Source organism: Paramisgurnus dabryanus, chromosome 9 (assembly GCF_030506205.2).
Source record: "Paramisgurnus dabryanus chromosome 9, PD_genome_1.1, whole genome shotgun sequence".
Taxonomy (NCBI): domain Eukaryota; kingdom Metazoa; phylum Chordata; class Actinopteri; order Cypriniformes; family Cobitidae; genus Paramisgurnus; species Paramisgurnus dabryanus.
In genome coordinates, this window is record NC_133345.1 from 18063015 (window position 1) to 18135103 (window position 72089).

A 72089-nucleotide genomic window follows, 5' to 3' on the forward strand; every position below is an offset into this window, starting at 1 on the left:
TCCCAGCTCTTACTTTCACTTATTGAGATTTCCTTTGTGTTCCCTTTAACACGTTCTTCTCGACCTGTCTGGTTTTCCACACGTGTTATATTTTTGCCATCTTTACTGTTGTTGCTCCGCACTGCAGTGGTTCTGCTCTGCATTTGCTTTGCTTCGGGTTCGGGCTCTGTATTGCGCGCTTTATGCGCTTTGCGCATTTGCTGCGTCGTGTGGTTTTTGCTGTGCTTTGGGTGCTCATTGCGCTGAAGGTGCTTGACCCCGCAATTGCTGCTTGCAGCTATATTTATTATTAGGGGTCAAGCACCGAAGGTGCTGAGACACCTATTGTAATTGTTAGTATTATTATTATTATTATTCTGCTTCTTCTTCTTCTTCTTAGCCATAGGCGTCTATGGCAGCCCTATGAACCGTACATAGGAAAATGATGAAATTTGGCACAGTTGTAGTGGTGGTCTTAAAAAGTCATGTGACCAAAAATGGGGTCTCTAGTACTAACTCTATAGCGCCACCAGCAGTTCAAAAATTCAATGTTCAAAGGGTTATAACTTCTGATCCGCTTGATCTATGAAAATTCTACTTAGTACACGTGATTGCTCTCCTCATGCTTGTTGATTTTAATACCTTACAGTAAAACTCCACCCATTACAGTAGCGGCCATTTTGAAATGTACAGTATTCCATTTTTTCGCTACTCCTCCTTCAAATGTTGTTCAATTCTTATGAGATTTGGCACAGATGATCTTTGGAGTAAGCCGCATAGAAATGACTGAACAGAATTTTGATATTTATCTTTGTTCAAAAGTAATAAATGCGCAAACTTAACGAGGTTGACGCAAAAATGGTTCTGAAGCTGTAGCTCAGTCATTCTTTGATCAATTGAAATGAAATTTGGTACACTTCATGTGGACCATGAACTTGGGGTCCATGCCAAATTTGGTGACAGCGCCACCTATGGGTCATGAGATAATAAAATAGGCTATTTTTGCCCATAACTTCTGAACTGTTTGTCAGAAAATTATGATCTTGATGTCTATGGATTGCTTACCTCATGCCGCATCTGTCGATGTGTATTATGCCGGGTTTGACCGAACCGCCTGTCCGCCATTTTGAAATTTCACATAATTTGTTATATTTTTTGAACTATTGGACATATCCGCGCAAAAATTAGTAAGGAGCTTCGACATGATGTCCTGAAGGTACCTGGGAAGTCAGAGTACAGCGCCACCTAGGGGTTATAAACTATAACAGTTCTCATGGAACTGCTTATAACTTCTGAATACTTTGTCTGATATTAATTTCTTTGTGAAATTGTATTCACTGGTTTATGCCGATTGCAACGATGCCTCGTTTGTCATTTTCCAACATTCTGTTCATGTGTTATTGTAAAGCATATGGTAGATTATTTTTTCGCTACTCCTTTTACAAATGTTGTTTATTTTATGCCAGGTACTGCTCGTATAATGTTTGGAGCAATCCGCACAGAAATGACCGAACAGATTTTTGATATTCTGTTCTCTTTCTTAGAAATACCACTCCAAAGTTGACCGTGCCTGTGACGTTGTCTATTTGTCATAGTAAATTAATGTGACTGTATATTACATTGTATAGCATTACTATACAGAATGATGTTCTTGTCTTCAATCTCATTTGAGCTTTTTGATTCCCATATACATTGTATTTCTGATAGTTCTGCTCTGCACTGTCAGTTCTGCATCTGTGTTGATTGGCACACGTCAATCCTTGAAGCACCTAAGCTGTTTTTTGCTGCCCTTTGAGCTGTGTTAGCTGAGTTGCGCATCTGGTTAACCACATGCCATGAGATTCTGAGGTCATGGGTTCAAACCCCATGTGCAGTGATATTTTGTCTTAACTTTTTTCTCACTTAAGTTTTGTGATTTTCATACAATACATTGTATTTCAGTTATTTGTGCTCTCTGTTGTTATTTCTGCACGTTTGGTAATTGCTGGATATCAATGTTTACAGCTCTAAATCTCTATTCTATAGCTTAGACACACCAACTCAGTGGTTTAATCGTTTACTCAGTGGCGCATGCGGTTAGTGCGTTGCTTTGGGAACCTGAGGTCATGGGTTCGAATCCCAGCTCTTACTTTCACTTATTGAGATTTCCTTTTGTGTTCCCTTTAACACGTTCTTCTCGACCTGTCTGGTTTTCCACACGTGTTATATTTTTGCCATCTTTACTGTTGTTGCTCCGCACTGCAGTGGTTCTGCTCTGCATTTGCTTTGCTTCGGGTTCGGGCTCTGTATTGCGCGCTTTCTGCGCTTTGCGCATTTGCTGCGTCGTGTGGTTTTTGCTGTGCTTTGGGTGCTCATTGCGCTGAAGGTGCTTGACCCCGTATCGCTGCTTGCAGCTATATTTATTATTATTCTGCTTCTTCTTCTTCTTCTTAGCCATAGGTGTCTATGGCAGCCCTATGAACCGTACAAAGGAAAATGATGAAATTTGGCACCGTTGTAGTGGTGGTCTTATAAAGTCATGTGACCAAAAATGGGGTCTCTAGTACTAACTCTATAGCGCCACCAGCAGTGCAAAAATTCAATGTTCAAAGGGTTATAACTTCTGATCCGCTTGATCTATGAAAATTCTACTTAGTACACGTGATTGCACTTCTCATGCTTGTTGCTTTTAATACCTTACAGTAAAACTCCACCCATTACAGTAGCGGCCATTTTGAAATGTACAGTATTCCATTTTTTCGCTACTCCTCCTTCAAATGTTGTTCAATTCTTATGAGATTTGGCACAGATGATCTTTGGAGTAAGCCGCATAGAAATGACTGAACAGAATTTTGATATTTATCTTTGTTCAAAAGTAATAAATGCGCAAACTTAACGAGGTTGACGCAAAAATGGTTCTGAAGCTGTAGCTCAGTCATTCTTTGATCAATTGAAATGAAATTTGGTACACTTCATGTGGACCATGAACTTGGGGTCCATGCCAAATTTGGTGACAGCGCCACCTATGGGTCATGAGATAATAAAATAGGCTATTTTTGCCCATAACTTCTGAACTGTTTGTCAGAAAATTATGATCTTGATGTCTATTGATTGCTTACCTTATGCCGCATCTGTCGATGTGTATTATGCCGGGTTTGACCACACACATCTGTCCGACATTTTGAAATTTGTCATAAATTGTTATATCTTTTGAACTATTGGACATATCCGTGCAACAATCAGTTGGGAGATTCAGCATGATGTCTTGAAGGTACCTTGGAAGTCAGAGTATAGCGCCACCTAGGGGTTATAAACTATAACAGTTCTTATGGAACTGCTTATAACTTCTGAATACTTTGTCTGATATTAATTTCTTTGTGAAATTGTATTCACTGGTTTATGCCGATTGCAACGATACCTCGTTTGTCATTTTCCAACATTCTGTTCATGTGTTATTGTAAAGCATATGGTAGATGATTTTTTCGCTACTCTTTTTACAAATTTTGTTTATTTTATGCCAGGTACTGCTCGTATAATGTTTGGAGCAATCCGCACAGAAATGACTGAACAGATTTTTGATATTCTGTTTTCTTTTTCTTAGAAATACCACTCCAAAGTTGACCGTGCCTGTGACGTTGTCTATTTGTCATAGTAAATTAATGTGACTGTATATTACATTGTATAGCATTACTATACAGAATGATCTTCTTGTCTTCAATCTCACTTGAGCTTTTTGATTCTCATATACATTGTATTTCTGTTAGTTCTGCTCTGCACTGTCAGTTCTGCATCTGTGTTGATTGGCATATGTCAATCCTTGCAGCACCTAAGCTGTTTTTTGCTGCCCTTTGAGCTGTGTTAACTGAGTTGCGCATCTGGTTAACCACACGCAATGAGATTCTGAGGTCATGGGTTTGAATCCCATGGGCTGTGATATTTTGTCTTAACTTTTTTCTCACTTAAGTTTTGTGATTTTCATACTATACATTGTATTTCAGTTATTTGTGCTCTCTGTTGTCATTTCTGCACGTTTGGTAATTGCTGGATATCAATGTTTACAGCTCTAAATCTCTATTCTATAGCTTGGACACACCAACTCAGTGGTTTAATCGTTTACTCAGTGGCGCATGCGGTAACTGCTGTGCTTTGGGAACCCGAGTTCATGGGTTCGAATCCCATGTGCAGTGGTTTTTGTCTTAACTTTTTTTCTCACTTAAGTTTTGTGATTTTCATACAATACATTGTATTTCAGTTATTTGTGCTCTCTGTTGTCATTTCTGCACGTTTGGTAATTGCTGGATATCAATGTTTACAGCTCTAAATCTCTATTCTATAGCTTGGACACACCAACTCAGTGGTTTAATCGTTTACTCAGTGGCGCATGCGGTTAGTGCGTTGCTTTGGGAACCTGAGGTCATGGGTTCGAATCCCAGCTCTTACTTTCACTTATTGAGATTTCCTTTTGTGTTCCCTTTAACACGTTCTTCTCAACCTGTCTGGTTTTCCACACGTGTTATATTTTTGCCATCTTTACTGTTGTTGCTCCGCACTGCAGTGGTTCTGCTCTGCATTTGCTTTGCTTCGGGTTCGGGCTCTGTATTGCGCGCTTTCTGCGCTTTGCGCATTTGCTGCGTCGTGTGGTTTTTGCTGTGCTTTGGGTGCTCATTGCGCTGAAGGTGCTTGACCCCGCAATTGCTGCTTGCAGCTATATTTATTATTATATTTCTTCTTCCCCAATGGGAGTCTATGGCAGCCCTATGAACCGTACATAGGAAAATGAAAAAAATTTGCCACACTTGTAGTGGTGGTCCTAAATAGTTATGTGACCAAATATTGGCTCTCTAGCATTAACTCTATAGCGCCACCAACACTTCAAAAATTCAATATTCAAATGGTTATAACTCTAGAATAATTTGATCAACAAAAATTCTACTTAGTACATCTGATTGCTCTCCTCACGCTCATTACAATGAACACCTTACATTAAGACTCCACCCATTACAGTAGCGGCCATTTTGAAAAGTACAGTATTTTGTTTTTTCGCTACTACTTTTGCAGCGTTCATTGCATTGTTACGCAATTTGGCACAGATAATCTTTGGACCGAGGTTCAGAGAAATGACCGAACAGAATTTTGATTTTTATCTTTGTTCAAAAGTTATAAATGCGTACATTTATCGATGTCGACCCAAAATTCGTTCTGAGTCATTATCTCGGTCATTCTTTGATCAATTGAAATAAAACTTGGTACCCTTCATAAGGACCATGAACTGGGGTACCATGTCAAATTTGAGGACAGCGCCACCTATGGGTCATGAGATATGAAAAATGGCTATTTTTGCCCATAACTTTTGAAATGTTTGATAGAAAATTATGCTCTTGGTGTCTATGGATTCCTTGGCTCATGACAAATCTGTCGATATATATTATGCCAGAAATTACCAAACCACCTGTCCACCATTTTGAATTTTGTCATATATTGTGATAACTATTATTCAATATAATGTATCGGCACAAAAATCGGTAGGGAGCATCGGTAGGATGTCCTGAAGGTACCTGGGAAATCTGAAAACAGCGCCACCTAGGGTTTATAAACTATATAAAACAGCCTATAACTTCTAAGAACTTTGTCCGATATTCATTTTCTTTGTGAATTTTTATTCACTGGTTTCTGTCGATTGCAACGATATCTCATTTGTCAGTTTCCAACATTCTGTTAATATTTTATTACATAGCATATGTGAAGTAGTTTTTTCGCTACTACTTTTGCAAATTAAGTCTATTTTATGCCGGGCTCTGCTCACATAAACTTTAGAGCAATCCGCATAGAAATGACCAAACACATTTTTTATATTCTCTGCCATTCCCGAGAAATACCTCTCCAAAGTTGACTGTCCCTGTGACATTGTCTCTTTGTCATATTAAATTATTATGACCGTATTATAACATGTTGTGCATTCCTATACAACATGTTTTTCTTGACTTAAACTTTAACTGTTCTCACTTAAACTATCTGATTCTCATATAAATTGTAATTTTGTTATTTCTGCTCTGCAATGTCATGTCTGCATCTTCCTTGATTGTGCCATTTGAATGTTTGCAGCTCTGAAAACCTGGGCTAGCTACACTGCCTGTGTAGCGCAGTCTACTAGACGCATGCATCAAAACTCAGAGGTTGAGGGTTCGAATCCCACCTGATGCATGTGTTATGTTTTACTAATAAGATTTTGTTTTGAGTTAATTCTCACCTATTATTCTTAACCAGTCTGTTTTCCATGTTCTGCACTGCTTGTCATAATTTGGTTGCCAATCGCCACCACCATTTCAAAAATGCAGTAGCAGCCATTTTGAAAAGTACAGTATTCAGTTTTTTTGCTACTACTTTTGCAGTGTTTCTTGAATTGTTACACAATTTGGCTCAAATTTTCTTTGGACAGAGCCGCAGAGAAATGACCAAACAGAATTTTTATTTTTATTTTTGTTCAAAAGTTATAAATGCGTACATTTATCGATGTCGACCCAAAATTCGTTCTGAGTCATTATCTCGGTCATTCTTTGATCAATTGAAATGAAACTTGGTACCCTTCATAAGGACCATGAACTGGGGTACCATGCCAAATTTGAGGACAGCGCCACCTATGGGTCATGAGATATGAAAAATGGCTATTTTTGCCCATAACTATTGAAATGTTTGATAGAAAATTATGATCTTGGTGTCTATGGATTCCTTGGCTCATGACAAATCTGTCGATATATATTATGCCAGAAATTACCAAACCGCCTGTACACTATTTTGAATTTTGTTTTAAATTGGGATAACTATTATTCTATATAATGTATCGGCACAAAAATCGGTAGGAAGCATTGGTATGATGTCCTAAAGGTACCTGGGAAATCTGAAGACAGCGCCACCTAGGGTTCATAAACTATATAAAACAGCCCATAACTTCTGAAAACTTTGTCTGATATTCATTTTCTTTGTGAATTTTTATTCACTGGTTTATGTCGATTGCAACGATATCTCATTTGTCAGTTTTCAACATTCTGTTCATGTCTTATTTCATAGCATATGTGAAGTAGTTTTTTCGCTACTACTTTTGCAAATTAAGTCTATTTTATGCCAGGCTCTGCTCACATAAACTTTGGAGCAATCCGCACAGAAATGACCAAACACATTTTTGGTATTCTCTGCCATTCCTGAGAAATACCTGTCCAAAGTTGACTGTCCCTGTGACATTGTCTCATTAAAATTATCATGACTGTATTATAACATGTTGTGCATTCCTATACAAAATGTTTTTCTTGACTTAAACTTTAACTGTTCTCACTTAAACTATCTGATTCTCATATAAATTGTAATTTTGTTATTTCTGCTCTGCAATGTCATGTCTGCATCTTCCTTGATTGTGCCATTTGAATGTTTGCAGCTCTGAAAACCTTGGCTAGCTACACTGCCTGTGTAGCGCAGTCTACTAAACGCATGCATCAAAACTCAGAGGTTGAGGGTTCGAATCCCGTCTGATGCATGTGTTATGTTTTTCTATTAATATTTGTTTTGAGTTTATTCTCACCTATTATTCTCAACCAGTCTGTTTTCCATGTTCTGCACGGCTTGCAGTAATTTGGTGGCCAAGCATCATCACCAGTTCAAATATGCAGTAGCGGCCATTTTGAAAAGTACAGTATTCAGTTTTTTTGCTACTACTTTTGCAGTGTTTGTTGAATTGTTACACAATTTGGCTCAGATTATCTTTGGACCGAGCCACATAGAAATGACCAAACATAATTTTGATATTTATCTTTGTTCAAAAGTAATACATTTGTCAACAGGAATAACTTTTAAACCATTTAATCAACTAAACTTCTATGGAGAATATTTGATGTGGTAATCTATGCCTTCCCAGTAGCTCAACCAAATGCATGATGGGCATGAAATCCAGAGGTTGCGGGTTCAAATCCACCATACGGCGGCAATCAAAATGGTTGACAAATTTGTGTCATGTAGAGTCAAATGTTCGAACAGGTTTGACTACCTACAGGGGTTTTAAAAAATATTCTCTTCTTGAGAAAAATCTCTCCACACTTGAACATACACATTGTCACTTCAGCAATCTAACTTAAGCAGCTGTCTGTATGTATGTCTCCCCTGTAGCTCAACCAGATGAGTGACAGGCATGACACCTGGAGATCATGGGTTCAAATCCTGGCTAGGGCAGCAATTGAAGTCTCTTACTTTAGAGTCAAAAGCTTCAATTCATTATTTGTATTTTACTTTATTATTTTAACAGGTATTATTTCGTTTGTGCTCTTTTGGTTTAAGTCTCATGTGTAACATGTATGATGCTTTAGTGGTTCAATTGTTTTCTAGGTCAGCATTGGACTAATCGGTCCTTCTTTCAACATGCACATAAATATTATACTTCAAAATTTTTATTTTTTCATTATGTTCATTCTCATCTCTGAGTCCTGTGTGCTGATAGTTCCCATACAGTACATATCTGCTACATTGCATTCTTCAATTGCATGTCCTTTCAGCTTCGTTGCGTGTTGCAGGACCATTGTTGCTTGGCCCCGTATCGCTGTCTACAGCTATATTTACTTATTGTACTTTTACTTGAGTAAAGTTTTTGGCTACTCTTTCCACCTCTGTTAAAATCTTCATGAATCTAGGCTAAGTTTGAAAACGTTTAAACCTAAATAATCAGACAGATAGCAGCTAGCTATCATAGCTTGCAGACTAGCAGCCTAGGCTACAATTTTTTTTGGTAGGCATTAGACAAACATGTTTGCTGATATTAATAAAGACCCTGTTATTCTCAGTCCTTTCTATATTTTTACCCGTGAGTTTAAAAAAAAAACATTTTAGGGGGGGGGGTGCCCTTTATTTAGGTCAGAGCAACTGCCCCTAAAAATTCCTGTGCACGTCCCTGCAAGAGAGTATGTATCTTGCACAACTACTTAAAGGAATTGATAGTAGTAACCAGCATGTGCCAGTCAAAATATATGACAACCAGGGGGCAATAGCTTTGTCTAAAAACCCAGTGTGCAGACAGAGAAGTAAACATGTAGATATAAAATATCACTTTGTACGATCTGCACACAAAGAGGGTAAAATATCTATAGAATACTGCCCTACTGCACACATGGTAGCTGATGTCTTTACCAAGCCTGTGTCAAAGGTTAAATTTGAGAACTTCAAGGTGTATTTGTTTGGAGAATAATGTGAACTGGCAGATGTAAAAATTATTATTTTTATTTTTGTAGATTACTGCCAGTATACATAATTTTTATTTTTATTTTGGAGTTATGTATTTGTTCTATTTTTTTGTTTGCCACTATTGAAAGCTATACACATGTCTTTGAGTGGGAGTGTTAAGCATATTTCACAGTATAAGGGGCAAAGCCATGTTAAATAGTCTACGCAGTGACGTCATCAGAACGTGTGCCTGCGTGCACTGTATTGTTTTGAGCATGCGCAGAAAATAAAACTCTCTGTTGTCAGTTGTTCCAGAGCAAAGAGACGATGGTGGTCTATCTGATTTTTCTCCCGTAAATAAGTCAATCACTTTGGTAACTGTGACACGCGAAACCGCAGCAGAGATGTCTAACGCTACAATATATATATATTGTTTTCTCATTTCTGTGTAAAGCACTTTGAATGACCTCTGTGTATGAAATGTGCTATTCAAATAAACTTGCCTTGCCTTGCCTAGTTTAGAACAATACATTTAGAGCCAGATTTACTAAACTGGGCAAATTAGCGTGCAAGCGTAATTCCAAAAAAGCGCTGATAAAAGTGGTAATTTCTGCGGGTTATATACTAAAAAAAAAACGCAAAATAAATGACACAGGCACAACAGCTGATTTCCATAATGACCAACGTAATCTACTAAGAGCAGCGCAAATTAGTTCAGTTCAGCACCACGGACATTGCAGTGGAAAATTTGGGTGTGTAATCCCAGCTAACGAAGCCATAGGACACTGAAAAGAACTCCAGGACAAAAAATGAAGGTTTACAAAAAGTTTCGAAACATCTGGTATTGTGTGACGACTTCTAATGAATCCTATTTTATTTACTTCAGCAATATTTTTGAATTATATGTTCCTCTGGCATTACAAATAAACTGTAACATGTTAAAAAAAATCCTCTGCATTGTATCATGTGTTCTCTGTGATGCTCCTTTTTATCAATAACTGCAGCCATTTCAAGCACAAAGTAATTTAAGACATGCTTTTTTCGTTGTTAAATAATGGTGCAAATACCAGTCAGATGCGCACAACACATATGCAAACATTAGTAAATTGCGTTGAGTAAATCATTTAAATAATCTACTCCCAAAAATGTTGCGTCTAGAAAGGGAAACTCCTAGAAATGCATATGCAATAAGATCAGTTGCAATAATAACTAAACCACACTTTTTCAGCGCTAATGATCCACTGCCAGGGCTGTACATAATCTTTTTTGCACATAGCACTGGTGATACAGAGGTTGAAAGTTTTGTAGTACCGGCCAAACTGTTGTAGCACAAAAATAAAACTTCATCATTACCATTAAAGGGGACAGAGAATGAAAAACCACTTTTACCTTGTCTTTGTTGAATAATGGTAGTCTACCCGCATTCACAAACCAGGGCTCCATGCGACCTAATTTCTCAATGGTGCGACTTAAAATATCAGGTCGCACTGGTGTGACCAGGAGTTCGAGGGAAAAAGCCATGGTCCAGATCTACGTGTGTGTACGTTTAAAAATGCGTGTGCGCTCCAGTCAGAGAGAGAGAGAGAGAGAGAGAGAGAGGTGAGTAGCCTTGGTCTGTCAGATAAACAGAGTCGATGTAGCCACGGATGATATAAGAGAAGAGGAAAAGAACGATTGATAACTTTTTCGTTAAGAATGTTAAAGTTACTGATCCGTCCAAAGATAATAACCAATGCTCTGACATCAACCTCCCATCACATCAGCCCTGGTCCGAACCCGAAGACGGAATTAGGTAATGAGCCAGAGCATAATTCTTTTGAAGAAAATTATTTGAACGTAACCCCGAACAGCAATGTTGCGTGCCCCGAATTTATAGAAAAAAGCCAGAAGTCAGGATCGCTGTTTTCTTCATAATCTTACTTCCAAATCTAATAAACTTTTCGGTGTTTGCTGTATCGCTATTACCGCCCTGCCAGACTGGCTGTCTTGATTTGCATTGTTGATTAATTTATAAATAATTCCCACCAAGGCTTTAGTTTATGCGCAAAAAGCATTAAAATTTACATTCGATGTACTCTCGCTTTAATGTGAGTGTAACTTTACATGAATTTTTGGACATCCCTTTGGAATCACTACAATCATATCATCAATTTATAAGGTATAAATATAAGCGCAGCGCTTATAAGTGTTCAAACACTGCTGACCGCTCAGCTGTCAATCTGCCGACCCTTACAAAGTTTCACATTAAATGTTAATATATTTGTCCAGTCATGGTCCTGTGCTTATTTCTGTCAATGTTCTGCATGAAGATCTTTAAAGGTTTCTACTTACTTCCCGGTTTGCTGTGCGGCCAGTCGCAGTCTTTACGTCAAACGAGCGGGTATGAAATAAATTGATGCTGATGTCGGATAACGGGTCAAGTGTTATTTTAATCGTGCGGATGCGGGTTATCAAACAGGACTGTGAATGACTCGTATAAGGAAAATGGAATGACAACATGAAAATTATAAAATAGCCTACATGTTTATATTCTGTATTAAACCACCATCGGCGCTAAACTTGCGGTGTTACAGTTTTTTTCGATTGCTAAACGACAGTGGGCACAACTGGAGCTACATGTGCAAAACTCTAACTACAGTCTGCAATACCAAAAGTCACCTGAGCTAAACTGTACATATCACCTGCAAAACTCACTTCAAGCAACACAACTCTAAACACATGACTCAAAACAGCTCAGTGCAGCCAAACACTAAACACAACCCTCAATGAGATAACACACACTGTCACTCACAACACACTGAGAGGAAAAACACTAGTGTCAAACACCAATACAGAAAATATAAACTTTTTATCTTTACAGTTTTAACAATTTCAGTGACAAAAGAATATTTTCTTTAAAGAAAAGAGTGACGTTCTTTCACGTGATTTATTGAAATTTTTAGAACTTGGAAAATAAAAATTAGCAATTTCATTCAATATTCTGTAGTAATTTAGGGAATTACAGTAATGAGAAAAAAAATGGAGAAACTAAAAGTAGGCTACAAATTGTAATTTAAACAAATAATTGAGGGACTAATCCTGCCTCTCTCTAGCATCAGGCCACATGTTTTCATCCACATCACATCTAATGTTCTCTCTTGCCATGCACCTGGGGAAGAACCTTCTGGAGTGCCTTATCCATCCCTGGCAGTCCTCTGGACTCGTGTCCTCACATCCGGCACGCATGGCTTCTAAAAGAGACATCTGGTCATGTGGGTGGTGATCAAACACTTTCCACCTCCAGGCAGAGAAAAACTCCTCTATTGGGTTGAGGAAGGGTGAATATGCAGGCAGGTACAAAACCATAAATCTCTGATGTGCTGCAAACCAATCTGTGACAGCTGCAGAGTGGTGAAAAGCAACATTATCACAAACTATAACAAAAACTTGGGGGTTTCTTCCTGGCTCCCCTTGTTCTGCTGGCACTAGCTGAGCATAGAGCTGTTCTAGGAAAGCTATAAGCCTTTCTGTGTTGTATGAGCCAATGAGTGGTGTGTTGAGAAGCAAACCATCATTGGCCATTGCAGCACACATGGTGATGTTTCCCCCCCTTTGACCTGGAACCTCCACAGTGGCCCTTTGACCTATAACATTCCTTCCTCTGCGCCGTGTTTTGGCAAGGTTGAATCCAGCTTCATCGAGAAATACAAATAAATGTGGTGTTTCCAGTGCTTCCAACTCCATTACTCTCTGTAAAACAGTAAGTGCACAGTAAGTTTTACTGTAGTAATGCTAGTGTTTTTTACAGTAAATATGTTTTATAGCTGTGTATGTAACCTCAGACATCTTACCTGGACATATTGGTATCTTTGCTCTTTTACCCGTTCACTGTTTCTCTCGAACGGCACAGTGTATAACTGTTTCATTGTAACTTGGTGTTTCTTTAGGACTCGAGCAATAGTTGTTGTGCTAACAGAATGGACATTTTCAAATATATCATTATCAGCCAGCACTCTCTCTTGAATCTCCCGGAGTTTTACTGCATTGTTGACAACAACCATGTCAACAATAGCATTTTCCTGCGCATCTGAAAATATTTTTCCTCTTCCTCCTGTTGGGGGCAGCCTTTGGGTCCTGTTGTAAAAATATATTTTACAGTCAAACTTACTGTAAATATATATCTGTGTACATATTCTATAATTGCAATACAAAATAAATTCAGGTAATGTTTTTATTTACTGTAAGGATGTAACTGTCACCTGTTTGTGTGATGGAAAATTCGCATTACAGATGCCACTGTGGATCTTTGCAGATTGGGTTGCACCCTCTCTGAATGAGAGACCATGGTTCACGACATGGTCTATAAGTGTAGCCCTTATTTCATCTGAAATAACAGCTCTTTGTCTTCTGTGTCTTCCTCCACGCATTCTCCCTCTCCCTCCCACCCTTCTACCTGCATGAACTCGTCTTCCTTGTTCCATTTCAAAAATTAGTCTTTCTGAGCTCTACCTATATCTGTCTATATATATATATATATATATATATATATATATATATATATATATATATATATATATATATATATATATATATATATAGGTGTGTTTGTGTGTGTTCACTAAAAAGCCTAAAACAAGACACCTGCTTAGCCTTTCAGCTGAAATTGCTATCAGCAGTGTTTGAAAGGCACAAGGCTGAAATCAATTCTGTTTTGAATGTGTGGTTCACAGTTTTGACAGCAGTGTGTTAGCATTTGAACAAAGTGCTGTAAATCCACAGTGTTGTGCAGGTTGTGTTTAAAGTCATGGGATAAGTGTGTAAAGTTTTGAAAACTGTGTTTAAACAATGAAAAATGAACTAGAGTTTGGTCCACATGAACTGCTGCTGTGCAGACTGTAGTTAGAGTTTTGCACATGTGACTAAAGTTGTGCCCACTGGCGTTTAGCAATCGAAAAAAACTGTAAAGGGACAGTTCACCCAAAAATGAAAATTCTGTCATCATTAACTCTCCCTCATTTTGTTACAAACCTGTATAAATTTCTTTGTTCTGATAAACACGAGGCAAGATATTTTGAGGAATGTTAATAACCAAACCAAGCATGAGCCCCATTCACTTCTATAGTAGGAAAAAATAATACTATGGAAGTGAATGGGGCTCATGAATGGTTTGGTTACAAACATTCCTCAAAATATTTTCATTCATGTTCACCAGAACAAAGACATTTATAAAGGTTTATTATAGCATTAGAGTGAGTAAATTATGAAAGAATTTTCATTTTTGGGTGAACTATAAATCCGATGCGGTCAAAAATTAGGGTGCACCTAACTTTTGTGCTGGTGCACCTAAAAAAAAAAATGTTAGGAGCACCAGTGCAACCAGTGCAAAAAGTGCTAGACATGCTTAACATCTCAGTCTCATAGAAATTCCTCTTTTAGAAATGTCAGCCAGAAAACGGCCCAATTTGAAAAACTGATGCTTATGACATCACAGGCATCTAACTGCCCCTACACTTTAATAATTGGCTATATTTTTTGAGTGGCAGCAAAGTCAGCCAGTCAGTAATGAGATTGCAAGTTCAGCCAGTAGGGGGAGCCAAATAGGTGCAAAACCACTTGTTTAAAATCCCCAACCCTAATAGAGCTATCTGAGAGAGGTTTTTAGGAAGCTTCTAATGCATTACAGACACAAACAAAAATTTTTTGTCTACATGTCACATCACAGAACAAGGATAAATACCCCGTTCAATCATTCTATGTCACCTTTAAGTTATCATTAGTGATGGGAGAAACTACTGTAATTCCACTACTTTTAGCGGTAACAAGCATGTAACAAAGTATTTTTTTAATCAAGTAACACAGTTACAATTACTGAAATTTAAATGAGTTGTTACTCGCGTTACTCTATTTTGTGAAAAATTAACACTTGCGGACAAGACATTTCTGATCTAACTTCGCAGGACCATGGTGGACGGCGCTATGAATAATTAAACTTCATTATGGAATATATTGTGTATAGAATGAACATGAAAAATCAATCCGGGACAACATTTCTTTGTTTAAAAATTGTGTGTAAGTCATAAGTCAATCTGATCTCATGTTTGTAAATTATCTTTGCCATGCATTCCCAGTATGACATCAATTTTTGTAGTATGTCACAGGCGAGAAGCGGACCGCCCCTGTCGCGAGTCACGCTCCTCTTTCTGTTCCCACCCCAAGGAGGTCCCAAAACACCCCAATGACCAAACAGACAAGGAGAATAAAATGTAACAAGTTTTATTAAATATTAAAAACACTTAGGGGGAGTTAAATACTTAAAAAAAGGACTTTCAGTCTTTTTGCCTTCGCCTCATGGGCACACACCGGGGAGAGGCATTTAGGTACACTGGGCTCTTAGCTTTGGGCGTACATGAGTGTATACAGGTAGGTACACTGGGCTCTTAGCTTTGGGCGTACAGGTAGATATACGGGGGGGGGGGGGGGTACAAGGGGCTCTTGGCTCTTCGAAGCTTGGGTAGCTGGAGAGAACCCAGTGGTCCACCACTACCAGTCCACTTCCTCCGATGCAGGCCTTCCTCTCCGGCCTAGAGAGTGATCGCTGACAACATTGACACAGCACCACACTACAGTTCTTCAGGTGTACACAAGTCAAAAAGACTCACCCACTGCACTCCACACACTCACGGTGAATTAGGGTCAGATCCCCCGTTGGCCGGGAATTGGTCCTGAACAATCAAAAGGGGGTAATGCGAAGGATGACCAGATTCAGACGTCAAAGACACGACTTTTAAACACACTCCTTCCTCTTCTTAGCTGGCCCCGGCTCACCCACCAATCCATTTCACGGGTGGGGCCGCTTACACGCTGAGCGAACACACAGGAAACACACTGGGACACAATGTTAGCAAGGGTGTCACTGACAAGATGACAATTCAACGTACTCACAGTTTCGTTGGCGCTTAATGTTCTCTTCTCTCTTCCAGAGGTCTGGTGTACACAAGGTCACTAGTACAACACTCCTTCATTCCTTTCAATGCGTTTCACTGTGACTTCTCAATGTACACAATCTCATCAAGGTAAACAGTGCATGTCAATACAAATACTTCGACAGGGGTTTTTGAAATACTTAGCTCCATTTATCTAAAAAGTTGTACATGTTGTCTAGTTTTGAGAGTCATATATTTTATGGCTTTTAGACAGCGACTGTCCGGACTGTGTGTGTTTTACGATGTGTCAATCAACGTGTTGTTTTTTCCTGTGTGTGTGTGTTTTTTGTCAAGCATGTGTTGTCATGTTTATTGCTGTCAAAAAAAGTTTATTGTTTTAGACTGTCCAGGTTCTGGACTGTCAGTTGTCATGAGCGTCTCTCTCTCTCTCTCTCCCTCTCTCTCCCCCCTCCGTTCTCACCAGCCAATTACAAAATCTCAAACATAAGTTGAAACTAGCGAAGAAAAACTATGAACAAATGTATGAAAAGACAAAAGTATGAAGAATGCTTAAGTTTGAAAAAAAAAACGTCTGCCTAAGAAAAATACAACCGAGCACATCTGGTGAATTTACAAAAATCTCAGACATAAGTTGACACTAGCGAAGAAAAACTATGAACAAATGTATGACAAGACAAAAGTATGAAGAATGCCTAAGTTTGAAAAGAAAACGTCTGCCTATGAAAAATACACCCGAGAACATCTGGTGAATTTACAAAAATCTTAGACATAAGTTGACACTAGCGAAGAAAACTATGAACAAAGTATGAAAAGACAAAGGTATGAAGATTGCATTAGTTTGAAAAGAAAACGTTTGCCTAAGAAAAATACACCTGAGAACATCTGATAAGTTTACAAAATCTCACACACAAGTTGACACTAGCGAAGAAAGCTATGTACAATGTATGAAAAAGACTAATGTATGAAGACTGCCTAAATTTGAAAAGAAAAGTTTGCCTAAGAAAAATACACAAAACTAGGAACATCAGTAACAAACCATAGGTAAAATATAATTTCATGTTTGCTTATTATGCAATGATAGATGTTAACCTAAGTTGAACCTAACCTCGCAGGCTGACCAAGGGCCTGCTCCGCTTCATAAAAATCCTGCCATTGATCATTTGGGACCCCTACCACGTGATAACACACACAAACGCGCACACACTCACAGCCACTCACACCCTACGCCGCACGTGCATAAACACACGCATATACATAAACAGACACGAAGACCCACACAGACACGAACGCGACGCGGCACGGTTCATATGACATTAGATATAAGTTTACTCAGACACATCTAAAATGTTTTTTTTTTCAAATGTTTAAATGTCTTAAACTTTAAATAGTTTATTTTTAAAACCACAGATATTTGTGTGCATGTGCTTATTGCCCTAAGCAATAACGTGTTTTAATCAGAGACTTGGTTAAAGAATTCCCTAAATCTAAAATAAAACCCTTATTTTACCAATGCGGACAGAATTACATTTATTAAGTTTATTTTAAAACGTCAGCTATGAACGTGCACCCGACGCATTCTCTACTGTAACCGTCGGTGCGCGATCTTTAATGGTGTGATCAGAATACTATGCATGAAAAGATTCAACTTTTATTTAGTTTAAAATAAATAGACTTTAGTCTAAAGAATGTAGTATTGACGGCCCCCGGTGGTTTTGCCACAGTTCATTGCTATACACATACTGAGTTTTACATTAAATAAATTGTGATGTTACAAGCAAAAGTTTTATTTTTGTCAGAGTGACCATATTACACCTTACCACAGCGGTTTTAAAAGACACTACCCAGATAGCACACGTATGTCTCAGATACGTATCTGCGAGGTAATCACTCAGATTTCCATTCCGTCTGGAAAACGTATTATAAAGGTCGTTTGCCCATATGAATTACGTATCTGAGACGTACGAGCCCAGCCGTTTTGAAGACGCTTTTAAGATCTTTTCAAGACGCTTGATATTTAGAATGATGGTTAGCAGATGTTTCTAAGATATTTCCAAGATGTTTCTTAGATCTTTAAAAGATCTTTATAAGAGCTTTAATCGAGCTCTTTCTAAGATGTTTCTGAGAGCTTTAAAAGACGATTAAAAGATCATTAAAAACAAATTTCTCTAAACTACATCTTCTACACAGTTATACACACATATTATTACAATATATCATGGACAACAATTAAAACAGTATTTTCAATAAAACAGGCAGTTGATTGCGTAAAATTTATTAAAATTAGACAAAGGAAAACATTCATAAGATGCATATTTACACGAGTGTATGCAAAAAAGCAACGTTTTTCTATAACATACAAAGAAACACAATATCTTTAAATTTATCAAATGCTTCCTCGGGCAAAGAACATCTTTTCCCGATTTTCCGCGTCTCCTTCAGTGGTAGACGGACGGATTCTTCATCTGCAGCAGCTGCATTCTAAAAGAAACCATTACAAAAATAAGGAAAAATTAATTTTACAAACTATGTCATATGTTTTCTTTGTTTCCTCAATATAACTCTGATTAGAATGTCAAACAAAGATAAAATCATCTGTATTAATCGTCAATATCGTGTATATTATTAATATGAGCGTCTTTGCGTTAAATTCGTGCTACACCACACCATGCACTTATATCGACGTCGCAATGCAAAAGAAGAAGGGCAAGAAAAAAACCTTTCCTGGTCTGGCGATTTAAGGGAACATTTGTTTAAGGTATGTAGTAATAATACATTTTAATAATGCTGGATGTGGGATCAGTTAACTAGAAATTAGCAATGTATGTACAGTAACTAGCTAGTTCACGTTAGATATTTTATTCACGTGTCTGTGGTTATTTTAGGTTTTTAATAGTTAATTTCACTGATAGTTTGAGCCCGTGTAAATTTCTTAAAAAGCTGTAATTATTATTTTATTTAACATTATTATGTTTGCTGTCAAGACTGATATTTATTTATATATATATTTATTGACGTTGATATGTAAACTTAACCTACTCAGTTGTACTTGACTAATGCAATAATGACAGGTCCACCTGTTTAAGTATATTGTAAAACATTTGAACATAACAACATTTGGACATAACATACCCAGATAGCACACGTACGTCGCGGAGATGTCTGCGCGATGTCTTCTTTTTCGTCTGGAAGACGTATTATATAGGGCGTTTGCTCATCTGGAAGGCGTCGCCGAGACGTCCGACCCAGCTGTTTGCAAGACACCCAGCAGATCTTTACAAGATGTATGTTATTTAGAACGATGGCGAGCCGCCGTTTCCCAGATCTTTACAAGATGTTAGAACGGCAAGCCGCTCTTTCACAGATCTTTAGAAGAGCTTTAAAAGATGCCGAGCCGCTCTTTTCCAGATGTTTAGAAGAGCTTTAAAAGATGCCGAGCCGCTCTTTCCCAGATCTTTAGAAGAGCAGAAAGACGGTAAGCCGCTCTTTCCCAGATGTTTGTAAGATTAAAAGATCCCTCATTAACAAATTGAATTGCCCTAAACTACAGCAAATTATTTCTACACACATCTACACATGCATGCTGTGTCGTCGATATTAAGTAATTAAAACACCATTTTCAATTGATCTTAAAACAGGCAGTTGTTGATTTTATAAAGCACATTTATTCAAATTAAACAATGAAAACTTTCATTCATTTATCTTTAAAGATGCATTTTACATGACAGTATGCGAAAACAACAACATATAAACATAACATATTTAAAATAATCAAAACCTTTCCGCGTCTGCTTTATTAATCTCCATTCTAAAATAAAACATTACAAAAAATTACCAGGAAATAATCGTGAAAGGCTGTTCTTTCTTCATAGCGTTAATTAGGATCTAGAAGATAAAATTACCCGAAAGTGTTGTCATTGTTAAATAAATTACGGATGTGCGTCTTTGCGTCAAGGTCATGATTCTACATAACAACATCCGCTTGACCTCGCAATGCCAAGAAGAAGAAAGGCGTGGAACATTTGCTTAAGGTATGTAGTAATAATGCATTTAAATAATAAACTGTTTGCTGTCGGATCATTTAAATAATACCTCGAGATTGGGTTGATAACAGTTATTCATGCTTTAATATTGATATTTCGCCCACCTGTCTGATGTTAATTTATTTTGATCGTTCATGTAACTGAGTCTTTCTAGAAAGACGATCAGTATTATGGTTGATATTTGTATTGCACTTGTTAAAATTTGTTTTTGCCACCATTTTTCATTTCATGAGCTGAAGTTAAATATTTTCTATGTCCCCAAAAGGCCTATTTCTCTCAAATGTTATTCACAAATCTGTCTAAATCTGTGTTAGGGTTGCGTTTATAATTGTGGTTAGTGTGTGTGTAAGGCTCTGCCTGTGAAAACACATCTAAAGTCTTTTTTGTGATGTACTGTTTTCTACATAAAATCATCCTAAACAATGAAAAGAAAATTTTGTAAAAATATCTTATCTTTAATATTGGCTGAGTAAGATTCTTTGTATAAACCCTCAGTCTGTTAATTTTGTCTCCAGCCTGTTAAGATCTTCAGCAGATGTTTGAGAAAAAAGTCATCATCCTCTTCGTCACACTTCATCCGTATTTGGGGTAACAAGCACCTGCTTCCCACAAGAGACTGGACCGCTGAAGTCAGGTGGTTAGTCTTTATTTGCATTCATCCTAGTACCATCAAGACTGCCTTTTTGCAGCTGTAATAGCAAAGATAAATGAATTAGGGGTGTAGCTTTTAAAATGCTTTTACTATTAAATGCATTATTTTGATTTATTTAAACTTAAGAATCAAATAGGTGTGTAGTTTAGGTAAAATTCTTATAACTGCATTTGTCTGTTTTACAACAGATGTAACCAAGTATAAATTTACTGTTTTTTTTTTATGTTGGATGGATCATCAGACCTGCACCTTCCTTGAACATGTCGGTAAGGTAACACTTCATGCGAGTTAATGATGATGCTTTTTTATAAGAACTTTTTATAAATAAATATTATTATTGTTTTTTTTTAGGTATCTTACTCTGTATTTGTTCACGGTGGTCACCCCAGGGTCTCAGGACTCAAATTGAGTGCTCTATGGATTAAACAGAAAATGCAGTATAAACAAGTGTTATGTTGTCTTGAACATGTTGGTAAGGTAACACTTCATGCGAGTTAATGATGATGCTTTTTCATGAGAACTTTTTATAAATAAATATTTTTATTGTTTTTTTTAGGTAACTTACTCTGTATTTGTTCACGGTGGTCATCCCAGGGTCTCAGGACTCAAAACGATTGCTCTATGGATTGAACATAAAATGTAGTATAAACAAGTGTTAAGTTATGTCTTTAAATGCCACTAATAATGTGTTTCTGTTTTCTTTCTCATTATGCTAACAAACGCTCTTTTACCCCTCATGTTAGGTAGATCAACACTCCAACCATCTGCATTAGGGACTGAATAAAGGATGCCCTCTGTAGCTGGGAATGTTAGATCAGGTAATTTGCATTTGATATATTTTTAAAGACACACACACTAATGCTGCTTGTACACCGCCAGCGACTAGCAACACAATCTCGTTCATTCCAATGAAAGCTTTGCCCCATTCAGCAACATGAGCAACTGTGACCATTGACAACAGGAAGTGGGCATGTCCAGCTATGCCACAACTTTGAGGAAAGTTCAACTTGATGAAGGACTTTTGGTAGCAACTACCAATGAGAGTGAAGCAGTGAAGTTCATGTCATCCGTCTTTTGTCATTTACTGAGAGGATTGTTACTCATTTGTTTATAGTTTTTACTAGGACAACCAGAATTGGGAACGCCTTCTAATAAATGCAGCATAAGGCCTTAACTGTCTGTGGCAAATATTTTTAGCACCCAAAATAAATAGGGGTGCTGCTTTTAAAAGAAAACACCACAGTTTTTCAATATTTTACTATGTTCTTACCTCAACTTAGATCAATTAATACATCCTTATCTTTCATCAATGCATGCACTTAATATTTGTACAGCACGTCGTGAATGTGTTAGCATTTAGCCTAGCCCCATTCATTCCTCGGCGCGCAGTAACATCATCACTCCTGACTACTCCCCCTCTTTTGAGTTTGAGCGAGAGGTGGAGTAATCAGGAGTGATGTTACTGCGCGCCGAGGTCGAAGTGCTGCAAACTTAGTGCTCTTTTGCCATACAATATAGTTCTCATTTTTATCCGCTTAAAAAATCACCACGTTTTATTTTGTGCCACCATACTTACTCATGTAACTACTCATGTAACAGTCTTTAAATAGGGAAAACATGAAAGGGTTGGGTGGCTTCTAAATTCATCCCTGTTTGGATCCTAAGGAATGAATGGGGCTAGGCTAAATGCTAACACATTCACAATGCACTGTACAAAGATTAAGTGCACGCATTGAAAAAAGATAGGGATGTATTAATTCGTCTAAGGTAAAAACATAGTAACATTTTGGAAAGCGGTGGTGTTTTCCATTTAAAGGGATTGTTCACCCAAAAATGAAAATAAATGTAATTAATGACACACCCTCATGTTGTTCCAAACTTGTAAGACCTCCGTTCATCTTCGGAACACAGTTTAAGATATTTTAGATTCAGTCCGAGAGCTTTCTGACCCTCCAAAAATTGTATGTGCTGTATACTGTCTCATTTCCAGAAAGTTAATTAAAACATCATCAAAGTAGTCCATGTGACATCAGTGGGTCAGTTAGAATAAGTTGAAGCATCATAAATACATTTTGGTCCAAAAATAAAGATTTATTCAGCATTGTCTTCTCTTCCGGGCCTGTTGCGAATGCGCGTGCACAGTGGCGCTGCTGACGTACGACGCTGCTGACGTGTTATCCTCAGACATGTTTGCGAAGATTGTTTTGTTTACAGCGTCTCCCTCAGACTGTAAACGAAAAAAAAAAGCTTGGGTGCACCAGATAACAAGCCAGCAGCATCGTACGGAAGCAGTGTCATGCACACGGTTCACAACAGACCCGGAAGAGAAGACAATTCCGAATAAAGTCGTAATTTTTGGACCTAAATGTATTTTTGCTGCTTCAACAAATTCTAACTGACCCACTGATGTCACAAGAACTACTTTGATGATGTTTTTATTACCTTTCTGGACATGAACAGTATACCGTACATACATTTTTAATGGAGGGTCAGCAAGCTCTCGGACTACATCTAAAATATCTAAATGGTTACTAAAATTGAGGTCAGATTTTTGAAAACGTGGTCATCCAAAGTTCTCGGTACAGAAAATCTGTTTTGTATGGATCAGAGTTAGACATGGTCATGTAATATATAACAATGTAATAGCAAGTGTTATGTTGTTTTTGAAAATGCTCTGAAAATGAAAAAAGCTTTGTTTATCCACTATGCTATCAAATGCTCTTTTACCTTGCATGTTAGGCGGATCAACATTCCATCCATCTGCATTAGGATCTACCTTAGAGACACTCACTGGAGCTGTAAATGGGAAGCAGGTAAGTTGCACAACAGGTTTCTTGTAGCATTCTTAGACTAGCAATTTTTATGTGATAACTTTAACATGATAGAAATTGTTAAACTACATCTGTGGTCTATATTGTCTATATTGTCTGAGAGAAATTCTTACTCAAGAATCTGCATATTGCTGTAGATATGCAGAGTACTTATCTCGAAACAGTCGTAAAATATTAATGTTTTTGTTTTGTAGGTCACTTACTTTGCATTCGTCCTTGGTGGTCACCCCAGGGTCTCTAGAGTGAAAATTACTCAATCTATGGATTAAACAGAAAATTTAGTTGTATGAAGTGGTATGTTGTCTTTAAATGCCATTAAAAATGTGTTTCTGTTTTCTGTCTCATATTAAGAAATACTCTTTAACCTGCCCACTGGAGCTGGGAATGGTTAGCTGCATGTTTTACATTTACAAATAAACAAACAGAGTTAGATAAGTCCATACATACCATTCTCATCTCCGTGTGTGCTGTAACTCTGTCTGACGCAGCCCCTGCTAGCTAAGCTTAGAACAAAAGACTGGTAGTGAATTTTATACAAATCACAACACATAAATTGGAAAATGTCCACGTTACTTTGTCACTTATTGGAAGCAGTATGCTAGCTGGAGCCATTCACTTCCAGTCTTTGTGCTAAGCTAAGCTAGCTGGGGCTGCATCAGACAGAGTTACAGCACACACAGGGATGAGAAAGGTATGTATGGACTTATCTAACTCTGGGGGATACGGTGAATAAGCTAAATTCCCAAAATGTGGGCGTGTTCCTTTAAGGATTTAGGGGTATTTTGAAGTTAAATGAAGCCGTTTTACTTTTTAAACTGTCTCTTTTATAAGGACTTACTGAATTTCTTTTTGCAGCAATTTGGGACATTCTTCCAGTTGTCAGCAACTTTGTGAAAAAGGCTGGAAACTTAAATGCAGGTACTGTTTCATTCTTTTGTTTTTTTTTACAGCTATGAAAAATAATGTGTTATTAATTGTACTGTCCATTAATTAATTATTTTATACAGTGTAACTGATTCTGCTTACCTGACTCATGCAGAATTCTGGCCTGGTGTTTGGTCTGTGCTGTCTTTGGCTCTTGCATCTCCATCATCCTGACCCTCTTTAGCAGCCTGTCCATGTATTTATTTGGAGGCCACCATGAGCACCCATCTGCATAATATGACTTTGTTACTCAGATGTCCATGCTCCTACAAATTCTACATTTTTTGTAAAGCTGCAACAAGTTGAAACCCTATAATTATTAACGTTTGATTTTGAAATATGTAATTCAAATACATGAATAAGTAACAAAAGCAGAAATATATTAAGACATTACCTTTTTGTTGCTTGTTTACTGATCTATCAATCCTTTTGCATTTTCATAATTGATCATCATAACTTGGTATACAGTGGATGTGTGGCTGCAGATAACTTTCTGAAGTCAATTTAAAAAGACAAAAGTTAATAAATGCTGAATTGGTCAAATATACATTGTTGTATTTTCACCATTTTGATGTTTAGGCATTTCATAACTTGAGGGTTAATTCCCGTATACTGATGTTTCAAATCAAAGATTAATTTATTAATGACAGCTAATCATTTTATAAAGATTTTTATTACAATATTTATTTATATAATATCAATTTAATACATTTAATTCGTTACACCTACATTACTGAGCGCAAGGGAGTGCAGCCAACAAATACATTCAGGTGTGTTCGACTTAAAACCGAGATGCGCAGACAGCACGTGGTATGACATCAAAGTACCGCGAGAGTTTGGGAAAGCCCCGGAAAAGGTTTGAACTCGCGGTATTTGATGTCACGATCGGTTTGCGTGTAGATCAGCATGAAGTCGAACACATCTGAAAGATGTGTGGGCTGCCTGCACTCAACGTTGCGATAATTCAGTAGAGTCTAACCTCAATCGGTTTTTGCAGCTTCTGGGTGTCGTGTCGAACGATCGCAGAACGATATTTTGTTCTTTTCCAACTCGATTTTTAACTCCCTAAACTAGTAGGATGTTCCAACGGGTGAAGCAACAGTGCTGACGGCAGAGTTTCAGTGTCAATGTAAGTAAACCATTTTAACAGAAAATATGTTGTTATGCAGGCATGTAAGTTAGTCGATCTACAGAATGATCGTCGTATATAAATGTTCTATACGCGATTAAAGCTTATTAACGTTTATCAATGCACTGCTATTCAGGCCGCTGCAAAGTCCCGAAGCCACGTTGTAACGTTAACTCCACATGTTACGCACTGGTGGGGATAAACCAGCCATTTTAATAGAGTTATTAAATGTCTCAAACCTTTCCCGCCCTTTAACGTTACGTTAAAATGGCCCTTATACGGATAACGTTACTGTCAGTCAGACCTTAAACCACTCAAAACCGTTAACGTTGTTCTATTGGAGTGGTTTGATAATTGTATTTATTAATTGTTTCAGTTATATTAGTTATATCTGTTCTTTAATTCGTATTTCTAACAATTAAAACCCAGGAATGACAAGCTATACTTACCAACATTTTGACGATCAAACTGACAGAAAAACTTAACTTAAACTGAACTTAAAGCCGACTATTAAACCAAAAACATACTATTACAAAGTGAAGAGTAACGTAATGTGTACAAAATGTATTATTTACAGGTTATTAATAATGTTATTTGCGACAAAAAAAGTTGAGGGCACTCGAGCAAATAACGGTCTTCTGGTAAATATTGTGGTCACGTGATGGCCTCGCGACATATAAGTCGTTTCCGGTCGTTTCTCAAACGCACAACTGCGTCCTTTTAAAATTATTTTTAATATTTTTTTTAAATAATAAGAAATACAAGGGGGTACATTATACATATATAAAATAAATAAGGCTCCGTCCTTTTCTTTTTTTTTTAAATAAGGCTCCGTCCTAGAAGGCTGCATGTCTTGGCTGCCACGTCATCAAGCATCGTCGAAGGACATCTCAATCTGCTTGTTTTCTATTTTGTTGTTTTAATTTAATTACAAAATGTTTAACTGTCCATGTTGTAAAGACAGTTGATACATGACTTTTATTCACTGTACTACATTATTGAATTTTTTTGGTGATGCATTGCTAATTTTCAACTTCTCTCTTTAAAGTTTTCATGCCATGATCACTGGGGCGGAAACCATGACGTTGCCTTGGACTTCAAACTAAACCATCTCATTCTGGCTTTTTTCTAACATCGAAATCTCAGAAGGACAGGACTAAGATGGACGCAGCCTCCACATGCAACCTTGCATTTGAGGAACACCCATAGAACGGTCAACTTACCCCATACTCTAACCTGAATGCAGGGATCATAAAACTTTATCTTTTACCTTAATTGTTAGATGGGTGTTGATACCAAACTTTTTTGTCTCGTCTACCCAGGAGAAAGTCATGGGTTCTGCTGCTGAGGTTGTCATAAAGCATGCTTTTTCCATTTGTTGCATTGGGCAATATTATCAAGAGATTCTGAAAGAAATAAGATAATTTTCAAAGCATTAACATGAATATGAAAGCATTAATTCATTAATGACCATCTTTTATTATTGTTTATTTACAGTGTCTTTTATTCTGCTTACCTGACTCATGCAGAATTCTGGCTTGATGTTTGGTCCACCTGTTAGCTGGCTCTGGTGCTTGGTAGTCTTCTCAAACCTCTGAATCAAGGCCACCATGAGAGGCCTTCTGAAGACCATCATTACGCTTCAGATCCAGTTGTCTTTACTATGAGGTAAATCTTTTTTAACTGCAGCATTGAGCGTTATGTGCGCTGTTTATGCGCACTGAACGCCTTGCATTTTTGCCCTCTACTGCAACATGCCTTTTTGAAGGAGCGCTAAGAGCGGAAAAGCACCTGACGTCATTTGTGTCTTTCCATTGTCCAATTGAATATGGGGAGAGGCGGGCCTTCCGTTGTAGGGACCGATGTTTACAGTTATTTGAAACAACCGTCCTTCAGTCACTTACTGTCTCCTGTGTTTTTATGCACCTCTCACCTTCGATCAAAGTCAGTGCAAGCGTCCTCTTTTTAAAGTTTTTGCTTATATGACAGTTAATAGCAAAAGAGCGCTCACGCTTCAATATTTGATTGACAGGACAGCTGCCTCGGTGGTTGCCTAGCAATATAAAAAGCTGCGCTGCACTGCTTTTTATAAAGTGACCAAATCAAGGTGCACCTTGTGTTTCCACGTCTTTAGAACGCATTTGGTGTGATTGGCCCCCAACAAGGGTTTTTTCTGCTGCTTTTTATTTTTTCAGCTTTTGCCTTGATATTGTATTTTACATTGGTAAATGCCTATGGACATTGGCTACTAGCGTTCTGCATGTGTAAATGCACATCGATGCGAACAACGATGCAAACGTGTAAATGAAAAGTGGCGGATAGCCTACTGTGCAGAGGCATTGGGGTAGGTCTGACTAAATCAGCCTTAATGACAACTGCATCAGTCTTCAATGATGGTTTAACAGATAAACACTCACTTTGTCTATCCAGACCTCAAGGTTAGAGTTCGAACAGATTCAGATAGTTGGTTTTGTTCATTTTCTAAGTTTTTTGTTGATATTTTAGTCCTAATTGATTATGACAGATTTGTTACAGCATTATCTGTCAAAATGACAGGCAATAAGAAAGTTTAATTCAACCTCTGGTTGTAAAGCAGATTTTGAACCAGTCTTCTTCAATTGTGTCACTAGCTTACCACAATCCCTGTGCACCAGCTATGGAAAGTGCAGACCAAACTTCTACCTCCACCTGTGAGTCTCTTCCCACATTTAGTAAAGTAATGAATGCGGTCTTACAAATGAAAGGTTTTTTTAGGGTACATTATTTTAATTACCAAATGATTTCTCGGATGAATTGGATTAAAAGACAAAACAAGCACATTTATTTCAAACACATCAACGCAACGTCATTGCTATAAACCAATGCAGCTATTTCGGATAAAAGATAATGCACATCAGGTCACACAAATCAAACACGAAGAGTTGTCATACACAGTGTGTACAGTCAGTCATTCAAATTGGATATACACAAAAATCAGATTTAAACTGACAGTGTAAACATAGTCTATGAGATCAATGAGGGGTCAATTAGATCTAGTTCAATCAACACCCTCACCATGCTCTCCCAGCTTTAGGTGCTTAGACCTGTTTTTCTAATCAAACAATACAAGGACAGATGTTCCGGCGTTATTGCCTTCATGGCATGAAAGATTAAAATCTGCATTTAAACCCAAAGGGGATATGATCTTTAAATAAAATTGCCTGTCATTTTATTGATTACAACCATAATACTGAACAACTTTAAAGGTCCCGTTTTTCCTGTGTTTTTGAAGCTTTGATTGTGTTTACAGTGCACAATATAACATGTGTTCATGTTTCACATGCGGTATTTTTCACACAATCTACTTATCTATATAGTGCTTTCACTGTCCTAAAAATGGCTGATGTCTTCTTTGTCCTATGAAGTCCCTCCTTCAGAAATGCGTAATGAGTTCTGATTGTGTAGTTTGTTTAGTATGTTGTGATTTGACAGCAGCTTAGCTTAGCCAGGGCGGAGTTTAGTCAAACACACTTGCTTTGACATCATTCAACCGGGAAGTAAAGGGCTGTAGTCCAAACCGGCCGTTCGCTGTATTGAAAGGGGAATTCTGTTAAAGATAATACATCGCCTGGCTGGCAGTGAACTTTAAGCTTTAACATTTACAGGTATTATTTATGCGATTACAGCAACATTACACACTAACTAAAGTTTGAAATATGGGATCAGGAAAAACGTGACCTTTAATGTTTAAGTATTGAGGAAGGAATGAATTCTTACTGTGGTGGAGATATTGAAAACTCTTACAAAGAGAGTCATTTTGGGTGTTTTATTTAAAGACCATGTCCCCTTTTAGCCTGACTACGTCAGACTTCGTGCTTCCGCTCAAGCAAAGTAGCAGAGAATGGTATTACTAGGCTGGTCCCCTTTGGGTTTAAATGAAGATTTTGATCTTTCATGTTTTTAATATTTTGGTTTTTCTTTGGGTGCAATTTTTATAAATGAAATACTTTGTCTGATGTGATGATGTTCCCATTGTGTTCTGTTGTTACAGATGGGACTGAACTGGAGTCTGTGAACTAATGCTGTTTTCGAGACAACTTGGATGTTGGATATTATTGACATCAAACCTGTAAGAAGTCTGGAACAGACTTCAACTTGGGACAGATCCATCAACACCGACCTCAACGAGATGCATCATTTGACATTGCAGACAAGTTGGTGGCTAGCCTTTCACAGCCTTACATGAACCGCAAACAAACTTTAAACTATTTTTACAGCACATAATATTTATGAACATGAATGTTAAATTATCCAGTAACCGTTTTCTGCCATAATTGGCACAAGAGCACAAACAACTTCTGGCGTCTCATTATGTGGTAAACACGCAAATGTGATATGTGATTGACTGGAATGCATTGAGGTCGGAGGTAGGATATTTAATTACATAACATCAGAAATCCGAGTTGTTTGTAACACTGCACAATATTTCACATAATTGTCACCACCTGATTATCCTCCCATGTTTTTAACACAACCATTGATTGGTCACACGGATGAAGGCAGCAAGCAGAGACATTTGTCCTTTGTATCTCTCAAAAAAAAAAGAAATAAATCTATATTTAATGTTAAAAACACTTACAGTAGACTGTGTTAGATAACTGTGCTCTTGGAAGTCAGCTTAAGTCAACAAATGGTAATGTTTATGAAAAGTTCATTTTTGTCACAGTTGCAAACTAACCACCACACAGAATATGAAAAATAGCCAGAACTGTGGTAATAAGCTAGCCCTAAAATGTTGTGAGAATCTTGATGTATTGGACACAGGTGTGTAGTATCTGTTATATATTGACGGTTGACAGGTTTGTTTGCATGTAATTGCATTATTATTAATTTGGGGTTGATAGTCCAATGTTGATTTGAGAGATTTTTTTTTTTCTTGTTAGATCCTTTCTCTTTTTAATGCAGAACTTAAGGATGAAGCACCCTGATCTACTAAGATGCACAGATTCAACTCTGGCCCAGCATCATCCCCACACCTCATCTGCCATCAGTTTAATTTAATGTCTGTCAATTGCAAATGCTATTTATTTCAGTTATATTACAACTTAATGTTAACTTTAATTGAGACTAGTATTGTGTAAAGCTGGGGTTTCCAAACTTTTAATTTCAAAACCTATTAGACAAGTGTAATCTATTCTAGACCCACTAAAATATTTTTTTTATGGGGTAAAACACATTTGTTCTCTTTCAGTGGAGTCATTTTATTTTCATAATATTCCATAATGTAAAGCAGTGGTTCTTAACGTTATTCCTCGAGGCCCATTGCTCTGCACATTTTGTATGTCTTTTTTATCTGACAGACTCGGTTCAGTTCATTGAGATCTCTTCTAATGAGCTGATGATTTGAATCAGGTGTGTTAAATAAGGGAGACATACAAAATGTGCAGGGCTGTGGGCCTCGAGGAATAATGTTAAGAACCACTGATGTAAAGTAAATATAAGTTTATTTGCAATACCAAATATTTTATGGTATATTCTTTCAAAACCATTGTCATTGCAAACTGTTGTTGCATCATTAAGGTGTGCAACACACCTTAACCTACTGTATGACCGACAAGTGGGTCCTCCTGACCCACAGTTTAAAATCCCCTGGTGTACTGAATGTTGTATTGTAATTAAAGTCGCATCTATGTCTTGTGTAACAGTCTCCATTATTTAAATTGTGATTATATTCACAGTGTCACATGGCACTTTCAGCACTTACTACATCACAGTGTTTTTAATGCTTTAATTTTTAGGGTTATTATAAATTCATTCATTTTTAAAGAATTCCTTCTTTATGTAGAACATGCAAAGTCTAAAATGTAAAGTGTCATGATCAGCTCTGGGTCTTGTGCAGTGATTAAATGAACAGGTGGTAAATGTCATAGCTTTGCAGTATATTGGGTAGGCTCTGAATGTAATGAACATTCAGCACATTTCATAAATTTAATTTGGTAAACAAACTTGTCAGAACAATTCATGCTGTGATGCTGGATAATACCTGGTCAAATTAATACATGTATAATGTGTTTCGACATTGTATAAGGTTTCTTCATCTATACAGACATCTGTTAGTGAACGGTGCAGAGACTGCTGTCCATTATTGGTTACAGTATATTTGTTAAAATGTTGCCAGTAAGATTATTTCCTTGTACAAGATACTTTCTTTGAGTACCTTTATGTGTTTTATTCTGCACTTAAAGCATAAACGCAATTTAAATGCAGGACGCAATTTAAATGTGTGTCCCCTCGTCCTTACTGCCAAATATGCAAGTGAAACTGGACTAAACGCATACAGTATACATACGGGTATGATTTCATGTTTCTATATTACACGTAATACGAGGTAGGGTATATAAAAATAATATTTTATGAATGCTAAATAAATGCCAAACTCTAAAAAAAACTGGCAAATTATATGCAGCTGAGGTTTTTTTTAATCTTTTGTTTGTGTTCAATACAATTAAACAAGAAATAAGTGTAAACAATGAGTTGAGCACTGAGGTCAGCTGATTCGTCTGCGTTTGCTCGGATTCAAGATCTCCAGAAGATGCATGCAGCTCGTAAAAATTTCGAATGTTTCAAGACATTGCCAAGACGTCTTGCAGAGATATTGCAGACGTCTTACTTTTCAATGTTCGCAGCCGATCTACAGAAGATGAAGCGATATTTAGCAGACGTCTCCGCGACGTACGTGTGCTATCTGGGTACACACATTGCATCAATTTAGTTGTATAGCTGCATTGCTGGTTAACACCTCTGGGCAGATTCTCCATGTTCTTCTTTTATGTGTAGCTGCTCACCTTAAACAGATACAGTACATTGAAGTAATGTTTAAAACAAATTAAGCCCTATAATATTGTTTATGTTTACAATAATTGGTAAAAAGTTTGACGGATAAAATGGTTCTTACCATTCTCTATATAAGCCCCTCTGTTAACTTTTGTTCAAGCCTGTCTAGATCTTTTATCAGTCTAGAAAGATGTTGGAGAAAAGACACCATCATCTTCTATAATCTCCATCTGTAATTGGACTAACAACTGGACCAGTGAATGCAGGTGACTCCAAGATTGTCTTGTTTACAGCTGCAATATCAAAAAAATAATTGAATTGAGGCTTTTTATATACATTTAGTATTTTTTATTAAAATTCATAATGAGCATATGTATACATTGATTTAAAACAGTACTCAAGACTGTAGATTTACTGTGAGGTTTTGAATGTTGGACAGATTATCAGACCTGCATCTGCCTCAGACATGTTGATGTTTAGCTAATGACGATTTTAAATACATTTATTTTTTATTTTTTTTAGGCAACTTACTCTCCATTCGACCTTGCAGGTCACACCATGGTCTCAAGAGGGAAAATGAGTGCTCTATGGATTGAACAGAAAAGGTAGTATTAAACAGTGTTATGTTGTATTTAAATGCCATGAACAATGCGTTTATGTTTTCTTCCTAATTATGTCAACAAATGCTCTCTTACCTTGCATGGTACTTTAGGTGAATCAAAACTCCAACCATCTGTATGAGGGTCTGGATGGATAAAGGATGCCCACTGGAGCTGGAAATGATGGATCAGGTCATTTTCATTTGTCACATTTACAAAGAAGCACACTCTAAGGATTGCGTTACCCTGTCTGTGGCAAATACACTAGACAAAAGTATTGGGAGGCCTCATTCTAATAAACATGTTTATTTATTCCAGTATGTCCAATCAAAACAAATATAAATGCTATACCATATAATACCACTACAAAGAATTTTGTTTTTTGTTGCAACAGTTTTGTAAGTGCCTTTTTCTGTTCCGAAATGACTACAGCTTCTTGTACAAGTTATTGATAGGTTTAGGTGATGAGTTTTTGGCTAAAAACCTTTGAGTCATATCAAAGGTGTTAGCTGAGTTAAGGTCTATTCAGACCAGTCAAAGTTCTTCCACACCAGACTGAATCACTCATTTTCTGTTTGAACCTTACTTAGTTTGTAGGGTCATTCTTAAGTTGGTATTGAAAAGGGCCCTGCCAAAACTCTTGCTATAAATTTAGCATCAAACGGTTTTTCTAGAATATCATATGCTGTAGCATTAAGATTTGTACTCATGGAAATAAGTAAAGTATTTAAACCTGTTTATTAGAAGGAGGTGTCGCAATAGTTATGTCTATATATTTTATGTTTAACAAGCCAAAATAACTAGGGCTGCTTCTTTTTAAGAACTTTTGGGTATTTTTAAATCAGCCAGAGGAATAACAGTCCTTAAATGTGTAATGTACTGCCATAATTTTGTGATGATCAAACGTGAGGTCAGATTCTTGTTAACTTACTGTGTTCTTTCTTGATGGTTAGCCGAGTGTCCCAGGACAGAAAATCTGTTTCGTATGGATCAGAGTCAGACATGAACATCTAATATGTAATATCTAGTGATATGTTTTCTTAGATAATGCTGTGAACAAATGCTCTTTTACCTTGAATATTAGGTGGATCCACACTTGAACCATCTGTATGATGATCTGCACCCACTGGATCTGTAAATGGTGGTGCAGGTAAGTTTCACAAGTAAACAAACTCAAATCCTATTCAGACCATTCATGATTCCAGCAATAACGAAGTTTTTTCGTAACAATAAGACTGCATTTTCAATGCAAATCTTAATGCACAGATCATATTTTTTTGACTATATTCATTTTTTGTTCTGCTCTTTTTATATTTACATAAGACACTATTCATATCTGATATCGGTGTTACAATAATTTGCAAAACTACAGTTAATATGAGTGTCATGATTTGCACTTGAGTTTTGTATCGACTTAAGCCAGGGTCACTGCCAATTTAGGCATGTTTTAATTATGACACTTAAACAATTGTATATGTACTTCGATAAAGGTTTTTGCAATCATGGAAACATAAGTGAATCGCAGACAGCATTCTTCTTTTATGAATGTAAAATGGCTGGAGTAGTGATGTCACTAGCTAAATAAATTTTCATTTGACCTCCCCCACAGAAAGACACAGCACATCATTATATCGTTGGCTCCGCCCACTGGTGTTCAGTCTAAAGTAGTAGTTGTTGACAATCATAAAGTTGTAATAACAGTAAGATTGTGATGTCAGACAAACATTGTGCTGTTGCTGGCTGTGGGAAATTAGTGTCTTTGTAAGGGTCGCAAATAATTTGAAAATATTTATGTTTCAAAATATGCCCCCCTACCATGAACTAAACTGGACTGTTGCAGAGACCAAGTGTAGTAGGGTACGGAGCGCTCACACTAGTAACACCAAACTTTGGAGGTAAAACATACTTTGGTATGATACAGTATGCATAGTGTGAGTACCCCATAATTTTACTGTAAACCATGCCGCTCCTTAGAGCTTATTTCTATGTATATTTTAAATACTTTCTTCATTCTCTTGTGATTATTTTTGCAGGTTTCTGAATTGATGTCAGATGCAAAGCAGAAGCTTATTTTCTTCCAGTTTGGCTTCATTGTGGAAAAATGCTTGAAACTAAAATGCAGGTGACAAACTCTTTTTTATTGAAGCTATGACAAATAATTTGTCTGTTTAGTTAATGTTTTATACAGTGTAACTGTACCTAAACATTGTTCCTTGAGGTCCTCTGCTATTCACATTTTGTATGTCTTCCTTATTTAACACACCTTATTCAAATCATCAGCTCATTAGTAGAGATCTTCATGAACTGAACTGAGGCTATGTCCAAATGTTCACATTTGTTGTCTTTGCACTAGACTACTTACATTACGTTTTTTTTGTATTTGGCCTAAGTATTCTAGTGGGCGTGAAGATCCCAAGCGTGCATGTAGAATTATTCATCCGATGGGACACACTTAGCATGTGTAAAAATTTCAATCCAGGTAGTGCCAGCAATTTGCACCAAAACGTATTTGTGTTTTATTTACTACTTTTAATTTATATTTAACATTTTTACGTTTTTCTGTAAATAAAATGAACACTCTGAAATGAACATTTGCTTATATCAAACTTTTAGATGCAGAATTTTTTGCTCCTGTAAAAAAGCTCTTTGTTTTGAGTATGTAGCTTTATTAAAGTGTATTATTTATTCAGTAGTCTCTAAATAAACGACACAATGTTGCAGATGTTTCACAAAATGCATAACAATAATGCAGTGAACACCATAGAAATGTTAACATACAATTAAAAGTCTCATGCTTTACATCCAGAACATGATGCACGATAGGATGCACAAAGTGATATTTGGACGCAGCCTCAGTCTGTCAAATCAAAGAGACATACAGAATGCACAGAGCAGTGGGACTCCATGAACAGAGTTGAGAACCACTGCTGTAACTCATTCTGCTTACCTGACTCTTGCAGAATTCTGGCCTGGTGTTTGGTCCCCCCTTTCTCTGGCTTGTGTCTCCATCATCATTACACTCTTGTCAGTGTAATAGTATCGTTGTCTGCGTACCAGGACTTTGTTACTCAGCTGTCCCTTCTCCTTCAAGCTACATTTTTGTCAAGCTGCAACAAGTTGGAATACATAATTATTAACGTTTAATGATTTTGATGTATGAAATATGTAACAAAAGCAAAAAATGTATAGACATTCGTTTAAGAAATTACCTTTTTGTTGTTTGTTTACTGACCTTTCAACCATATTGCATATATAATTGATCATCATACCTTTGGTCTACTGTTAACAGGCTACTGTAGAAAACAAAGTCAAACAAAAAAGAGAGAAAAAATTATAAATGCTTAATGTGTCTCATCTGAAATACATTGTTGTTGTTTTTGTTTCATTGAATTTGGATGTTTTGATGATTTAAGGAAAATTTACGTAGCATATATATTGATGTTTTAAATCAGAGTTTGTTAATGACACTTAATCATTAACAAACATTTAAAAAGCTTTATTACAATACTAATTGATAATATTAATGTAATAATCTTGTTTTGTAACACCCTAAATCACTGAGCGCACAAACGCTACCCCTGTTACAAGCATGAGTGGTTGACTTCATGCAGACATGCGCAGACATTGAAGTACCGCGAGAGTGATTCAAAAGCCCACGAAACAGTGTAAACACGCGGTACTGTGATGTCATACTGGTTAACGCTAAGCCACGTGAAGCCGGACACAAGGGCTACACTAATCTTTGGGCTGGAGTAGCCTGTGGTTTTTAAGGCTTCGTGTCTCATCGCGTTAAACGATTGCAGAACGATTTATTTCTCTTTTTCACCTCGATCTTTGGCCTCGTGTGATTTACCAAAACCAACATGTGAAGTTACAACGCTGACGAAGGAGTTTCATCAGTAGAGGTAAGTAACCAACATTATGTTATGCATGTAGTGGATCTAAAGATTGATTGTCGTATATGATCATTCTTTTTTTGGTTTGTTTGTTTGTTTGTTTCGTTTATCAATGCAAGGCAAAATCGAGCTGCAAATCCTGAAGGCAAGGCACGTTGAACATGTAACTGTTTTCTCAGCGGTGGTGGGGTAAACATTTGCTAAGTTAGCCTAGACCAGCCCCTGTTTAACTTAAAGTTACTTGAGTTATAAAATGTATCAATCTTCCTGCCCGACTTGCTTGGAGTAAGTTAACGTTATGTAAACGACCGGTATTCACAAGAAGCCTTATAGTTTTATAGCGAAGTGGTTTGATAATTAAGTTAATATATTTTATCAGTTGTATTAGCGATAAAGTTATTTATATCTGTGAATTAATTCGTATTTTTATCAGTTTCTAACAACACATACATGGCAAAAGGCTAGCGTAACGTTAATAACGTACGTCAAGTTACTTACCAACACGAACAAACTGAGTCTGACAGACAAATTAACTTAAAGCCAACAATTAAAAAAAAAATATATTATAAATTAACATAAACGTTATGTTTACGAATTATATTATTTACATTTTAATAATGATGTTAAATGCGAAGAAAATGTTGAAGTGTGCCTGAGGAAAAACGGTCATATGATGAAAATGGCGCTCACGTGACGTACGAATGGCCTCGCGACCTCGCGCTTGCGCGACAGAAGGGTTAACTTCCTGCTCCAACCTGCAACCATTTGAATGCAGGGATAATAACAAATAACCAAAGTTTAATAATATTGCTGTATTTTTTATAATGCTTAATAAATGATGCGTGTAAATTTACACATATTTATTACGTCACTGACATTGTTTTTTATTGCGTTTATTTCTTTTATATTGATTGAAAATGAAAACCTTATTTAATTTACCTAAAATTTGTTTGTGTTTAACACTGATTTATGTTGTTTTTCTGTTTAATATTAGTGTGTCCTGGTAAACGTGTGCTCGGAAACATGCAGATTACAGTATTTACAGAGCCGACCTTGAGGCACCCACTGATGGATAATCTGTTTACCTAAAAACAGGTAATGTATAAACATTGCAAATATAATGAATTCACAAGTATATAATTTCACAAATATTAAATATTATTAACAATTATTATTAATAATGTACATATTAAATTATATTATACATGTTCAGTTGTTCTGTTAAGTTATTTGAAGGATATGCATGGTAGATCAATTAGATTATCTTTCTCACTAGCTATAAGCAGCATGCTATATAAATGTTCCACTTAAAGGTGTAGCGGAGGATTTTCTCGAATTTTAGAAAAGAAACGCCGTCTCCGCTTTTTTTAAAAAATGCAATTGCGGCAACACTCCAGATTGACAACTAGGAGGACCAATAGTCTTGATGATCCACCCGGAAAACCTAAATTCTCCGCAATACCTTTAATGTTTAATGCTCTTTTACCTTGATTCAACAAAGCATTCGCATAATTTGTCTAGTAAAGGTTCTTAACTCGCAATAGTTATTTGCACGGAACAAAGCACTCACGGTCATAACACAGACCAACCAAATAAATAAATAAAAACCTTTTCTGCATGAACACTTAAAATGAATTGCATTAAATAGTTTGCCACCGTTTGCCACTGAACCTGCATTAACGACGACAGTGGGGCTTCCGGCCTTAGTCAAACGGTTTGGCACGTATGGTCGGGTTGCGATTTTGGTGCTTTCGTGTGTCTTGTGAATAGTATGCCATACAGACCCGTTTGCCACTGAACCTGCATTAACGACGACAGTGGGGCCTCCAGCCTTAGTCAAACGGGTTGGCACGTATGGTCGGGTTGCGATTTTGGCGCTATCGTAAGTCTTATGAATAGTATGCCATACAGACCCGTTTGCCACTGAACCTGCATTAACGACGACAGTGGGGCTTCCGGCCTTAGTCAAACGGGTTAACACATATGGTCGGGTTGCGATGTTTTTGGCGTTTTCTCCTGGTCCTGTAAATGGTATACAATATAGACCCGTTTGCCACTGAACCTGCATTAACGATGACAGTGGGGCTTTAGGCCTTAGTCAAACGGGTCGTCAGGTTTCATTTTCTCTTAAAGATCGGAAGGTGACCCTTATTTACCATATATACCCTCGCATTGGGCCCCCAATTTGCTAAATCCTCAACTGTGGATAACATAATTATGCCGCAATATTTAGTCTGTCTGGAACTAAGCTGAGTTAAACCACATCACTGTGTGACACTTCAATACATATGAATGGCCGCTACGCTAATACGATTTTGTTTTTCTCTCCCTGTCTCGTCCTCGACCCGAGGACGAGACAAACAGACCCAGTCCCGGTAGATGTGAAAGTTGGCACACCTCTGATCTACTGGCTGTCCTTCAACGTTATGCCCAGCTGATACCTGACCAACGATCACCGGCAGAACCGCTTAATCTCCGCTAAATCTCCATTTCCGTTCTCCCAAGGGTTTTTCCCTCCTAGGACTTATTTTTCCTCGGATAAAAGCCCGGGGTTTTTTTTTCTCCTAGGGGGTTTTTCACCCCGGGGAGGCAGCCTTTTTGGGCTTTACCTAGCTTCCACTTCTATACGTTGCTTTAGTAATACGTGCAATTATAATATTGAGTCATAGCCGCAGCAAATTTAACTGCTCATGCTATCATGTATTTTGTTGTGCTATCTGTCGTTTTCTGTGCTTTTCACTGCTTCTATTTATGTAAAGCTGCTTTGAAACAATTGACTTTTGTGAAAAGCGCTATATAAATAAAATTGAATTGAATTGAATTGAATTGTTAGGGTGGTGTTCATACAAATCAACTTATTGCTCATCTGCTTGAGAGAAAGTTACTGCTGGGGCTCTCCTGCTAAGGTTGTCTTAATTCTAAAAAGAAATTAAGTCATTTAGGCTTAGGTCATAGCAAGTTTTGAATGAATGACTTCACAATCTGTTTTAATAATGTTTATTTACAATGTATTTTATTCCACTTACCTGAATCGTGCAGAGGCTTGATGTTTAGTCCACTGGTTGTCTTCTCCAACCTCTGGGTGAAGCCACCACGAGTGGTCGTGTTAACCAATTTTTTTTATCTTAGTGCACAGTGAGTGTGTCTACATAGTCTAAACGCTTAATAAACTGATGACGTGTAAGGTCATTTAAATGCATAAACGGTTTTCTTTTATAGGGTAAAGCCCATAAATGGCAAAAACTGATTGGCACAGGTAGTTTTTTGCTCTTAAACCAGATTTTAACGTCTTTTTTGCCGTTTCGTATGTGCGTATGTCTCCACCTGTGATAGATAAACTTCACAAATAAAAGTAAATTAAAACGCTTGAAACATGTTAATGTAATAAGCTGATTTTTATAATATCATAATAAGATAATTGTCCTCTTATTATGTGCATGTAAACATACTCAATGTCTTTGTTTATCCTTTGTCTCAAGTCACACTGAGTGTGAGAAGTCATTTGTCCAGTGCTGTCGGGAAATCTAATGATAACTGCAATTCCTTCAGTCTAACATGATGGTTGAATTACACACAGATAAACTCCCACTTTATAGACCACAAGATTTGAGTTCAGGCAGATTAAGATAGTTGATTGAGTTTAGTTGTTATTGTTTGGCTGTTGGCTCATATTATTATTGATTTTGACAATTTTCTTACAGCCCTTGTCTGTCAAAATAATGCAACCTCTGGTTGTAAAGCAAATTTTAAACTGATCTTCTTCATTCTGTCACTAGCCCACCACAATCCATGTTTACCAGCTGTGAAAGTGCAGGCCAAAAATCTTCCTTCACCTGTGGGCCTCTACCCACATGTAGCTAAGGTAATGAATTATTTGATTACTGTCACTAGGGCAAAATAACTGCCCTAGAGAACATGAAGAATAGCCAAAACTGTGGTATTGCGCTAGCCCTAAAAATTTGAGAATCTTGATGTTTCTAACACATGGCACAACCGCTTAGTAGGCATGGGCCAGTATAAGATTCTGGCGGTATGATTACCTTTAGCAAAAATGCCATGGTTTCACAGTGTTGCGGTATTCCCATTGCTACACTAAAATTTTTTATTTTTACATGGTAGGTAAAAAAAAGCCTTTAAATTATATTATATATAATATTTTCAAAATGTATATTACATGTAAACATCAAATCAATCACATGACTTAATGATTTAATGAATTTTGTATAAATACAGTTCATACCTTGGAGACGGTTTCACAGACCATTTTAGTGGTTTTGTAACCTTGACTGTTTAAAACCTCGGTATACCTTAAAACTGGTAATCAGTCCATGCCAACCGCGTAGTATCTATTATTAAGGTGGTTGACAGGTCTGTTTGCATGTTATTGCATTGGTAATAATTTATTGTTTCTAGTCCAATATTGATTGTGAGAATTATTTCAATTTCCTTAAAAATGTTCTAACATCTTTTTCCTTTCTTTTCTTAATGCAGCACTTCAGGAGAAACCTGCCTGTGATCTGCTAAGATGCAAAGATTCAACTCTGGCCCATTGTCATCCCAACACCTCATCTGCCATCAGTTTCATTTAGTGTCCGTATATTGCAAAAGTTCTTATAAACTTTAAATGAGACTTTGTGTTAAGCAGGGGTTTCCAAACTTTTCATTCCACAACATATTAAGCCCAGGATACACAGCAGGATTTTTGCAATCCAATAAGACCTTATCACACTGTATGACAAGGATTGTTTAAACTTCAGCAGTAGACTGTCGATGAAGACACCTATTGCATCTGAGGCTGTGTTACGTCCCTCCATTACATGTGGTGGCTCTGTTTATTTTTCTAATATTTGGCTGCTTGGCAGTGTGTTCTTCATTTGTTATTGTGTGCAGGTGTGATCTGTAACGAGTGGGCGGAGGGACACCCTTTAAAACCTTTCGTGCGGATGGAGACGGGAGCTGTTTTTTTTTTCATATTTGTTTATCTCATATTTTAAAAGGATTAGACTCTAGTACCACACTCCAGTCCAGATGGTGGCGGTAATGCACTATTAAAGTTAGTTGCCAACTGCCATTAAAACGGAAGAAGAAGAAGAGACGGGAGCTGACTACCACGCCTGTGATTGATCTTCCTGCCTCAATTTCTATTTCGTTGTAGTTAAACTCCTATTTTCTGTTTTGTTTGTCAGTTATATAGTTGTTTAATAAATCCCTTAGATAAACGAGTCCAATCGACTTTGCGGTCCTTTCTGTGTTGTGGTTAGTGTGCCTGTTCATAACAATTGGGAGCTCGTCCGTTTGTTTTTTTTTGGGGTAGAAAGTAATTTGTGGTGAGCGACTTGTGGTGAGTACCATATATTTTTTTCTGGGTAGAGGAGCGTGCACCTCAATAAGTAAGTCATCGGGCAGACATAGAGTCTGCCACTTTATTATTTTAGTTTCATTATTTTTGGTGGTATCCTTAGTCGGTACGTTTCGGGGGTTGTGGTAGACTGCGTAATCGGTCTACTATGTCCTCACGAGCTTAATGTTTAATGTACACCGGGTAGGGGGATCCACTGAAGACTAGTGAGGCTAAGTTTAGTTTTTTTTTGGATAGGTAAGTAGGGGTTGGGGTGTGGCAGTGAATCTCCCAGTCTTTTGGTACTTGCTTATTTTGGTCGTTTAAGTGATTTAATAATGCACCACATAAAGTGGTGTTTAAACAGGCTGAGGTCGAGTTTAGACTTTTTTGTTGGCTGCAGTGATTTTTGGGGTTTTAGCCCATTTTGTTTCTAACTTTTCCTCAGCTTGTCAGTATTGTGGCGTGGTTCTTATGTTAAAGTTTTGTGTTCATTTTGGGGATTTTGATCACTTCGTTTCTAGTTTTCCCTGTAGTTATGTAGCAGCCTGTAGTATTTAGTTTTCTTTATTTTGAGTTACTATATTAATCATGTCTATAGCTCCGGAGTTTGTTGAAAACCCTTCTGTAGAGGCATTTAATAATCTTAAAAAGGAGCAACTTTTGGAATTGGCTACTTTTTATGAGATTGAATTGTCCGCTTCCGAAAAACGTCTCAAACAAACCATTAAAACTGTTCTCTTACCATTTTTGGTAGAGAAGAGGGTTTTGCCTCCTGTTGATATGAGGGATACTATTCGGTTGAAAGAGCTTTCTATTCGAGAGCGAGAGTTAGACAATGAGAGAGAGTCATTGCGCTTAAAAGTCTCTGAGAATGAATTGGAAATGAAACGCTTAGATTTAAAAGCTAGACAGGAAAATATTGATCTCATTCACACAGGGTCTTTTGACGTGAGCAAAAATATTAGGCTTGTACCACCGTTCATTGAAAAAGACGTGGAAAAATATTTTCCGCATTTTGAGAAAGTTGCGTCAACTTTAAATTGGCCAAAAGAAGTATGGACTTTGTTAATTCAGTCAGTGTTAACTGGTAGGGCACAAGAAGTGTACTCTTCACTTTCACTTGAGCAAAGTAAAGACTATGGTGTGGTTAACGCGGCTATTCTTAATTGTTACCAATTAGTTCCAGAAGCTTATCGACAGCGCTTTCGCCGATGTGAGAAAACTGAGCAGCAGACTTATATCGAGTTTGCTCGTGAGAAGGAGGCTTTGTTTGATCGATGGTGTTCGTCAAGTGAAGTAGACAGCCAGGCAAAGTTGCGAGCTTTAATTCTTGTGGAAGAATTTAAAAACTGCTTGCCCGATGTTGTAGCTACTTACCTTAATGAACATAAAGTCGATTCTTTGCATGAAGCTGCTGTTTTGGCAGATGAATTTGTTTTGACCCATCGTATCTTCAAAGAACGATATAAACCTATAGGTTCATCTCCAAATTCCAGTTATGCTGCTGTTCATTCTTCTAGTAGTTCAGAGCAGGCTTGTTTTTATTGTAAGAAGCCTGGGCATTTTGTGGCAGACTGTCCAGTGTTGAAGAAAAAGCAAGCTGCGAAAGGCTTTGGGTTGATTAAAGCATCTCCACATTTTGCTTCGCCCTGTCCTGAATTTTTAAGTGACGTGAAGACCGGCTATGAACCTTTCATTAGTGATAGTTTTGTGTCATTGTGTGAGGATGGTGATAGTTTAATTCCTGTACGCATTTTGCGTGACACCGGCGCTGCACAATCATTTATTTTAAATGGGGTTTTACCTTTGTCTCAAACAACAAAAAATGGCACTAGTGTATTAGTTATTATTATGTTCCACTTCACCAAATCATTTTAAAATCTGGTGTAGTCACCGGCCGCGTTGCGGTTGGTGTTCGTGAATCTCTGCCCATTCCTGGCGTGTCCTTTATTTTGGGCAATGATTTGGCAGGTGGTAATGTGTGGAACCGAGTAAATATGGAAGTTCTTCCTCAAGTTGTTACTATACCTGGCAAGACAGTAGAGCATGAGTGTGTAGAGAAAAATCCAGATGTGTTTCCCGCATGCGCGATTACTCGTGCTATGGTGAAGAAAGGAGGGCGCTCCTTTTCTCCTGCTGAATATGAGTTGTCTGATTCTTTCTTTGTGAATCTTGAGTCTGAGCAATCTCCTGAGTCATCTGCTGTTGATCTATCTGGGCCTGATAAGGAGATTAATAAAACTATGACGGAGTCTGCCTGCTTGTCACGCACAAAATTGATCGCTGCTCAAAAAGCAGATATGTCTTTAGTCTCTCTATCTCGTTCTGCCTTATCTGATGTTAACATTGATAAAGAACCACAATGTTTTTTTCTTTCAGGATGGTGTTTTAATGAGGAAGTGGAGGCCTTACAATGTTCCTGACCATGGTAACTCTGTTTATCAAATTGTGATGCCAGTTGAATATAGGGATACAATTTTGAGTGTAGCCCATGACTGTGTAGCTGGTCATATGGGGGTTGCCAAAACATTAAATCGTGTTAGCCAACACTTTTACTGGCCAGGGTTGAAGCGGGATGTAGTTAGCTTCTGTAAAACTTGTAACGTCTGTCAGCTGGTTGGTAAACCCAACCAGAAAATCTCTCCTGCTCCTCTGTATCCCATCCCTGTGGTGGCCCCGCCATTTGATCATGTCATCGTTGATATTGTTGGTCCACTTGTGCGTTCCACGAGTGGATATCAATATCTTTTAACAATGATGTGTGCATCTACTCGTTTTCCGGAGGCTATTCCTCTACGAAAAATTTCTGCTAAAGTTGTGTTAAAGGAACTGCTAAAATTCTTCTCTGTGTTTGGTCTGCCAAAAATCATCCAAACTGATCGTGGATCGAATTTCATGTCTCGCGTATTCACCCGTGTTTTGAAACAGCTTAGCATACAACATAATGTCTCCAGTGCCTATCATCCTGAAAGCCAGGGGGCACTGGGCATCGTTATCATCAAACTCTGAAGGGGATGTTGCGCGCATATTGCCTTGAGACCGGTAAGGATTGGGTAGATGCAGTTCCCTGGTTGCTGTTTGCCTGTAGAGAGGTGAGACAGGAGTCACTTGGGTTTAGTCCCGCTGATCTTGTTTTTGCACACAATCCACGAGGTCCGTTGGCTGTATTAAAAGATCAGTTTTTAAGTGATCTCCCTGCAAAAGACATTTTGAGTTATGTGTCAAATTTTCGTTCTCGTTTACACAGAGCCCGTGAGTTAGCCCATGAAAATCTTGAGCAAGCACAAGATAAGATGAAAAGCTGGTACGACCGTAAGACTATAGATTGACACTTCAAAGTGGGTGATAAAGTACTTATGTTACGTCCCATCCCTGGATCTGCGCTACAAGCCCGTTTTAGTGGTCCATATGTGGTAGTGCATAAAGTTTCTGACCGCGATTATGTAATCGCCACTCCAGATCGATGACAGCAAAAGCGACTCTGTCACATTAATATGTTGAAGCCTTATTTTGAGCGTACTTCTCTTTCTGCTTCTTCAGTTTCATTTCCAGCTGAGCTGGAATCTGATTCATCGGGGTCGACAAGTGATAAATCCGTGCTGTTATCTGTAGTGGTGGAAGAGAGTGATGAAATTGAAAATAATCCATCTCGTGCTCTAATTGAGGGTCGTCTTAACAACACTGAAATGCTCTCAGTCTTAGCTGATCACCTCCCACACCTCACAGACTCTGAGAAGGCTGACATTTTGGACGTTGTTCATCAATTTCAAGAGTTGTTTAGTGATGTTCCAAAACAAACTCATGTCATTGAGCATGACATTGATGTTGGAACAACAGCACCAATAAAACAACATCCATACAGGGTAAATCCTTTGAAACGTGCTGTGTTAAAGAAGGAAGTACAGTATATGCTTCTAAATAACATTGCAGAGCCTAGCATGAGTGCATGGAGTTCTCCATGTCTCTTGGTGGCAAAGCCTGATGGTACGTTTAGGTTTTGTACAGATTATCGGCGTGTTAACGCAGTTACTAGACCTGACTGTCATCCTTTGCCTAGGTTGGATGATTGTATTGATCACGTGGGTTCTGCAGTTTTTGTTAGTAAGTTTGACTTGCTGAAAGGCTATTGGCAGGTTCCCCTTACTAGTCGTGCAAGAGAAATATCTGCATTTGTTACCCCAGACGACTTTCTGAATTACCACGTCATGGCTTTTGGAATGCGTAATGCTCCCGCAACATTTCAGCGGTTAATAAATACAGTGTTGTCTGGCATGTCTGGTTGTGAGGCCTATTTGGACGATGTGGTCCTTTATAGTGCATCATGGCCAGAGCATGTTCAGCAGATCCGAGAACTGTTTTGTCGACTCTCTGCAGCCAATTTGACCATTAATTTAGCTAAATGCGAGATTGGCAAAGCAACAGTTACTTACTTTGGTAGAGCAGTAGGAGGTGGCCAGGTGCGTCCTTTGGAGGCTAAAGTGTCTGCTATCTGTAGTTTCCCTCCCCCTGCTGATCGTCGTGAGTTGCGCAGATTTCTTGGTATGGTGGGCTACTACCGTAGTTTTTGCAGGAATTTTTCATCTGTAGTAGCTCCACTGACTAATTTACTTAGTCCAAAGGTTGTATATGAGTGGTCTGAATACTGTCAGAGCGCCTTTGAGAATGCAAAGGCATTACTCATTTCAGCTCCTGTGTTAGCTGCACCTGATTTTGCGACACCTTTTTTTTTAATGGTTGACGCTAGTGATCAAGGTGCTGGCGCTGTTCTTCTTCAAGATGTTGAGAATGTCCATCACCCCGTTTGCTACTTCTCTAAGAAGTTTAACTTATATCAACGGTGGTACTCAACCATCGAAAAGGAGACGCTAGCCCTTGTTCTTGCGGTCCAACACTTTGAAGTATATCTGGGTGCTTCATATAGAACGATAGTTTATAGTGATCATGACCCCCTGAAGTTCCTTAGCCGCATGAGAAATACCAATCAGCGCCTGATGCGGTGGAGTTTGATTCTACAGCCTTTTAACATTGAGGTTAAGCATATCCGTGGCTCTGACAACGTCTTGGCAGACGCCTTGTCTAGGGTACCTTAGTTTAGTATTTTCATGTCTACAGTTAATGGGTAACTGTATGGTCGTTTGTTTGTTTGTTTGTGTATGGTATTGTGTGTTTTGTCATTTAATTATGAAGACTGGAGTCAACATTTTGGTTTGGGGGTGTGTTACGTCCCTCCATTACATGTGGTGGCTCTGTTTATTTTTCTAATATTTGGCTGCTTGGCAGTGTGTTCTTCATTTGTTATTGTGTGCAGGTGTGATCTGTAACGAGTGGGCGGAGGGACACCCTTTAAAACCTTTCGTGCGGATGGAGACGGGAGCTGACTACCACGCCTGTGATTGATCTTCCTGCCTCAATTTCTATTTCGTTGTAGTTAAACTCCTATTTTCTGTTTTGTTTGTCAGTTATATAGTTGTTTAATAAATCCCTTAGATAAACGAGTCCAATCGACTTTGCGGTCCTTTCTGTGTTGTGGTTAGTGTGCCTGATCATAACACCAAAAACGTCTCAAACAAACCATTAAAACTGTTCTCTTACCATTTTTGGTAGAGAAGAGGGTTTTGCCTCCTGTTGATATGAGGGATACTATTCGGTTGAAAGAGCTTTCTATTCGAGAGCGAGAGTTAGACAATGAGAGAGAGTCATTGCGCTTAAAAGTCTCTGAGAATGAATTGGAAATAGAAATTGAGGCGGAAAGAGAAGTACGCTCAAAATAAGGCTTCAACATATTAATGTGACAGAGTCGCTTTTGCTGTCGTCGATCTGGAGTGGCGATTACATAATCGCGGTCAGAAACTTTATGCACTACCACATATGGACCACTAAAACGGGCTTGTAGCGCAGATCCAGGGATGGGACGTAACATAAGTACTTTATCACCCACTTTGAAGTGTCGATCTATAGTCTTACGGTCGTACCAGCTTTTCATCTTATCTTGTGCTTGCTCAAGATTTTCATGGGCTAACTCACGGGCTCTGTGTAAACGAGAACGAAAATTTGACACATAACTCAAAATGTCTTTTGCAGGGAGATCACTTAAAAACTGATCTTTTAATACAGCCAACAGACCTCGTGGATTGTGTGCAAAAACAAGATCAGCGGGACTAAACCCAAGTGACTCCTGTCTCACCTCTCTACAGGCAAACAGCAACCAGGGAACTGCATCTACCCAATCCTTACCGGTCTCAAGGCAATATGCGCGCAACATCCCCTTCAGAGTTTGATGATAACGTTCCAGTGCCCCCTGGCTTTCAGGATGATAGGCACTGGAAACATTATGTTGTATGCTAAGCTGTTTCAAAACACGGGTGAATACGCGAGACATGAAATTCGATCCACGATCAGTTTGGATGATTTTTGGCAGACCAAACACAGAGAAGAATTTTAGCAGTTCCTTTAACACAACTTTAGCAGAAATTTTTCGTAGAGGAATAGCCTCATCAGCATGCGCTAGTGGTAAACAAATACAGGTATACAGGTTGTAGAACCAAACACGTTGTTGATGTGCGTTGATCATGCTGAACTTCTTACACTGTCATAAAACTATCGTAGGTGTCTTTGGTCCCAGGACTGGGAAAACAGACGTCTTTAAACCTCTCACACTGTATGAGATAGGACCACCAATTAAGAGCCACGATCACAGAAATCTCCACGATTGTTTCACAATTGGTAATCTTTCATCTGGGACAGCCAAAAAATCGTGCCGTGTATTATGGGTTTAGACAGGTGTAATCTTATAGTATATCAAAACCATTGCTAATAATTAATTGGACAAACCATCACTACAATGCAACACTCACTATCTTATGGTGCGACTCACAAGTGGGTCTTCACCCACAGTTTAAAAACCCTGAGTATGAGAAAGAGTATGTTGTATTGTAATTGAAGTCAAATCTAAGTGTTATGGAGCAGTTTGTCATTATATTCACAGTATTACATGGTTCTTTCAGCGGTTACTACGTTACAGTGCTCTTAAAGTGTCCTGATCAGCTTTGGGTCTTGTGAAGTAATGTAATGAGAATGTGATCAATAGCTTTGTAGTATTTTTGTTACACTGTGGCTGTAATCGTATTAACACATAGGTTAAACATTTTATTCAAATTTGGTAAACAAACTAGTCAATATAATTCATGCTGTGATGCTGGATTAAACCTGGTCAAATGAATTTGTATTGTGTTTTCAATTTTTTATGAGGTTTCTTCATCTATATAAACATTCTCAATATCACCATTGGTTTGCTCAGAGTTTGTTCAGATGATTTTTAAAACTAAATGTTGTGAAAATGCAAGGTGTGTTACACAATTTCAATGGATGGCGTGGGGTCAAAAAGTTTCAACCTTAGATATATAACTGTTGACAAACACACTTAATGTGAGTCACACCCAGTAATTATAATAAGCAGGAATTTCAGTAAGCAGGGTCACCTTAAAGAGCACCAATTATGCTAATAAATTGGCACGTTAGCACGTTATTGCAATATCCCATAGTACATACATGTTATTAAAACTTGAACTAATGCATTGTGAGTCTTATAAATTGCTTACATACCTCACCGATTTCCCACTGTCTGGAAAACGCTCGGTTTAGTTCCTGTCTCCGCCTCCCAAAATGTCTAGTGTAATCGGATTGGTCAGATGACTACTCAACTGTTATTGGTCAACTGGGTTCGGCGTGTGTTTGAAAGGTTACGCCCCTGACTACGCGTGGGTTGACACAGATTCTGACTGAGAGTCACAGCCTCAGAGGCAACGTAAACAAGCGCTATATTTCTCTATAAACGATGGTGTCTGTACTGCCTTACCACTTCAAGCTCGATCCAGAGAGTTCAGTAGGCCGTTACGATATAAACGATCTCCGTCAATGAATGCGATTGGATTTAACTTTTTTAGGTGTCCTTAGCTCTGCCAGAATGCTAAACGAAGACGAAAATGTGTTGCAAAGACATCCAAAAGGTAATTATAACGTACTACATAACTATATGGAAACACCAAATGTAGCACATAGAAAGTATTTGTTGAAATGATTATAAAACTATTTCACTTGTTAACATTATTTTACTATAGTAAAATTTTTATAATAGACTGCTTACATACTATATTACTGTGCAAACTATATGGAAACACCAAATGTAGCACATAGAAAGTATTTGTTGAAATGATTATAAAACGATTTCACTTGGTAATTTCTACATTATTTTACTATAGTAAAATTTATTATAAAAGACTGCTTACATACTCTATTACTGTGCAAACTATATGGAAACACCAAATGTAGCACATATAAAGTATTTGTTGAAATGATTATAAAACGATTTCACTTGGTAATTTCTACATTATTTTACTCTAGTAAAATTTATTATAAAAGACTGCTTACATAGTCTATTACTGTGCAAACTATATGGAAACACCAAATGTAGCACATATAAAGTATTTGTTGAAATGATTATAAAACGATTTCACTTGGTAATTTCTACATTATTTTACTCTAGTAAAATTTATTATAAAAGACTGCTTACATAGTCTATTACTGTGCAAACTATATGGAAACACCAAATGTAGCACATATAAAGTATTTGTTGAAATGATTATAAAACGATTTCACTTGGTAATTTCTACATTATTTTACTATAGTAAACTTAATTATAAAATACTGCTTACATACTCTATTACTGTGCAAACTATATGGAAACACAAAATGTAGCACAAAGAAAGTATTAATTGAAATGAATGTTAGTTCTACATTATTTTACTATGGTAAACTTTATTATGAAAGACTGTGCTATGTTTTTACTTATTAGGTTTTAAGGAGAATGCAACAGGTTCCAGGGCCTCTTACCTGCGTGATTCATCATCCAGGTTTTGCACAAATTGTCTAAATCCCTACACACAGAACATTTATTGTACCGACTATAAGCCTTTGAGGTGCAGGACTAGAGTAAGTTTTATTACATTTTTAAACCAATAACACTAAAGTATCATTATAGTAACAAAGTACCCAAAAGAACAAAAGATGTAACTTTAAAGAAAATATAGTAGTCAGTCAAAAGTTTATTTATTACAAATATATATTTAAATGTTAAACAATATACAAATAAACATACTTTAGTAACCATATTGTGCTCTTTCAAAAATTGTTCAATTCACTTCTTACAGCTATCTATTCAGATAAATGGCATATCAAAGCTTTGTCAGCTGATGCTATCTAAGATGACACTTTAGGGTTATCATCCTGTCGTGTGTTGTTCTCCAGATATGCTTGGAGCTTCCTGATCGGAATGTTGGCTTCCGACGACCCCTGCACTGAAGATGGCATGCAATCACGTCCTCCTTTGAAGGTCTCTCAAACTGTGATGCCAGGTCCATTGGAATCGGGGTTTCCTTCAGCTTATCTTCAAATACCTCATCAAACACAAGCCTGATCACATCATCAACATAACTGTAGAAATATTGCAGTCAATAAATCTTTTGTTTTGATAATTTATTTCCCTGCTTCATACATTAAGTTTTTAATTATGAATGTATTTGAAATAAAACATTACTGCTTACGGTATGTCATTTGTGTGTTTTGGGAACATAGCCTTGTACTTTCCCTCTCCTGCTTTTGTTACGGCTTGGTGACATTGTAATGGATGGCTGCAAGGTACAACCTGTAAAAATATAACCTAATATAAGTAAATACTACCGTACTTTATTTAACACAGTTACTAAAATACTTAAATACCTGCACAGCATTCCAATAAATGGGAAAGTCACATTTTTTGCTGCAAATCTGAAATCTCAGGCTACGGACGGCAAAGGCATCCACTGATGATGGTGATGGAAACATTGTGAAACGATGCTACTGCCTGGGTTCCTATGATTATGCAGAGAAAAAAACTTTGTCATCATCAGTTATACATTTAAGACTGGTAGTGGTTTCACTAGCTAAATACATCATATGTGTGACACACCTTTGCTCCTCATATGCCAGTCTGACTCCTTGTACTGTGTGTTATGATGTTGCATGTTTGCATACAGTGTAGAAGGATGTGTCCAGCTGCGAATCTAGGATATAGACAAATAAAACAAACATGTATTCAGTCAAAAAGACATATTATAACAATAGAGTACAACGACTATAAATCGTTAGACTATTAATCAAAACGTAAATGTATTACATATTACATGGCCCAACATTAGCAACACACATTACGTGTTTACTTCGTTTCAAAATCTAAGAAAGCTTCAAGTAAATACAACAGTAAAATACATATAACTTTAAACAAATCATCTGTACTTAGAGTTTCTTGACTTGAGTTTGATCATGAGAACAAACTTTACCGGTAACAGTTTAGCTGGAACAGCTTAGCAAGTTTGTAAACACGTCTAAATAAACATCGATAAAAACGATAGTCTGCATAATTCAACATACACGTGTGTAAATATGGTACGTTGTTTATGAAATACATTATTACAACACAACACAATTAGCTTGCAAGCTTAGCTCTACACATAGATATATATCTGAGCTCTACAAATTATGTTAATCTCCGGTTACCGGTAACGTAACTTACAGTAAAGGCAAATAATAAACATGAATACTTACAGCCTGTGATCCAGAAGTGCACGGTAATCCAACTTTCAGGAGGAGACGTCGCGCAGCTTCGGTTCATGAGAAGCAGTTATTGTGAAAACTCCGTGAACAACTTCTGACTGGATTTTTCCGGAACCGTATTAAACATGATGTCCTCTGTGTAAGTCCATAAAGTGCTATTTTGCCCTTGCATCTAAAGAGACAGCGTCTACTCGAGAGATTTAATCGCTTAAACAATGAAACAAGAGTTTGCAAACAGGGTCAAAGCAGGGACTCCCAACCTCCGCCATTTTAGCTCTCTTCTGACTCAGCGCTCTCCACCCTCGTCTTTGAGGGCGTACCCAAGCAAAGCAGAGAGGGCTGAACTATGATAATGTTGGTCTTATCTACGTCACCAATCCCAGGAAGTAAACTGTTGCCTACAATCCGAGTGTTTTTTGTAGTCCTCGAACGTTACAGACGATAACTCGCGTCATCGTTTTCTTTGAGGTATGTACTTTTTGAATATCGTTAGCATGTACTAATACAAACTTACACACAAAAGGATGTTTAAAAACGTGTATCTCATAATAGGTGCTCTTTAAGATAATCAGCTTGTTGACAATTGTTTTATTTAATTAAATGTATAACTTTTTTCATTTCAGACTGATAAAACAGTCAGAGGTAGCCTGGGTGCCAGTCGATCTTAGCCCCGCCCACAACATTTTGAGAAACGGGAAGATCGGTCTGGGGTTTCACCGTTGAGGAGCTACTATGCGAGTCCCAAAACTGGCCGACGAATCAAATTGTGAGGGCGGGCTTTATACGATGATGGACAGATGATCAACAGTAACGTATCAACCACGTCACCAAAGAGCATGTGTGTTCAATCTGTTTACAACGAAATGGCTGCCGCTGTAGAAATCAGATGTGTGGATTCTGACATTGAGTCTGTTCTAAAATATATCGACAGAGCATTGATTTTAAAAGAAGAACAGAGATACGCGAGCAAGGCATTTGTTGATGTTTTTGCCGTCCTTCCTACGGGATTTGGCAAAAGTTGTCGCACTTATGAAGGATAATATTTTGTAGTCAGAATGAGTATGAGATCACCTTTTCTTGTGCATGGTGCTTTATCTACGGTAAGTGCCTTTTTAACGTTTTGGACTAAACGCAAAATGTCTATATTGTTTTTTTTTATTATACGTGATATGGGCTTTTATTAATTATATTTTTGCTTCAAAATTAATGCCAACCCTTAAAAACCTGTTGACTATATTTTTAAAACAATTAAACAAGACATTTATTTAAAAAATGAAATGAGTTGGAGGTCTTTGCTGATTCGTCTGCGTTTGATCGGATTCAAGACCAAACGGAGATGCATTGCAGGCAGGTAGGATTTATAATTTTTTAAGATCTTAAATACGTCTTGTAGAGATATGGAAGACGTATTATTCAAAGACGATCGTCAGCAGATGTAAAGATCTTTACAAGACGTATCTGAGACGTACGTGTGCTATCTGGGTATATGTTGCTTTTACTTCTGGGTTTATTCATATATGCACAACTTGTAATGGGTAGAAATTATACTTTTTCAACAGACTTCTCCTGGCGGCTTTGAATTTCAACCACAATACCAACAGACTAGATGCTTGAACCAGTGATGGTGAGGTGTGTTATGCGATTCATTACCCAAGGTTTCATTAAATGACTCGATTGGTACTTACTAAATTTGCCAATCTCGTGAACTGATGTTAATGTTTACTTTTGTCATCAGGCTCCTGAATGGGGCTGCAAAAAGAGACCGTTTTTCGCAGTGCGAGCATTTTTATAACCCGTTGTTCATGTGCGACATGCAATATTGGATTTCTCTCTCTGCCTTAAAGTGGTTATATCATGTAAATTGATTCATTGATTCTTCATGCCGAAATTACATTTGCATTCATTTTAAAGTTTTGACAGTTTAAACTTTTATTTTTCTTATAGCTGCTCTTGTCCGACACGCGCACGCACAGCAGCCTGTCATCAGTGTACATGAACAGAGTGATCTCTCTCATGTCTTAAAGCTGCAGTAACCTAATTCATCTCTCAATAAAATCACTCTCTGCTCTTGCCTGAAGAACTGTTATACTTTATATGAATGTGTTTATATTTAATTCATACAGTAAAGACTGTGAAGTGTTTTATTTTCATTACTTTTACCAGACATAAGGTTTTTTAAAGGCTTATTAAATTTCTCTTTGCAAAATAAATATTTGTTGTGATTATTTATTTGATCTAATAAAACAATAATATACCTTATTACTGCAGGTAATATAACAAAGGCAAAATCTGTGATATTACTTTATATAGAAAAAATGGTTAACAGTTAAGTCATCAAAGAGCTTGCATAATAGCTTGAAGAATCAGTTTTTGGCACTGTTATTGGCCGATCACAAAGAAAACAAGTCTGTATCTGCTGCAAAAATCCTGATTGAGGCATCCCTAGTTTTTGAGGCTATAGACAATTTCATTAGATGCAGTCGCAGTTTAGCAAACCAAAACATTTTGTTTTCTAAAATGTTACCAGCCAGCCAGACGGATAAATAAAAACAAACCTGAAGTTCATTGAACTGAACTTCTGGGGCCTCATTTATAAAATGCTGCGTAAAAACCATCCTAAATTTGATCTTACGATCATTTAACAAAAATGCGTATGTGTGATTTATAAACCGAACGTACGCGCAGAATACGCGCGTACCCCTTTCAAATCTATAAATCAGAAATGAACTTGAACTTGTGCGTGCAGCCGAGCAGTTTCAGATCTCCGCCTTTAAACGATGCGTAATTAATGTCAGACATATAAAAAGCGCTTGTCAATGTTTAAACCCAATTTCAAACAGCAAGAATGGCTTATATTTCCAAAAACCTGCAGCAATCAGACAAGCAAAAGTGCTTACGTCTGCTAAGACACTGACGTGGCGCGACACATTATTTGCTGTGAAGGTGGTTAAAGGAGCATTTCACCCGTAGAAACATTCATCTTTATTGAAAGTGTGACATATTTGTAGTCGAAATGTAACATACATTTAGAATTTGGTGCCTATTTGACCGAGAAAAGGGGTGTTTGTAGTCTCACTCCCTCAACAAAGATATAGCACTTCCTTCTTTCGATAATGCAAAATTATGATTTTTACATCATTGAAAGAAGGAAGTGCAACACTGAAATCTGTACTCCTCCTGTCTCAGTGGCAACTGAGAAAATTATGCACGACCATTCTAAAACATGTCTGGGGTTCTAACTATACATAGCTTTATGCAAAGGATGAAGTGTCCCTTTAAATATGAATTGGCTGCAGTGTGTATGCAGATAGTGGCAAAAATGAAACTATTATTTTAAATAGTACGTACGTTCCAAACACTGAAGGCAAATCTTTTCATTGTGAGCCACGTCTAAAAGAAGGACATCCATTCAAGCTATTCATGTAAATGTATGAGGAGCTCAGATGCAAAAGCCGCTTAACTCCACCTCTGTTAAAAATTAGATTATTGTCGGAGCCGATGGTGTAGTGGACAGTGCTCCGACATATGGTGCAAATGCACTTCCGGCGACCCGAGTTCGAATCCCGGCTCGAGGTCCTTTGCCGATCCCATACCCCTCTCTTCACCCTATACTTTTCGGTCGTCTTTCAATTACTACTGTCTATCAATAAAGGCAAAATGGCCCAAAAATATAATAAAAAAAAAAAATTTGATTATTAACCAAATGCTCTCGGCATGTATTATTCAATAAAATTTTATCTATATAGCGCTTTTCACAATTGTTTATTGTTTCAAAGCAGCTTTACTGCTTTTAATTAACGCATGAGAAAACAGAAAAATCTGTGGACAATACAAGAAGAAATGCGGCTAAGATGAACCCATACTAGTGAACGTAGTAATACTATAATGTATAGAAGAGAGAAGTTGAAAAAAAAACCCTAGGGGAAAAAACCCTGACTTAGTCAGAAGGAAAAAGTCCTAAGAAGAAATAAACCCCTTGACAGAAAGCCAGACAAAGCTGATTCTTTAGAGGAGCTACTATTTTATAAAATTTTAATTGGATTAAAACATTAATATATATATATATATATTAATGGTAGATTAAATAGGGATGGGCGGGGCCAGTGGTCGTTGGACAGACATCGGCTGGGCATCACGTTGAAGGGAGGCCAGTGAATCAGTGGTGTGATGAGCTTCATGGCAACAGGAACTGGGTCTGTAAGTCTCAAAGTTCTCAAAGAAAAAGAAACACAATCCTATTAGTGTAGAGGGCGCTCACATGTAATGCAAATGCCATACAGTAGTGGTTGAATATCTGCTTGGTTCTGGACAGGCTAACTATTGCGGCATAAGTATATTACCAGGACAAATTATGTCAATGCTTTGTTCAAGAGATATGTCTTCAAACACTTCAAATACAAATACGTTCATAAAATACTTTGAAAGTATTTTGCATTGTTGGCTGAATCCATTCAAGCCACCTCAGGGGCTGTGTCCACACGGAGACGCGTATCACTGCATACGTATACATTTGTTATCGTATTGGCGTATCATCCACACGGATCCGGCGTTTTGGGAGACTGAATCCGCTATTTTTTGAAACCGGGTCCTAAAGTGGATAAATCTGAAACCGACACCCTTGAGGTTCCGTCTGTACAGCCAATCCGTATATTTTGTGAAGCGAAAACGTCATCACATCACGTGTCGGAAGCGTCACACGTAACAGCAACAACAATAACGGCGGATTACGTGATTGTGTTCGTGCTACAGAAGCTACTAAAGCCTACTAGCTTTATTACAGCAAAATCTATTGCTTCTATGCAATTGTGGTGACCAACAAGCGATAATGGACAACACCATACGTTGGCTATGCGCATGCTCAAAGTCTTCTTCTCCGTGTATAGTGTATATCTGTGGCAGAATTACAGCGCCCCATACTGGTCCGGCATATATAGACCCCTTGCACGTGACGTCACGCTCTACTCGCGCGAATTATGGACGCCATGACGGACGGCGGAAGTGCTATGTTGTAGACGGACGGCAAGCCGAACAAGTACGTGTTTGTGTTCGTCAGGGATATAAAATGGTTATTTCGTGTTGCTATGATGCACCTACCATTACAGAAAAGTGGCATAAATACATTATTTTACATGAATGTTATTGTTTAATGCTGCAGTGACACCATAAATCATAGCTGCTAACTCCCACGCATCGCAATTGACCCCATTCTCACGCCACACATCCATTTTCACTATGTAAGTAGCTAAAGCAGTGCTCGCAGTACTGACACTTTTATATTTTAGCGTACCTTCACTGTCTTTTGCGTGCCACCACTTCTCATGTTGCTGGTACTTTGCTGCAAAGAGTCAAAGAGCATTTCACTTTATGTGGCGCTGCGCAGGAAGTTCGGCAGCAAGGACATCAGAGTACCGCGAGAGCAAGTCGAAATGTTACAAAAGGGTCCGCCTTTACCTTTGCTCTCGCATTACTCTGATGTCATACGCCGATCAGTCAGCTCCGCACCAGTCGAACACACAAAGCGTCAAGGTCTGGATGAAAAACAGAGACCTGCCCGGATTCCACGCACGCAGATACCCTCAGAAAACAGCAATTTTAATCAACCATCACTCGCGTGTGCATGTTTGCAAGCAGTTCAAGCCTGCGTGATGTTTGCGGTGACAGGTTTTAATAAAAGAGAAAAAAGTCAATTGATATTTGACATCTATAAACAATAATATATACAAAATATAATTATATTGTCTTGACATACACATTATCTGTTGCTTTAGTTTAATATAAACTACTCATTTGGTTTATTTGATTTTGACAGTCCATCTATCACCAATCACAAATCATCACTTTACGCTTCTCTTTCTCAGTGGATAAACTGAATCAAAGCTGCTGTTATCTGCAGTTATACATTTTACAGAGACCAGTAGCCTATTCATTAGATTTTAAGAACTTTTTTGGCACTTTTATTAGAAGGAAAGCATAATAGAAGTGTATAAAATAATAGTAAAGACTCTAATCTCAGGCATAAACTCAGTAAAAGCTTTATTCAATTTAATTTCTAAAATATGATTCGATTTGTATTGTGAACCACAGTTAGTCTTTTCCAACTATTTAACACAGAAACAGCTAAAATCCACACTATTATCAATTGGCAAATGGTTAGGACTTATATAAAAATTATTACCACAAACCCCCACCCCCCCAAAAAAATCTCACTCCAAACAGAACTCAGAAGTTGGCAGCTCTGCAGACTTTTAAAAGCCTTAAGATCAGCACCAGTGTATGGGGATATCCTGTTTACCACATAGTGGTACAAATCATGCGGGCTGAAGTCGGGCAGACTCGGCGTTTAATGAGGTCCGTGAAAATTGAAGGAGGAAGAAGGTAAGGGTCGGTATCCAGTCCCGCTATCTCTAACTTCTCTAAATAGCGCTTTTTCTGAGGACCTACCAAATGCCCTACCTCGACCGATAACGGCACAACAACTTCCTTAATATAAGAAGCCATGCATTTTAGTGTAATATATTTAAACTGTTTAAAACTAATCAAAAATCCCGCTCATCTATTACTAATCAACCTAGTGCGTCAGTGATTTTGCCGTCCAGCATGGCGTCGTCACGTGGTCTAGGTCACGTGTTTGCAAAGGGTCTATACTACACCGCTTTCAGTCGGTTTCAGTGGTTTCGTGTTTACGGATTATTTTTTTAGAGCAAGGAAAAAAAATGATCGGATAGGGAATGCACCGGCTTCGTGTGGATATAGCCTCAGATATTCACGCATCACAAACAATTTTAATAAAATACTTTGTTGCCCTTTTACTGAGCCCCTAAGGTGACATTGGAGCAGTGTTGTTTTTGGCAGCCCTTTTAGTTTTAGTCTTAGTCTTTTGGACGAAAATGCTATTTAGTTTTAGTCACATTTTAGTCACTTATAAACTTGATAGTTTTAGTCAAGTTTTAGTCAACGAAAACACAAAAAGGTTTTGGTCAAGTTTTAGTTGACGCAAACGCAAAAAGTTTTAGTCAAGTTTAAGTCAATTAAGTCAAGTCTTTAACAAATTAATTTAAGTTAAAGGTATTGGAAATGGGCTAAGGTTTGACAAGTAGATACATGTAAAATCTTAAGCTTATGAAATGTGTCAAAAGCCGATTGTCTAGAAAAATTTATATGATATGTTAACAGCGTGACTTGTTAGTTACCTTTAAAAAAATATCAGCGTGATGAGCCTTCAGGTGCCAGTTGAGGTTGGTGGTATTCTTCCCACCTAGTTTGTGGCCACATTTACCGTCGTCTCCCAGTATACAAGGATAGGAAGTGACAGCATTGCTGATACTTTTTAGCTAAAAACAGACAGATTTCACGCAAAATAGGCAGAAATTATATGCATTGTGAATGTCAGACTTATAATCATTTTCGTTCCGTCTTGTCAACGAAAACTTGAAAGCGTCTCGTCATGTTTTAGTCACCTTAGAGCCATTTTAAGCTAGTCATCGTTGCGTTATCGTCATAAAAAAGGTGTGTCAATGAAATAATTTTGATATCATCATTGTTGACGAAAACAACACTGCATTGGAGTATAAAAAATCTAACGTTTAGTTTCATGTGTTTAAGTTTAAACTTTATTTATTTTTTGCTCCATGTCCCCTTAGGGGCCCCATACCCTTTAGTACACACGGCATTTTATTTTTTTTTTTGACATCCAGATGTCGCTGTACAATAAATTTTGATTTTACAGAAAATTGTCCCATCAGACATTTAACTGGCATATGAAGATGATTTTTAATACATTCTGGTGTTGGGGGAGCAAAGGAAGACAAACTAAACATATAAATGTAGCTAAATATACTGTATATACAGTTTTTTTATTAATATGTTTATGATAACATACCTGATAAATATTCAGTTCTTCATCTGTGTGGAAAAAAATACACTATTTAGGACCCACACTAGCCGGGTTTCCATCAACATGATTTTATGCACATTTCGAAGTATCGCATAAGAAACGAGTGTTGAAACCAACAAATTTCAAATAATAAAAAAAACTACACCAAAACTACACCAATTGGCAGATAATTTTGCTTGTTTTAAGCATGAGTTCACTTAAATTATATATTTTTTTGTCTACAAACTAGTATTATTTTCTTAGGTCATTTTGCTCAAAACAAGACAAAAATACTAAGTAAGAAAGTCATTTTTTGCAATGTAATTTGCAACCCAATTTGGCTACCCACTCCAATTGACGGCTGGTCCCCCAAGTCAAAAGAGACACAAAATACTTTATTGAAAAAGCAGAAGAAATCACACATAAATGATAATAAATGATAGTCTCTTTATAATCGCTCAAATACGCATCATTCAGAAATAAATAACTATTTATAGAAAGCTTATGTTTTGCATGTGTGGTTTTAAACCTTGCAAATGATAACATGCAAGCGATTTTAAACTATTTGAGGGGAAAATGGTAAAGTGAGCTGTTTTGTGCGCGCAAAGGCAATGACGCGCACACATACTCAAATGGATGCACACTCATAAGCGGACACACGGAGACACGCGTTTCCTAGCATGCAAACACAGAACGAATTGAAGTCACGTAACTGTAGTGACGCGGCTGACCTGTTTTTTTTACTTAGAGTGTGCGTCTCCCAAGAGTGTAAACGTAGCTCGGGCGCACACAACAAAATAAAAAAAGAAGCTGGGGCAGAACAGATAACAATCAGCCGCGTCGTACATCAGTCGCGTCACTAACTTTATGCGGCGCCGCAATAGGAAGACGTCAAAGTACTGCGAGAGCTCTTCAAGAAATCTTACGGAGTAGTTTAATTTCGACTCGCTCTCGCAGTACTTTGACGTCATCTGTCTGTCAGTTCTTGCAGCGCAGCATGAAGTCAAACACAAAGTTACACAGAGATTGTTGAATTCATTATATAATTGGCTACATGTTTTGTCTATCAATATTTTCCATGAAGTCATTGGCTGAGTGAGCGATTGGTTACATCCCTAAAGGACGTCACATTTTCAACGGCGCTGTTTGGATTACCTATTATACTACCTCCCTATTTTAAATACAAACTTTGAAGGCGGGTTCTTACCGGAACGTAAATGACCGGAGTGTAATCTTATATACCCTTACATGCCACAATGTAAACAGTCCTCAGATTGTATATTATATTCTATTACTAGACGTTCATGCGAAATCTGATGTAAACAATAGACTATATATCTATATTTCATGGATTATACGCATTTGTGGACAAAAATGGTCATTGGATGACTCACACATCTGAAACAGACTGGATTCGACTTGTGATACCCACAAAGGTAAAAAGTTTGGTTTATTTTTGCATGTTGTTATCCGGACTTCTGTCACAAAATACTACATATGATGCTAGAACATCTGTATCTCAAAACAGCTTTACAGGGGTATGGCTTAGCTAAATGAGATTTAAATGAGCCCCATTGTCTCTCCTGGCAGGGAAAAGTGTTAACTTTTCTTTCTCAATTTTCTCGGCATTTTCTTTCTTGAATGTGTTATATTCAAATGGCCACAACTTCTCCAAGATTTCCATGTGTTACTATTCGTTGGAAAGCTTAGAAACTGCACTTTCAGAATCTGTGAATAACTCAAAATGCCCCAGATCCGACTAGTGTCCCTACTTTCTGTGACTGGTCACAAATGCGAATAATGGGAGATGGAAATGCATTTGCTGAGTAAATTCTGACATAGTGAATTTTAAACCCACAAGACTTACCGTCTAGCTGTATCAGCTGAAATTGTCTTTACCATATAATGTAAAGTCGCAATGCCCTTGCTGCTAGTGCCTGCATGAAAAATGCCTGCATTTCTTCTTCTGTGCACAGTATTCAATTTGCCAATTACAAGCTGCACTGCTAGTAAATTTATAACTTGCCAAATCAGTTGTAGTTATGTCTCCATTTTCTAAGCGTGCCTTGTTTTATTTACTGTTGTTTACTAGGTTCCCAATACCAACGTTATTTGCTTAAACAGCTTAATGACAAAGCACCTAATTTGCATTTGTTTGTTTTTCTTTGATTGCAAAGTTTGAAAAGATTCGCTTTACATTTGGATGGAAACCCCGCTGTCTAAAACTTTTAAGATCTCTAGATACCCTATAAAATATCCTCAAAATCCTCTTTATGCACTTCAATATACATTTAAAAAATGTCTTAAAGCCTTTTAAGATTATGATGGGGTTTAGTAGAGAACCATTGAACATCTCTACTTGATTATGTTCAAATAATTGTTATATAATATTGATTGTGAGAACACAGACGTACCAGTATCAGAGAACTTATCCCACTCAGAGACCTCACTGTGCACATTTACAGCATTCATGAGGAATCAGTCCATGTAATAAGGAACAGAGAAAAGAAACATCATATAAGAACATAATGAGGAAAAAAAAAATTATAACAGTCAGAGCAATACTAACAAAATAAGATGTTTAGAAAGAAGGAAAGACAAAATATAAAGCTTTGATTTATTGATTATTTACTGGCATACCTGACACTTTGTATTTCACAAGCAGCTTCACCTGTTTCTGTTATAGATTTCAATGAAAAGAAATCAAAGTCATTTCTACATTTCTTAATTCCACAAGCGATATATAAAATAAGTGCAATCTGAGATACTGTGATGTGATAATTGGATACTCTTTGTTAAAGTGCAAAGTAAAAGTGCTGTAGAATCAACACAATTACTGTCATGGGCTTGCCAGAGCTTTTGTACTAGACTCAGGTCTGAGTGTATCTGGCAAGACCATGACAGTACTATGTTCTGTGTGGGAGCATGTGGAGGCATATAGTGGTGTGGCTTCCACATGTTCCCAGTGTTTTGTGGCTGTCATGGTCTTGTCTGACCCTGGTTATTATCCAGGCGGGATGTTAGAGGGCAAGACTATGGCAGCATTGTGTTTATGTGGGAACACGTGTGTTTTCACATCATGTATGTGTGACACGTGTTCCCAGTGTCTTGTCACTTTTACCCTACTCCCTTATGTACTCGGGTCTTACGTGATTAATTATGTTCACCTGTTCCCCATTGATGTGCTGTCTATATTATGCCCTCGTGTTCTCTGTGTGGTGTGCGTGCGTTGTTGTATGTTCAGAGTTTCATGTTCTCCGTGTGCTCTGTTTCAAGTTCCTGTTTTATTCCAGTTTATGCTACGTGTCTTACCAGTGTTTAGTTTATATTCTGTTTTCCCCCTCGTGGGTATTTATGTTCTGTATTAATAAAATCATAGTTTATTTTTGTATTTCGGGTCTGCGTTTGGGTTCATCTTTAGTTTCCTTATTCGGTGTCTAATCCGATCGTGACAGAACGCACGCAATAAACTGAACCCAGCGGACCAGCTATGAAGTGTGCTTCCGACCCAGAGTGGTGGTCGTTCATCTCCACACAGACACTCACGGGCAGTGGTCCATTTCCACCGCAGAGGGGTCTTCCCTTCAGGGACTATGCCCAGGCGGTGGAGAAAAGCAAGGGGTGTTACCCGGAGGTCCTCGCCAGCGCTTATTTGGTTGCTGGAATGAATGAGCCTCCACCGGTTCGGGAGAGAGAGGGATTACTTCACCTTTCATATTGGGACCTGGTTGACTGTCTCGAGAACCGACAGCAATCCCAGAGACCAGCTGAGCCTGCCGGATCTAGCCTGACTCCATCCAGCCCGAGGGGCATCATGACTGGGGCTATCAGATTGGAGAGATCGCCTCCCGTCTCTCCGGCATCGGAGACCACGCCCGCACCAGAGGTCCGTCCAGTCTCCAGACGGAGGAGGAAGAGGACGAAGGGGGCGTCGGAGCTGCAGCTACAACCGGCGCAGCCGGAGACTCGTCACCCGCCGGCGCAGCCGGAGTCACGTCACCCGCCGGCGCAGCCGGGGACACGTCACCAGCCGGCATTTCAGCCGTGGAACTCGGGGACTCTTTTTCATCACCCTGGACATTTTGTTCCCCCTGTTTTTTCCCCACCACCCCTTCATCATGTATTGTTTTTGTTGAATCATCCCAACCAGTTTGTCATTTATGTTTGTTTGCCATTGTTATTTATTGTTATTTTGTCATGGTTGTCCTCCGTTGTGCAGTCTCTCGTTCCTCGTGTTTAATGTCTTTGTTTGGTTTTGTTTGTGACGTCTGGTATCCGTCTTTGTAGATGGGGGTACTGTCATGGGCTTGCCAGAGCTTTTGTACTAGACTCAGGTCTGAGTGTATCTGGCAAGACCATGACAGTACTATGTTCTGTGTGGGAGCATGTGGAGGCATATAGTGGTGTGGCTTCCACATGTTCCCAGTGTTTTGTGGCTGTCATGGTCTTGCCTGACCCCGGTTATTATCCAGGTGGGATGTTAGAGGGCAAGACTATGGCAGCATTGTGTTTATGTGGGAACACGTGTGTTTTCACATCATGTATGTGTGACACGTGTTCCCAGTGTCTTGTCACTTTTACCCTACTCCCTTATGTACTTGGGTCTTACGTGATTAATTATGTTCACCTGTTCCCCATTTATGTGCTGTCTATATTATGCCCTCGTGTTCTCTGTGTGGTGTGCGTGCGTTGTTGTATGTTCAGAGTTTCATGTTCTCCGTGTGCTCTGTTTCAAGTTCCTGTTTTATTCCAGTTTATGCTACGTGTCTTACCAGTGTTTAGTTTATATTCTGTTCCCTTTCGAGGGAACTCGCGCTGCGTCGCCATAGAGACGCTATGGGGACGCCTTCAGGTGTGAGTGCGTCTGAATGTGTATATCAAATCCAACCAATGGTGGGGCGTGACGTCACCGGCGGGGTGACGCAGGAGCCGGAAAGCATAAAAGGCGACGTACAACCACGCCCACATTATCTCTATTGCCTCAGACGGCTATCTGTGTGTGTGTGTCAAAGAATGTCTGAATAGCTTTAAAACTGTGTGACTGAATAGTTTAACTGTGTGGCTGATAATGAAGGAAAATAAGAAATCAGAAAGTTTAGGAGCTGAGCACGCTCACGCCGCTCTTGAGGGAGCGGTGTGACGTGTGTTCATTATGATAACTTTACCTTTCAAAATGCTCCGTTGTTCCTCCTCTGAGTGTGGAAGCCTGCACTGCAGTCACTTCCCCTCATTGAGAGGGACGTGATCTCGTGTAATCTTCCCCCCGAGGGGGTTGATGTATTCGAGTACAGGGTGGTGAAGACTCATAGCTATCCTCCCTCCGCAATGTAATGATTTAATCAAGCTCAGTATACGAGCTGCATGTGTCGAAGTTTAATCCGAATGGCCGGAAGAGCGTCCGCACGATAAGCTGCCAGAGCCCTTCCAAAATGCTTAAACTCAGCCACACACCACTCGGGCTGTGTGTCGTTGTTTTGATGAGTCAAGACAATGATCGCGTTTCTCGCGGCTTAAGTCCTGCGTCCACTGAGGTGGTGTAACGTTAGTGTACTTTGACCGTGAAAGCTCTGCCTCGGGAGGGTTTGGAAGCACGCATTGCGGTCACTTCCAACCCGAACGGGAGCTCTATGCAATGTTTTACCTCTGAGGAGATATATGTTGTAAACACAGCCCTTCTCTTCACCGACCGGTTCAGATCCGCGTCCGCTAAGGCGGTGTGCACTTATCATTGCTATCGGGAGGGATTCGGGAGCCCGCATGTCGGTTTCTCCCGCCCCGATCGGTAGCCCGTGCTTTACTGTTTGACTGTGTCAGACGATGTTCGCGTGTCTTGCGGTTCGAGGCCCGCCTCGACCGGTCTATTAAATGAGAAGTTTATCGAGGTTGTTTCTCGTAACTGCTAGTTTTAATATGTATAAACCAGCATATATATATATATATATATATATATATATATATATATATATATAATATATATAAATAAATATATATATAAAAAAAAGAAACTATATCATCCAGCAAATTAGATGAGAGTTTTCTTACAAAATGAGTGCAATCTCAACACCAGAGGCTTTCTTTCTTTCCTGATCTCCATTATTATGCAAGTCATGGAAAAGACCATGTTTACACAAGCACTTCAGCTAGCTTTTAAACATAATAGGCTATATTTAGAGGATGTTTTTATGTTGCCATGAGTGGCTTCATCCCTAAAGCCTCCAACATTGTCAAATATATATATATATAAAGCCCTATCAGGGTATGCCCTCCTGGGGAGTGTGGGTTGTATCCGCCTTTTATGGGTCCCCACACTTCTCAGTACCCTCCTGTATTAACTGTGAACACTCTGCCTCTTGTAGTACAGAGCACAGTAAATCAGGTTCCCTTGGTAAAAAATATAATAGCATGGAAAAACATTCCAAACATATCTCAATGGGTGTTATGCACAGAAAATTAGGCTATGCCTAATTTTAGAGCAGGAATTGGAGTTCCTTTTATTCAAAGGCTACACGAAACTGTCACAAAATTATGGTTCATGATGTTGACAGTCACTCACATTTATCTCAAATCAGATCCGAGGACTGGTTTTTGTTAATTAATTTTTCCTGCTCACAGAATCTCAGGTTTGCCTTTGGAGCATGGCATACCAATATCAGCCTTCCCTTCGGCCTAGATCTATCCCTTCACACATTTACAAAATGTGTAAGCTGCCCTGGCGTCATTGCATCTTTAGGGCATTTGCATACTATTTATATTGATGATTGGCTAATATTAGCACAGTCAGCACAGATGGCAGCACAGCATCGAGATGTTGTGTTTGCACATCTAGATACCTAGCGTTGAGACTGAACACCAAGAAAAGTATGTTAGTCCCAACACAGGTGATCACATTTTGGGGATATTATGGAACTCTACGATGATGCAGGCACAGATGTCTCCTGCTCGTGTCATGTCCATTTTTCACATAAGTGAATGAGTTGAAGCTAGGTCAATCGCACACCAAGTGATGGTTTTAAAATCAGGGTTTTTCCTCGAGGGGCAACCCTTTTTGCCTGTTCAGGGTTACGCGCACATGTCTTCGTACTCTAGAATATGTAAAGATTTCGGGTTTCTGTCTCAAAGCCCGAGGTGAGGTGTGGTCTGTCGCTGCATGACATCAATGACAGATGCATCTCTCTTAAGCTGCGGATCAGCTATGGAAGGCCAATAGGACAAAAAAGTCCAATCAGCTAAAACGCCAGGAAAAGTGTGCTTCTCCAGTACAGAGGACCTCTTTTCTGGGTGTAGTATGGATTTCTACGATAGCAGGCACTGTTGTCCCCTGCTCGTATTGAATCCATCCTTTAACCATGGGGTTCCTTGAGGGGCAACCCGTTTCTCATGATCAAGGTCACACGCAGATGCTTTGTGCCTTAGTATTATGGAAGAAACAATGGTTCCTTTCGGCCAGTGTTGGCCGTTTTATCATGTTCAGGGTTACGCGCGCATGTCTTCGTGCCCTAAGAATATGGAAAAATGCTGGGTTTCTGTCTAAGGCCCGGAGTGAGGTGCAGACTGTTGTCGCATGACATTAATGACAGATGCATTTCTGTTAAGCTGAGGATCGGCTATGTAAAGCCAAAAGGACAAAAATATCCAATCAGCTAAACGCCAGGAAAATTGTGCTTCTCCAGTACAGAGGACCTCTTTTCTGGGCGTAGTATGGATTTCAACGACTGCAGGCACGGTTGTCTCCTGCTCGTATAGAATCCATCCTTTAACCATGGGGTTCCCTGAGGGGCAACCCGTTTTTGCATAATCAAGGTCACACGCGAATGCTTTGTGCCTTTGTATTATGGCAGAAACTATGGTTCCTTTCTCAAAAAAGGCCAGTGTTGGCTTTTTCACATGTTCAGGGTTACGCGCATATGTCTTCGTGCCCTAAGAATATGGAAAAAATTTTGGGTATTTGTTTACAGGCCCCAAGTTAGGTGCGGTCTGTCGCCGCAAAACATTAATGACAGACGCATCCCTTTCTAGCTGTGATCAGTTATGGAAAGCCAAAAGAGACAAAAATGTCCCATCAAATAAACGCCAGGAAAAGTATGTTTCTCCAGCACAGAGGACCTCTTTTCTGGGCGTGGTATGGATTTCAATGACTGCAGGCACGGTTGTCTCCTGCTCGTAAAGAATCCATCCTTTTAACCATGGGGTTCCCTGAGGGGCAACCCGTTTCTCATGATCAAGGTCACACGCAGATGCTTTGTGCCTTAGTATTATGGAAGAAACCATGGTTCCTTTCCCATGAAGGCCAATATCGGGGGCTCAAGGTCGTCACATCAGGCTTATGACGGATGCATCCCTCTAAAGCCGGGAAGTGGCTATGGAAGACCATAAGGTCAAATCTATGTAAGTCCACAAGGAGCAGACGTTCTGCTGCGGCAGGCGTTGAGCTTGGGGAATGAAGACTCCACCCACATGTGGGGGAGCAAATTTGGCTCAGGTTCGGCCAAGCGAAAGCTGACCTGTTTGCAATTCAGGAGAATTCACATTGTACTTTTTGGTTTTCTCTTTTTCACCCAGTCCCACTCGGACTGGTTGCCATGACACAGGAAGGGTCTGAGGGCCTCCTGTGTGTTTTTCCCCAATTGCTCAGCTCCCGGGAGTTCTGGAGAGGGTCCGGCAGCACAGGCGCAGCTGTTGCTCATAGTCCCGTGTTGGCTGACCCGAGTGTGGTTTTCGAACCTGGTCTCTCTCCTAGAAGACTCCCCATTTCAGGGGCCGATCTGGAGGGATCGGTAGTCTCAGGCAAGGGGCACTGTGTTTTACCCCTGCCTAGAGTTTTTGGGTCTGGCCTCTGAGGAGGACAGACTCATAGAAATGGGTCTCTCAACTGAGGTTGTGCAGACTATTTTATTTCCAGAGCTCCCTCCACCAGGAAATTGTACGCATTTGAAGAAAGACTTTAATTACGTGGTGCCAAGAGCACTTATATGACCCAGTTAACTGCCCCTTGGTACAGTTCTGGAGTTTTTATAAGAGCAGTTTGCAGCAGGGCTGCCTCCTTTGACAATTAAGGCTTATGTGGCTTCTGTCTTTCATACCTTAGTGGTCGGTCCCTCATTAAGTAGAGACCATCTATTCATGCGTTTCCTGTGTGGCACTCGGAGGCTGAGGCCTGCGAGTCATTTTAGGATCCCTGCGTTGGATCTGTCTCTGGTCCTGGAGGACTTATCAGGGGCACCATTTGAGCCATTGATATAATTTCAGAAAGTTTCTTACTCTGGAAACTATATTTCTCCTAGCTATTACCTCCCTTAAGAGGGTAGGAGATTTAGAGGCTCGCTCAGTTTCGCCAACCTGTCTTGAGTTCGCTCCCGGCATGGTAAAGGTTTTTCTATACCCTAGATCGGGCTACGTTCCGAAGGTCTTGAGCAACATACCATGCCCCATAGTCTTGCAGGCGTTCTGCCCTCCACCATTTAAGGACGCGAGCCAAAGAAAGCTTAATTTACTCTGTCCAGTACGAGCACTGGACATGTATGTGCTCAGAACAGCGGAGTTCAGGAAAGCAGAGCAGTTATTTTTGTGCTTTGGTTCGGCCCGGAAAGGTTTCCTGGCCACAAAAGCAAACTTTGAGTAAATGGATAGTCAAGGCTATCTCTTTTGCTTATGAAGCCTCTGTACGGCCCTCTTCTTTAACCGTCAGAGCGCATTCAACTAGAGGTATGGCAGCATCTAAAGCCCTGTGGGCAGGTGCCTCTGTCCAGGATGTCTGTGATGCGGCAGGCTGGTCCTCACCGCTCACTTTTGTACAGTTTTATGAGTTGGATCTCACTCCTACTCCTGGATCTTTGGTGCTTAGGTCTTAGTTGTGCTTTTTACACACAGACAGGCACTCGTAGTCTGGCGGATTGGGTATAGCGTTCCCATAGCGTCTCTATGGCGACGCAGCGCGAGTTCCCTCGAAAGGGAACGTCTCGGGTTACGTATGTAACCCTTGTTCCCTGAGAAGGGAACGAGACGCTGCGTCTCCTTTGCCATACTTCCTGCGTACCTGTAAGCCGTCTTCGGCAATATTTCAGATAATGTGGGCGTGGTTGTACGTCGCCTTTTATGCTTTCCGGCTCCTGCGTCACCCCGCCGGTGACGTCACGCCCCACCATTGGTTGGATTTAATATACACATTCAGACGCACTCACACCTGAAGGCGTTCCCATAGCGTCTCTATGGCGACGCAGCGTCTCGTTCCCTTCTCAGGGAACAAGGGTTACATACGTAACCCGAGACGTTTTCCCCCCTCGTGGGTATTTATGTTCTGTATTAATAAAATCATAGTTTATTTTTGTATTTCGGGTCTGCGTTTGGGTTCATCTTTAGTTTCCTTATTCGGTGTCTAATCCGATCGTGACAATTACACTCTTAAAAATAAAGGTGCTTCACGATGCCATGAAGAACCATTTTTGGCTGAATGGTTCCATAAAGAATCTTAAACATCTGAAAACCCTTTCTATTTTAAATAATAAAGGTTAGTAGTGAAAAACCGTAGACTATACAAAGGTAAGAAAGAAATGTTTCTTCGAAGATCCTTTGACTGAAGGGTTCTTTCAGGAACCAAAAATGGTTCCTCTGGCATCACTGTGAAGACCTTTTAAAGGGACAAGTCACCCAAAAATGAAAATTCTGTCGTCATATACTCACTCCCATGTTGTTACAAACCTGTACAAATTTCTTAGTTCTGATGAACACACAGGAAGATATTTTGAGCAATGTTTGTAACTAAACCGATCCGAGGCCCCATTGATGTATACAGGTTTGTAACAACATGGGAGTAAATGATGACAGAATTTTCATTTTGGGGTGAACTATTCCTTTAAAAAACATTATTTTTTGGAGTGTACCATGCATACAGTTTGTGAAAGTGCTTATGAGTGGTTAAAGTATGGAATGAACATAAGGTCGACTCATATATGCAGATATATGTAAAAGCAGGTTTACTAAGACATCATTGCTGTTTATTACATTTTGAGTCTTGAAAGCTCTATCACTGTAGTCGAGGGAAATTTATCTTAAAGTTATTGTTAGTATAACAGTGACAAAACTCAGATTTAGATATGCATGTGAGTTAAATTATACGCAAATTAAAACAAAGTTTAAATATAGTCTGTAGGCTGTGTGATAAATATTAAAGAAGACCATCTTACAAATACCTTCATGGCGTACTCGGACTACTTCTCTGGTCTCCCCCTCGTTCTCCACACATCTGTTTATTACATATATAGTATATCAGTT

General features: G+C 38.5%; 1 protein-coding gene and 6 long non-coding RNA genes across 14 annotated transcripts in view; 4 read left to right on the top strand and 3 right to left on the bottom strand.

Annotated features, from left to right (window-relative positions):
- Nucleotides 1-25264: 25264 nt before the first annotated feature.
- LOC135746489 (uncharacterized) lies at nucleotides 25265-31333 on the top strand. 5 transcript variants are annotated; one of them, XR_012337318.1, is made up of 5 exons: nucleotides 25265-25652; nucleotides 26701-27320; nucleotides 28283-28342; nucleotides 29683-29845; nucleotides 30575-31333. It is a non-coding gene; the product is annotated as an uncharacterized lncRNA (long non-coding RNA). The 5 variants fall into 5 exon arrangements; XR_012337321.1 differs by lacking the exon at nucleotides 28283-28342 and having other exon boundaries at nucleotides 25282-25652; nucleotides 26701-27001; nucleotides 27150-27320; XR_012337320.1 differs by lacking the exon at nucleotides 28283-28342 and having other exon boundaries at nucleotides 25288-25652; nucleotides 26701-27001; nucleotides 27182-27320.
- Nucleotides 31334-32389: 1056 nt separating this feature from the next.
- On the bottom strand, nucleotides 32390-34268 carry LOC135746425 (uncharacterized). The gene is made up of 6 exons (XR_012337270.1): nucleotides 34137-34268; nucleotides 33996-34040; nucleotides 33161-33238; nucleotides 32997-33050; nucleotides 32587-32758; nucleotides 32390-32476 (listed from the first exon to the last, which is right to left on the bottom strand). It is a non-coding gene; the product is annotated as an uncharacterized lncRNA (long non-coding RNA).
- LOC135746426 (uncharacterized) lies at nucleotides 32651-36251 on the top strand. 3 transcript variants are annotated; one of them, XR_010531549.2, is made up of 6 exons: nucleotides 32651-32731; nucleotides 32988-33070; nucleotides 33178-33256; nucleotides 34149-34214; nucleotides 35098-35186; nucleotides 36025-36251. It is a non-coding gene; the product is annotated as an uncharacterized lncRNA (long non-coding RNA). The 3 variants fall into 3 exon arrangements; XR_012337271.1 differs by having other exon boundaries at nucleotides 32681-32731; nucleotides 33016-33070; XR_010531550.2 differs by lacking the exon at nucleotides 35098-35186.
- A 216-nt stretch (nucleotides 36252-36467) lies between these two features.
- LOC135746423 (uncharacterized) lies at nucleotides 36468-41516 on the top strand. The gene is made up of 4 exons (XR_010531547.2): nucleotides 36468-36969; nucleotides 37955-38055; nucleotides 40737-40822; nucleotides 41452-41516. It is a non-coding gene; the product is annotated as an uncharacterized lncRNA (long non-coding RNA).
- An 8305-nt stretch (nucleotides 41517-49821) lies between these two features.
- LOC135746472 (uncharacterized) lies at nucleotides 49822-51733 on the top strand. Its single transcript, XR_010531577.2, has 3 exons — nucleotides 49822-50307; nucleotides 51153-51289; nucleotides 51605-51733. It is a non-coding gene; the product is annotated as an uncharacterized lncRNA (long non-coding RNA).
- Nucleotides 51314-53336, bottom strand: LOC135746471 (uncharacterized). Of its 2 annotated transcripts, none has more exons than XR_012337272.1 (5): nucleotides 52940-53336; nucleotides 52305-52398; nucleotides 52076-52207; nucleotides 51901-52001; nucleotides 51314-51753 (listed from the first exon to the last, which is right to left on the bottom strand). It is a non-coding gene; the product is annotated as an uncharacterized lncRNA (long non-coding RNA). The 2 variants fall into 2 exon arrangements; XR_010531576.2 differs by having other exon boundaries at nucleotides 51314-51790; nucleotides 52940-53335.
- Nucleotides 53337-63445: 10109 nt separating this feature from the next.
- Nucleotides 63446-72089, bottom strand: part of LOC135746480 (uncharacterized) — an 11258-nt gene continuing 2614 nt past the window's right edge. Inside the window, exons 7-8 of the mRNA XM_065265141.2 lie at nucleotides 72008-72060; nucleotides 63446-63498 (exon numbers count right to left, since the gene is read on the bottom strand). Coding sequence (XP_065121213.2) covers nucleotides 63446-63498; nucleotides 72008-72060 — 106 coding nt within the window. The remainder of the gene's footprint in view (nucleotides 63499-72007; nucleotides 72061-72089) is intronic.